Here is a 52,216-nt window from a genome sequence, read left to right on the forward strand (position 1 = left end):
TTTCACTCTGAAAGCGTCTTCCTCTTCTCCTTTCACTGTAACAGCCTCCTCTTCCTCCTCGAAACCCTCTTTTCTCCGTCTAGCAGACCTCTTATTTAGCAACTGGGGGGAGAGTAGCTTTGTGACTTTATGGTCGATGATGTTAGCAAGCTAGCTAGTTAGCGTTAGCCTAGTCCTACTGCTAAGTTAACCAGCGAGCTAGAGAATCTAACAACGTTAAATATTATATTAAATGTAATAACAGCTTGATGACAACAACAAAAAAAATGTGTGTTTTAAAAGAAAAGTGGCTTATATATACGCCATAAAGCTTGTAAAGAGCTCCAATATTTCGGCCCTGTTGTCCCGAAGTGGCTGAACGGTTCATGTTGATGACACGTTCCGTCCACTAGATTATACGTCACACGCTGGCAGCGTCACCTGAAAGACGCACATCGCCATCTGCTGACTGGAGTTGAGAAACGCAGTTGAGAGAAGTTTTATTATTTTTTATAATTTCTTTTCATTAAATAATATTATTGTATTTATGATACCAGTTTATCATAGACCCCCCCCCCCATTCTGATACTGACCAGAACTGGTCCTGTGTAGCTCATTTGGTAGAGCATGGCGCTTATAACGCCAGGGTAGTGGGTTCGATCCCCGGGACCACCCATACGTAGAATGTATGCACACATGACTGTAAGTCGCTTTGGATAAAAGCGTCTGCTAAATGGCATATATTATATTATTATTATATTATTATATTATTATTATATTATATTAACTCTGTATTTATAATACCAGTTTATTATAGACCCCCCCCATTCTGTTACTGACCAGAACTCTGTATTTATAATACCAGTTTATTATACACCCCCCCATTCTGATACTGACCAGAACTCTGTATTTATAATACCAGTTTATTATAGACCCCCCCCCCATTCTGATCCTGACCAGAACTCTGTATTTATAATACCAGTTTATTATAGACCCCCCCATTCTGATACTGACCAGAACTCTGTATTTATAATACCAGTTTATTATACACCCCCCATTCTGATACTGACCAGAACTCTGTATTTATAATACCAGTTTATTATAGACCCCCCATTCTGATACTGACCAGAACTCTGTATTTATAATACCAGGTTATTATACACCCCCCCATTCTGATACTGACCAGAACTCTGTATTTATAATACCAGTTTATTATACACCCCCCCATTCTGATACTGACCAGAACTCTGTATTTATAATACCAGTTTATTATACCCCCCCCGTTCTGATACTGACCAGAACTCTGTATTTATAATACCAGTTTATTATACACCCCCCCCCCATTCTGATACTGACCAGAACTCTGTATTTATAATACCAGTTTATTATACACCCCCCATTCTGATACTGACCAGAACTCTGTATTTACAATACCAGTTTATTATACACCCCCCCATTCTGATACTGACCAGAACTCTGTATTTATAATATCAGTTTATTATAGACCCCCCCATTCTGATACTGACCAGAACTCTGTATTTATAATACCAGTTTATTATAGTTTATTATAGACCCCCTCATTCTGATCCTGACCAGAACTCTGTATTTATAATACCAGTTTATTATACACCCCCCATTCTGATACTGACCAGAACTCTGTATTTATAATACCAGTTTATTATACACCCCCCCCCATTCTGATACTGACCAGAACTCTGTATTTATAATACCAGTTTATTATAGACCCCCCATTCTGATACTGACCAGAACTCTGTATTTATAATACCAGTTTATTATAGACCCCCCATTCTGATACTGACCAGAACTCTGTATTTATAATACCAGTTTATTATAGACCCCCCCCATTCTGATACTGACCAGAACTCTGTATTTATAATACCAGTTTATTATAGACCCCCCATTCTGATACTGACCAGAACTCTGTATTTATAATAAACTGGTATTATAAATACAGAGTTCTGGTCAGTATCAGAATGGGGGTCTATAATAAACTGGTATTATAAATACAGAGTTCTGGTCAGTATCAGAATGGGGGTGTATAATAAACTGGTATTATAAATACAGAGTTCTGGTCAGGATCAGAATGAGGGGGGGTCTATAATAAACTGGTATTATAAATACAGAGTTCTGGTCAAGGCAGAGTTCATCTCAGCCCATGCCTCCCTCCAGTCCCTCGACTTCTTGGCCCTGACGGAAACATGGATCACCACAGACAACACTGCTACTCCTACTGCTCTCTCTTCGTCCGCCCACGTGTTCTCGCACACCCCGAGAGCGTCTGGTCAGCGGGGTGGTGGCACCGGGATCCTCATCTCTCCCAAGTGGTCATTCTCTCTTTCTCCCCTTACCCATCTGTCTATCGCCTCCTTTGAATTCCATGCTGTCACAGTCACTAGCCCTTTCAAGCTTAACATCCTTATCATTTATCGCCCTCCAGGTTCCCTCGGAGAGTTCATCAATGAGCTTGATGCCTTGATAAGCTCCTTTCCTGAGGACGGCTCACCTCTCACAGTTCTGGGCGACTTTAACCTCCCCACGTCTACCTTTGACTCTTTCCTCTCTGCCTCCTTCTTTCCACTCCTCTCCTCTTTTGACCTCACCCTCTCACCTTCCCCCCCTACTCACAAGGCAGGCAATACGCTCGACCTCATCTTTACTAGATGCTGTTCTTCCACTAACCTCATTGCAACTCCCCTCCAAGTCTCCGACCACTGCCTTGTATCCTTTTCCCTCTCGCTCTCATCCAACACCTCCCACACTGCCCCTACTCGGATGGTATCGCGCCGTCCCAACCTTCGCTCTCTCTCCCCCGCTACTCTCTCCTCTTCCATCCTATCATCTCTTCCCTCCGCTCAAACCTTCTCCCACCTATCTCCTGATTCTGCCTCCTCAACCCTCCTCTCCTCCCTCTCTGCATCCCTTGACTCTCTATGTCCCCTATCCTCCAGGCCGGCTCGGTCCTCCCCTCCCGCTCCGTGGCTCGATGACTCATTGCGAGCTCACAGAACAGGGCTCCGGGCAGCCGAGCGGAAATGGAGGAAAACTCGCCTCCCTGCGGACCTGGCATCCTTTCACTCCCTCCTCTCTACATTTTCCTCCTCTGTCTCTGCTGCTAAAGCCACTTTCTACCACGCTAAATTCCAAGCTTCTGCCTCTAACCCTAGGAAGCTCTTTGCCACCTTCTCCTCCCTCCTGAATCCTCCGCCCCCTCCCCCCCCCTCCTCCCTCTCTGCAGATGACTTCGTCAACCATTTTGAAAAGAAGGTCGACGACATCCGATCCTCGTTTGCTAAGTCAAACGACACCGCTGGTTCTGCTCACACTGCCCTACCCTATGCTCTGACCTCTTTCTCCCCTCTCTCTCCAGATGAAATCTCGCGTCTTGTGACGGCCGGCCGCCCAACAACCTGCCCGCTTGACCCTATCCCCTCCTCTCTTCTCCAGACCATTTCCGGAGACCTTCTCCCTTACCTCACCTCGCTCATCAACTCATCCCTGACCGTTGGCTACGTCCCTTCCGTCTTCAAGAGAGCGAGAGTTGCACCCCTTCTGAAAAAACCTACACTCGATCCCTCCGATGTCAACAATTACAGACCAGTATCCCTTCTTTCTTTTCTCTCCAAAACTCTTGAACGTGCCGTCCTTGGCCAGCTCTCCCGCTATCTCTCTCTGAATGACCTTCTTGATCCAAATCAGTCAGGTTTCAAGACTAGTCATTCAACTGAGACTGCTCTCCTCTGTATCACGGAGGCGCTCCGCACTGCTAAAGCTAACTCTCTCTCCTCTGCTCTCATCCTTCTAGATCTATCGGCTGCCTTCGATACTGTGAACCATCAGATCCTCCTCTCCACCCTCTCCGAGTTGGGCATCTCCGGCGCGGCCCACGCTTGGATTGCGTCCTACCTGACAGGTCGCTCCTACCAGGTGGCGTGGCGAGAATCTGTCTCCTCACCACGCGCTCTCACCACTGGTGTCCCCCAGGGCTCTGTTCTTGGCCCTCTCCTATTCTCGCTATACACCAAGTCACTTGGCTCTGTCATAACCTCACATGGTCTCTCTTATCATTGCTATGCAGACGACACACAATTAATCTTCTCCTTTCCCCCTTCTGATGACCAGGTGGCGAATCGCATCTCTGCATGTCTGGCAGACATATCAGTGTGGATGACGGATCACCACCTCAAGCTGAACCTCGGCAAGACGGAGCTGCTCTTCCTCCCGGGGAAGGACTGCCCGTTCCATGATCTCGCCATCACGGTTGACAACTCCACTGTGTCCTCCTCCCAGAGCGCCAAGAACCTTGGTGTGATCCTGGACAACACCCTGTCGTTCTCAACTAACATCAAGGCGGTGGCCCGTTCCTGTAGGTTCATGCTCTACAACATCCGCAGAGTACGACCCTGCCTCACACAGGAAGCGGCGCAGGTCCTAATCCAGGCACTTGTCATCTCCCGTCTGGACTACTGCAACTCGCTGTTGGCTGGGCTCCCTGCCTGTGCCATTAAACCCCTTCAACTCATCCAGAACGCCGCAGCCCGTCTGGTGTTCAACCTTCCCAAGTTCTCTCACGTCACCCCGCTGCTCCGTTCTCTCCACTGGCTTCCAGTTGAAGCTCGCATCCGCTACAAGACCATGGTGCTTGCCTACGGAGCTGTGAGGGGAACGGCACCTCAGTACCTCCAGGCTCTGATCAGGCCCTACACCCAAACAAGGGCACTGCGTTCATCCACCTCTGGCCTGCTCGCCTCCCTACCACTGAGGAAGTACAGCTCCCGCTCAGCCCAGTCAAAACTGTTCGCTGCCCTGGCCCCCAATGGTGGAACAAACTCCCTCACGACGCCAGGACAGCGGAGTCAATCACCACCTTCCGGAGACACCTGAAACCCCACCTCTTTAAGGAATACCTAGGATAGGTTAAGTAATCCCTCTCACCCCACCCCCCTAAGTTTTAGATGCACTATTGTTAAGTGACTGTCCCACTGGATGTCATAAGGTGAATGCACCAATTTGTAAGTCGCTCTGGATAAGAGCGTCTGCTAAATGACTTAAATGTAAATGTAAATGTAAATGTAATACCAGTTTATTATAGACCCCCCCCATTCTGATACTGACCAGAACTCTGTATTTATAATACCAGTTTATTATACACCCCCCCCCCCCCCCATTCTGATACTGACCAGAACTCTGTATTTATAATACCAGTTTATTATACACCCCCCCCCCCCCATTCTGATACTGACCAGAACTCTGTATTTATAATACCAGTTTATTATACACCCCCCCCCCCCCCATTCTGATACTGACCAGAACTCTGTATTTATAATACCAGTTTATTATAGACCCCCCTCCCATTCTGATACTGACCAGAACTCTGTATTTATAATACCAGTTTATTATAGACCCCCATTCTGATACTGACCAGAACTCTGTATTTATAATACCAGTTTATTATAGACCCCCCCCATTCTGATACTGACCAGAACTCTGTATTTATAATACCAGTTTATTATAGACCCCCCCCCATTCTGATACTGACCAGAACTCTGTATTTATAATATCAGTTTATTATAGACCCCCCCCATTCTGATACTGACCAGAACTCTGTATTTATAATACCAGTTTATTATAGACCCCCCCCCATTCTGATACTGACCAGAACTCTGTATTTATAATACCAGTTTATTATACACCCCCCATTCTGATACTGACCAGAACTCTGTATTTATAATACCAGTTTATTATAGACCCCCCTCATTCTGATACTGACCAGAACTCTGTATTTATAATACCAGTTTATTATCCACACCCCCCATTCTGATACTGACCAGAACTCTGTATTTATAATACCAGTTTATTATCCACACCCCCCATTCTGATACTGACCAGAACTCTATATTTATAATACCAGTTTATTATACACCCCCCTCATTCTGATACTGACCAGAACTCTGTATTTATAATACCAGTTTATTATCCACACCCCCCATTCTGATACTGACCAGAACTCTGTATTTATAATACCAGTTTATTATACACCCCCCATTCTGATACTGACCAGAACTCTGTATTTATAATACCAGTTTATTATAGACCCCCCCCATTCTGATACTGACCAGAACTCTGTATTTATAATACCAGTTTATTATTTATTCTGATACTGACCAGAACTCTGTATTTATAATACCAGTTTATTATAGACCCCCCATTCTGATACTGACCAGAACTCTGTATTTATAATACCAGTTTATTATACACCCCCCCATTCTGATACTGACCAGAACTCTGTATTTATAATACCAGTTTATTATAGACCCCCCCATTCTGATACTGACCAGAACTCTGTATTTATAATACCAGTTTATTATAGACCCCCCATTCTGATACTGACCAGAACTCTGTATTTATAATACCAGTTTATTATACACCCCCCATTCTGATACTGACCAGAACTCTGTATTTATAATACCAGTTTATTATAGACCCCCACCCCCCCATTCTGATACTGACCAGAACTCTGTATTTATAATACCAGTTTATTATAGACCCCCTCATTCTGATACTGACCAGAACTCTGTATTTATAATACCAGTTTATTATACACCCCCCCATTCTGATACTGACCAGAACTCTGTATTTATAATACCAGTTTATTATAGACCCCCCCCATTCTGTTACTGACCAGAACTCTGTATTTATAATACCAGTTTATTATACACCCCCATTCTGATACTGACCAGAACTCTGTATTTATAATACCAGTTTATTATAGACCCCCCATTCTGATACTGACCAGAACTCTGTATTTATAATACCAGTTTATTATAGACCCCCCATTCTGATACTGACCAGAACTCTGTATTTATAATACCAGTTTATTATACACCCCCCCCCATTCTGATACTGACCAGAACTCTGTATTTATAATACCAGTTTATTATAGACCCCCCATTCTGATACTGACCAGAACTCTGTATTTATAATACCAGTTTATTATACCCCCCCCCCCATTCTGATACTGACCAGAACTCTGTATTTATAATACCAGTTTATTATACACCCCCCGTTCTGATACTGACCAGAACTCTATATTTATAATACCAGTTTATTATACACCCCCGCCCCATTCTGATACTGACCAGAACTCTGTATTTATAATACCAGTTTATTATAGACCCCCATTCTGATACTGACCAGAACTCTGTATTTATAATACCAGTTTATTATACCCCCCCATTCTGATACTGACCAGAACTCTATATTTAATACCTGTCTTCTGTCCAATGACATGTTGCTAGACGGGATAGTCTTCTGTCCAATGACATGTTGCTAGATGGGATAGTCTTCTGTCCAATGACATGTTGCTAGATGGGATAGTCTTCTGTCCAATGACATGTTGCTAGAAGGGATAGTCTTCTGTCCAATGACATGTTGCTAGACGGGATAGTCTTCTGTCCAATGACATGTTGCTAGACGGGATAGTCTTCTGTCCAATGACATGTTGCTAGACGGGATAGTCTTCTGTCCAATGACATGTTGCTAGACGGGATAGTCTTCTGTCCAATGACATGTTGCTAGACGGGATAGTCTTCTGTCCAATGACATGTTGCTAGATGGGATAGTCTTCTGTCCAATGACATGTTGCTAGATGGGATAGTCTTCTGTCCAATGACATGTTGCTAGATGGGATAGTCTTCTGTCCAATGACATGTTGCTAGACGGGATAGTCTTCTGTCCAATGACATGTTGCTAGATGGGATAGTCTTCTGTCCAATGACATGTTGCTAGATGGGATAGTCTTCTGTCCAATGACATGTTGCTAGATGGGATAGTCTTCTGTCCAATGACATGTTGCTAGATGGGATAGTCTTCTGTCCAATGACATGTTGCTAGACGGGATAGCCCCAACGTCAAAACAGTTTTAACGTGTCCAAATCAATAACCAATATGCAGAAACAGTTTGTGATATATTGAAAACCTAAATATAAAATGTACTATCTACACAAACACAATAGGATTCATATTGCTTGTATATATTTTTTTTTTAACTGTCCAAGCACCAAAAACGCTGTTGTTTTGACAAGAGGCCATAACTCACCGATACGGGTCGCTAAAATAAATGGAACGCAACACTTATTTGTCATCACTCGCATCGATATCGTGTTGAAATCAATCGTGCCGAGAGCAGGGAGATGAGGTTTTCCGTCCTGTTAAAACTAACAGCTCAAAAACCACACGGAATCTGGGAGTAATGTGCACATCCCTGGTTAGAGGACAACATCACTGGTTAGAGGACAACATCACTGGTTAGAGGACAACATCACTGGTTAGAGGACAACATCCCTGGTTAGAGGACAACATCCCTGGTTAGAGGACAACATCACTGGTTAGAGGACAACATCACTGGTTAGAGGACAACATCACTGGTTAGAGGACAACATCACTGGTTAGAGGACAACATCACTGGTTAGAGGACAACATCACTGGTTAGAGGACAACATTCCTGGTTAGAGGACAACATTCCTGGTTAGAGGACAACATCCCTGGTTAGAGGACAACATCCCTGGTTAGAGGACAACATCCCTGGTTAGAGGACAACATCCCTGGTCAGAGGACAACATCCCTGGTCAGAGGACAACATCCCTGGTCAGAGGACAACATCCCTGGTCAGAGGACAACATCCCTGGTCAGGACAACATCCCTGGTTAGAGGATAACATCACTGGTTAGAGGACAACATCACTGGTTAGAGGACAACATCACTGGTTAGAGGACAACATCCCTGGTTAGAGGACAACATCCCTGGTTAGAGGACAACATCACTGGTTAGAGGACAACATCACTGATTAGAGGACAACATCCCTGGCTAGAGGACAACATCCCTGGCTAGAGGACAACATCCCTGGCTAGAGGACAACATCACTGGTTAGAGGACAACATCACTGGTTAGAGGACAACATCACTGGTTAGAGGACAACATCCCTGGTCAGAGGACAACATCCCTGGTCAGAGGACAACATCCCTGGTCAGAGGACAACATCCCTGGTCAGAGAACAAGTCGTAGAAAACAGATCGCTACATTTTGAAGTGTTGCATTTTTGTTTCAAGTGGGTCACCAACGCGGTAAGTGGAACGCAACACTTTAAAAAAAAATCACATCAATAGTAACTCTTTAAAATCGACATTGTTGGGAGAGATAAGAGACCCTGTCACAACAAAGATCCTAAACAGTCAAATAAAGATCTAGCCATCTGACTTTGCACCAGAGATATTTATTGAAAGAGAGAATTGTTGGGAGAGATAAGAGACCCTGTCACAACAAAGATCCTAAACAGTCAAATAAAGATCTAGCCATCTGACTTTGAGATATTTATTGAAACTGCCCAAAGCATATATAATCATACAAGAAGGTGCCTAAATAAAAGATGAAAAGAAAAGAACAGTTTGGTCCTCAGGCCATCATCACTGTGTATAGGCCCCAGGCTTCTATTTCAATGATAATTACATGATCTCAGGCCATCATCACTGTGTATAGGCCCCAGGCTTCTATTTCAATGATAATTACATGATCTCAGGCCATCATCAGTGTGTATAGGCCCCAGGCTTCTATTTCAATGATAATTACATGATCTCAGGCCATCATCACTGTGTATAGGCCCCAGGCTTCTATTTCAATGATAATTACATGATCTCAGGCCATCATCACTGTGTATAGGCCCCAGGCTTCTATTTCAATGATAATTACATGATCTCAGGCCATCATCACTGTGTATAGGCCCCAGGCTTCTATTTCAATGATAATTACATGATCTCAGGCCATCATCACTGTGTATAGGCCCCAGGCTTCTATTTCAATGATAATTACATGATCTCAGGCCATCATCACTGTGTATAGGCCCCAGGCTTCTATTTCAATGATAATTACATGATCTCAGGCCATCATCACTGTGTATAGGCCCCAGGCTTCTATTTCAATGATAATTACATGATCTCAGGCCATCATCACTGTGTATAGGCCCCAGGCTTCTATTTCAATGATAATTACATGATCTCAGGCCATCATCACTGTGTATAGGCCCCAGGCTTCTATTTCAATGATAATTACATGATCTCAGGCCATCATCACTGTGTATAGGCCCCAGGCTTCTATTTCAATGATAATTACATGATCTCAGGCCATCGTCACTGTGTATAGGCCCCAGGCTTCTATTTCAATGATAATTACATGATCTCAGGCCATCATCACTGTGTATAGGCCCCAGGCTTCTATTTCAATGATAATTACATGATCTCAGGCCATCGTCACTGTGTATAGGCCCCAGGCTTCTATTTCAATGATAATTACATGATCTCAGGCCATCATCACTGTGAATAGGCCCCAGGCTTCTATTTCAATGATAATTACATGATCTCAGGCCATCATCACTGTGTATAGGCCCCAGGCTTCTATTTCAATGATAATTACATGATCTCAGGCCATCATCACTGTGTATAGGCCCCAGGCTTCTATTTCAATGATAATTACATGATCTCAGGCCATCGTCAGTGTGTATAGGCCCCAGGCTTCTATTTCAATGATAATTACATGATCTCAGGCCATCATCACTGTGTATAGGCCCCAGGCTTCTATTTCAATGATAATTACATGATCTCAGGCCATCATCACTGTGAATAGGCCCCAGGCTTCTATTTCAATGATAATTACATGATCTCAGGCCATCATCACTGTGTATAGGCCCCAGGCTTCTATTTCAATGATAATTACATGATCTCAGGCCATCGTCACTGTGTATAGGCCCCAGGCTTCTATTTCAATGATAATTACATGATCTCAGGCCATCATCACTGTGTACATTTACATTTACATTTAAGTCATTTAGCAGACGCTCTTATCCAGAGCGACGTGTATAGGCCCCAGGCTTCTATTTCAATGATAATTACATGATCTCAGGCCATCATCACTGTGTATAGGCCCCAGGCTTCTATTTCAATGATAATTACATGATCTCAGGCCATCGTCACTGTGTATAGGCCCCAGGCTTCTATTTCAATGATAATTACATGATCTCAGGCCATCGTCACTGTGTATAGGCCCCAGGCTTCTATTTCAATGATAATTACATGATCTCAGGCCATCATCACTGTGTATAGGCCCCAGGCTTCTATTTCAATGATAATTACATGATCTCAGGCCATCGTCACTGTGTATAGGCCCCAGGCTTCTATTTCAATGATAATTACACGATCTCAGGCCATCGTCACTGTGTATAGGCCCCAGGCTTCTATTTCAATGATAATTACATGATCTCAGGCCATCGTCACTGTGTATAGGCCCCAGGCTTCTATTTCAATGATAATTACATGATCTCAGGCCATCACTGTGTATAGGCCCCAGGCTTCTATTTCAATGATAATTACATGATCTCAGGCCATCGTCAGTGTGTATAGGCCCCAGGCTTCTATTTCAATGATAATTACATGATCTCAGGCCATCATCAGTGTGTATAGGCCCCAGGCTTCTATTTCAATGATAATTACATGATCTCAGGCCATAATCAGTGTGAATAGGCCCCAGGCTTCTATTTCAATGATAATTACATGATCTCAGGCCATCATCAGTGTGTATAGGCCCCAGGCTTCTATTTCAATGATAATTACATGATCTCAGGCCATCATCAGTGTGTATAGGCCCCAGGCTTCTATTTCAATGATAATTACATGATCTCAGGCCATCATCAGTGTGTATAGGCCCCAGGCTTCTATTTCAATGATAATTACATGATCTCAGGCCATCGTCAGTGTGTATAGGCCCCAGGCTTCTATTTCAATGATAATTACATGATCTCAGGCCATCGTCAGTGTGTATAGGCCCCAGGCTTCTATTTCAATGATAATTACATGATCTCAGGCCATCATCAGTGTGTATAGGCCCCAGGCTTCTATTTCAATGATAATTACATGATCTCAGGCCATCATCACTGTGTATAGGCCCCAGGCTTCTATTTCAATGATAATTACATGATCTCAGGCCATCATCACTGTGTATAGGCCCCAGGCTTCTATTTCAATGATAATTACATGATCTCAGGCCATCGTCAGTGTGTATAGGCCCCAGGCTTCTATTTCAATGATAATTACATGATCTCAGGCCATCATCACTGTGTATAGGCCCCAGGCTTCTATTTCAATGATAATTACATGATCTCAGGCCATCATCAGTGTGTATAGGCCCCAGGCTTCTATTTCAATGATAATTACATGATCTCAGGCCATCATCACTGTGTATAGGCCCCAGGCTTCTATTTCAATGATAATTACATTATCTCAGGCCATCATCAGTGTCAATAGGCCCCAGGCTTCTATTTTAATGATAATTACATGTCACGTGATCTCAGGCCATCATCAGTGTGTATAGAACCCAGGCTTCTATTTCAATGATAATTACATGATCTCAGGCCATCATCACTGTGTATAGAACCCAGGCTTCTATTTCAATGATAATTACACGTCACATGATGGTGCCAAGAAAACACATCAGAACATCTATAAATCAGTACCTAGTACAACAGAATGCATGCTCTACATTATATACCAAATAAAGAAAAGCGGACAGAGAAACATGTGTTGCTTATAAATGGGAACGTTTCCTCAGAACAAATAAAACCGGATGGTAGGAAGATAGAGGCCCCACTAGAGGGAGGTATGGAACACCAATAACAGGCAATATACAGACAACACTCAAATAACAATTCTTCATTCACGCCTGATGGGTGGAGAGTTTTTAAATAGAACATCCACCTGCATTCTGGGTGGAGAAGACTAAGTTCAAGATGACCAACCCTACGTGAAGGTTTATCTGCTGAACAGAAGGACATGGAGGAGACGGGCCTCTGAGAACCACTAGAGGGAGGACATGGCATCAAGACTAGAGGGACGACATCAAGACGAGAGGGAGGACATCAAGACGAGAGGGAGGACATCAAGACGAGAGGGAGGACATCAAGACGAGAGGGAGGACATGGCATCAAGACGAGAGGGAGGACATGGCATCAAGACTAGAGGGAGGACATGGCATCAAGACTAGAGGGAGGACATGGCATCAAGACTAGAGGGAGGACATCAAGACTAGAGGGAGGACATCAAGACTAGAGGGAGGACATCAAGACTAGAGGGAGGACATGGCATCAAGACTAAAGGGAGGATGTCAAGACTAGAGGGAGGACATGGCATCAAGACTAAAGGGAGGACATGGCATCAAGACTAAGGGAGGACATGGCATCAAGACTAAAGGGAGGACATGGCATCAAGACTAGAGGGAGGACATGGCATCAAGACTAAAGGGAGGACATGGCATCAAGACTAGAGGGAGGACGTCAAGACTAGAGAGAGGACATAGCATCAAGACTAGAGGGAGGACATGGCATCAACACTAGAGGGAGGACGTAAAGACTGGAGGGAGGACATGGCATCAAGACTGGAGGGAGGACATGGCATCAAGACTAGAGGGAGGACTCCTCAAGATGAGGATGAGCCTTTAGGGGAGGGGGGGTGAGCCTCAAACTCCCTCTACATTTCTACTGAGAGCATCATCAAGCCATTATTTCAGGGGGAGGGGGGGCGATGAGCCTCAAACTCCCTCTACATTTCCAGCCTTTGTTTTACTACGACACACAAGAGCTTCAGTCTCAGAAATTGTGTGAACGGAAATCCCTCAGAAATGTGGGATGTGCACTTGAAGCGGGTGGGATACTGTTCTTGTCTGTAGGTTGTGTGTACTAAGTAGTGGACAAAGACCCGGAGTGAAGGCGCACAAGGGAAGGAAGGATCTCTCACTCAATATATATTTTACATTGTGACATGTTTAACTAAAATACTCCTACTACAACATTCTACATTATGACATTGTTAAAATACCCCTTCTACAACATTCTACATTATGACATCGTTAAAATACTCCTACTACAACATTCTACATTATGACATCGTTAAAATACCCCTTCTACAACATTCTACATTATGACATCATTAAAATACCCCTTCTATAACATTCTACATTATGACATCATTAAAATACTCCTACTACAACATTCTACATTATGACATCGTTAAAATACCCCTTCTACAACATTCTACATTATGACATTAATTCATTGATATCATGAAACAACTCCATGTATTTTCTGATGTTTAATCAGATATTTTTTACCAGAGTATCTCTTGTCACATTGATCACAGCTACAATATTTATTTCCTGTGTGTGTTCTCTGGTGTGATATCAGCTAGTTTGGCTGAGTAAAATTCTTCCCAGATTGATTTCAACTATAAGGATTCTGTCCTGTGTGTGTTCTCTGGTGTATAGTCAAATGGCTCGATGTAGTAAAACACTTCCCACATTGAGCACATCTATAAGGTTTCTCTCCTGTGTGTGTTCTCTGGTGTATAGTCAGACTGCTAGATGTAACAAAACTCTTCCCACATTGATCACAGCTGTAAGGTTTCTCTCCTGTGTGTGTTCTCTGGTGTATTGTCAAACGGCTAGATGTAACAAAACTCTTCCCACATTGATCACAGCTATGAGATTTCTCTCCTGTGTGTGTTCTCTGATGTATAGTCAGCTGGCTAGATGTAACAAAACTCTTCCCACATTGATCACAGCTATAAGGTTTCTCTCCTGTGTGTTTTCTCTGGTGTATAGTCAGGCTGCTTGAGTGAGTAAAGCTCTTCCCACATTGATCACAGCTATAAGGCTTCTCTCCTGTGTGTGTTCTCTGGTGTGATTTTAAATGTCCTGACGAAACAAATCTCTTTCCACAGTCAGAGCAGTGGTAAGGTTTCACTCCGGTGTGTGTTCTCTGGTGTGTAGTTAGCCGTCTAGATTCAGTAAAACTCTTCCCACATTGAAAACAGCTATAAGGTTTCTCTCCAGTGTGAATTCTCTGGTGTGATTGTAATGTAGATGATTTTGAAAAGCTCTTCCCACAGTCAGAGCAGCTATAAGGTTTCTCTCCGGTGTGAATTCTCTGGTGTGATTGTAATGTAGATGATTTTGAAAAGCTCTTCCCACAGTCAGAGCAGCTATAAGGTTTCTCTCCTGTATGGATTCTCTGATGTATTTTAAGGTCTGCTGAAGAGTGGAATCCCTTCCCACAGTCAGAGCAACAGTGAGGTTTCTCTCCAGTGTGTATTCTCAGGTGTGCTGTCATGCTGCGTGAGTGAGCAAAACTCTTCCCACATTGATCACAGCTATAAGGCTTATCTCCTGTGTGTGTTCTCTGGTGCAAAGACAGCTGGCTAGATGTAGTAAAATTTATCCCACATTGATCACAGATATAAGGATTCTCTCCTGTGTGTATTCTCTGGTGTATAGTCAGACGGCTAGATGAAGAAAACTCTTCCCACATTGACAACAGTTATACGGCTTCTCTCCTGTGTGAATTCTCTGGTGTGTTTTCAGGCTGCTTGGAACATTAAAACTCTTCCCACACTGATCACAGCTATATGGTTTCTCTCCTGTATGGATTCTCTGGTGTCTTATAAGGTCTGCCGAAGAGGTAAGTCTCTTCCCACAGTCAGAGCAGCAGTGAGATTTATCATCTGTGTGAATTCTCTGGTGAAGTTTTAGTGAATCTGATCTTGAGTAACTCTTCCCACAGTCAGGGCAGCAGTGAGGTTTCTTCCCTGTGTGTTTCCGTTGGTGTTTCTTGAGGTGTTCTGATGTGGAGAGACTCTTCTCTGCCTCGTCAGCGTCATGCTGTTGTTGAAGCTCCCCAGAGGATCCACTATAGTCACGTCTCTCTCCTGTGTGAATAACAAAGTCAGACAGATGGTTAAAGGGCTTAACGGCCCACAACAGCGAATATCCACTGTTTATTTGAGGTAAAAGGTGATTGGTTTCTTATTATTTGACCATGCTGGTCATTTATGAACATTTGAACATCTTGGTCATGTTCTGTTATAATCTCCACCCGGCAAAGCCAGAAGAGGACTGGCCAGCCCACATAGCCTGGTTCCTCTCTAGGTTTCTTCCTAGGTTTTGGCCTTTCTAGGAGTTTTTCCTAGCCACCGTGCTTCTACACCTGCATTGCTTGCTGTTTGGGGTTTTAGGCTGGGTTTCTGTACAGCACTTTGAGACATCAGCTGATATAAGAATATATTTATAAATAAATTTGATTTGATTTGATTGCCCGTGATGTTTTATAACAATTTAAGTCTGTAATGAAATCTTTAAAAATGCTTTTACAAAACTTACTTGAAAACTATCTTAAGGACATTCGAGTGAGCAAAAACAGCCACAGTGTCTTGATTTCTTTCTCACGGTAGTATGTAGTGGATGATTCTAGTTAATACAGCTGTAAAAAACCTAGGTGCTAATTCACCACAGTGGGGGAAAACTCAGGGGAGTTATCATAGACTGACAGCAAAAATAGCCTCCATTTACAGGTTGCTTGTGAGTGAATTTCACACTACGTTTGGATTATAATGGTAAAGGCTCGTTTGTGCCATTGTTTCAAATCAACTGCTTTATACTTAAAAACTACTTTAATTTCAACCAGTAAAAAGCTCTTTGGCTAGCTTTGCAACCAGTCTATGTCAATAAGCGCTAGCATTCCAGCTAACAGCTTTGCTACCAGCCTAGCATTAGCATTCTAGCTAACAGCTTTGCTACCAGCCTAAGTCAATAAGCGTTAGCATTCTAGCTAACAGCTTTGCAACCAGCCTATGTCAATAAGCGTTAGCATTCTAGCTAACAGCTTTGCTAACAGCCTATGTCAATAGGCGTTAGCATTCTAGCTAACGGCTATGCTACCAGCCTAGCATTAGCATTCAAGCTAACCACTTTGCTACCAGCCTATGTCAATAAGCGTTAGCATTCTAGCTAACGGCTTTGCTCCCAGCCTAGCATTAGCATTCAAGCTAACAGCTTTGCTACCAGCCTATGTCAATAAGCTTTAGCATTCTAGCTAACAGCTATGCTTCCAGCCTAGCATTAACATTTAAGCTAACAACTGCTGCATCCAAAATACATATTTTGCAATTATCACAACCAAATACTCTTAGAGAATGTAAGAAATACTCAAAACAACAATTGTAAGTCTATGACAACCCACCAAAAAGGTTTATTGTCTAGCAGTAATAACCTGGTAAATCGAGACTGTTGAATGGTCTCAGATGACATCATGGATCTACTGTAGGACCCATAACTTACAACATAGACCTACTGTAGGACCCATAACTTCACCTAATAACAACATAGACCTACTGTAGGACCCATAACTTACAACACAGACCTACTGTAGGACCCATAACTTACAACACAGACCTACTGTAGGACCCATAACTTCACCTAACAACAACATAGACCTACTGTAGGACCCCTAACTTACAACATAGACCTACTGTAGGACCCATAACTTACAACATAGACCTACTGTAGGACCCATAACTTCACCTAATAACAACATAGACCTACTGTAGGACCCATAACTTACAACATAGACCTACTGTAGGACACATAACTTACAACATAGACCTAATGTAGGACCCATAACATACAACATAGACCTACTGTAGGACCCATAACATACAACATAGACCTACTGTAGGACCCATAACTTACAACATAGACCTACTGTAGGACCCATAACTTCACCTAATAACAACATAGACCTACTGTAGGACCCATAACTAACAACATAGACCTACTGTAGGACCCATAACTTACAACATTAACCTACTGTAGGACCCATAACTTACAACATAGACCTACTGTAGGACCCCTAACTTACAACATAGACCTATTGTAGGACCCCTAACTTACAACATAGACCTATTGTAGGACCCCTAACTTACAACACAGACCTACTGTAGGACCCATAACTTACAACATAGACCTACTGTAGGACCCATAACTTACAACATAGACCTACTGTAGGACCCCTAACTTACAACATAGACCTACTGTAGGACCCATAACTTACAACATAGACCTACTGTAGCACCCATAACTTCACCTAATAACACATACCTACTGTAGGACCCATAACTTACAACATAGACCTACTGTAGGACCCCTAACTTACAACACAGACCTACTGTAGGACCCATAACTTACAACATAGACCTACTGTAGGACCCATAACTGACAACACAGACCTACTGTAGGACCCATAACTTTGTAGGACCCATAACTGACAACACAGACCTACTGTAGGACCCATAACTTACAACATAGACCTACTGTAAGACCCCTAACTAACAACAGACCTACTGTAGGACCCATAACTTCACCTAACAACAACATAGACCTACTGTAGGATCCATAACTTACAACACAGACCTACTGTAGGACCCATAACTTCACCTAATAACAACATAGACCTACTGTAGGACCCATAACTTACAACATAGACCTACTGTAAGACCCCTAACTTACAACATAGACCTACTGTAGGACCCATAACTTACAACATAGATCTACTGTAGGACCCATAACTTACAACATAGACCTACTGTAGGACCCATAACTTACAACATAGACTTACTGTAAGACCCATAACTTACAACATCTCCTATTCTCGCTATACACCAAGTCACTTGGCTCTGTCATAACCTCACATGGTCTCTCCTATCATTGCTATGCAGACGACACACAACTAATCTTCTCCTTTCCCCCTTCTGATGACCAGGTGGCGAATCGCATCTCTGCATGTCTGGCAGACATATCAGTGTGGATGACGGATCACCACCTCAAGCTGAACCTCGGCAAGACGGAGCTGCTCTTCCTCCCGGGAAGGACTGCCCGTTCCATGATCTCGCCATCACGGTTGACAACTCCATTGTGTCCTCCTCCCAGAGCGCTAAGAACCTTGGTGTGATCCTGGACAACACCCTGTCGTTCTCAACCAACATCAAGGCGGTGGCCCGTTCCTGTAGGTTCATGCTCTACAACATCCGCAGAGTACGACCCTGCCTCACACAGGAAGCGGCGCAGGTCCTAATCCAGGCACTTGTCATCTCCCGTCTGGATTACTGCAACTCGCTGTTGGCTGGGCTCCCTGCCTGTGCCATTAAACCCCTTCAACTCATCCAGAACGCCGCAGCCCGTCTGGTGTTCAACCTTCCCAAGTTCTCTCACGTCACCCCACTCCTCCGTTCTCTCCACTGGCTTCCAGTTGAAGCTCGCATCCGCTACAAGACCATGGTGCTTGCCTACGGAGCTGCGAGGGGAACGGCACCTCAGTACCTCCAGGCTCTGATCAGGCCCTACACCCAAACAAGGGCACTGCGTTCATCCACCTCTGGCCTGCTCGCCTCCCTACCACTGAGGAAGTACAGCTCCCGCTCAGCCCAGTCAAAACTGTTCGCTGCCCTGGCCCCCCAATGGTGGAACAAACTCCCTCACGACGCCAGGACAGCGGAGTCAATCACCACCTTCCGGAGACACCTGAAACCCCACCTCTTTAAGGAATACCTAGGATAGGATAAGTAATCCCTCTCACCCCCCCTTTAAGATTTAGATGCACTATTGTAAAGTGACTGTTCCACTGGATGTCATAAGGTGAATGCACCAATTTGTAAGTCGCTCTGGATAAGAGCGTCTGCTAAATGACTTAAATGTAATGTAAATGTCTGTAGGACCCATAACTTACAACATAGACCTACTGTAGGACCCATAACTTACAACATAGACCTACTGTAGGACCCATAACATACAACATAGACCTACTGTAGGACCCATAACTTACAACAACCTACTGTAGGACCCATAACTTCACCTAATAACAACATAGACCTACTGTAGGACCCATAACTTACAACACAGACCTACTGTAGGACCCCTAACTTACAACACAGACCTACTGTAGGACCCCTAACAACAACACAGACCTAGAACTATAAATAATTTAATATTTCAGGTGAAACATGGAAACTAAAATGTCTTTGTCATGACATTTCATAACCTGATCACCAGATAATTTTGTGAATAATCCCATTAGGCTACTAATAATAATAATAAGGCTACTCTGTAATGTGCTGTCATTCTAAATGTCCTGAATAAAGGAAAATATCTCTGTGTGTGGTACAATAGCCTGTCCATCAAGGAACAGTTCTCCACAAATTATGAGCTAAGTATCTGTGTGTCCAAACTGACACAGTAACATTTGAAAACACATTACTTTGATGCTTTCTCAGTTAAATCTAACTAGACCTGCTGTAAATCAAATCAAATAGCATTTGTCACATGTTGAATACAACAGGTGTAGTAGACCTCACAGTGAAATGCTGAATACAACAGGTGTAGTAGACCTCACAGTGAAATGCTGAATACAACAGGTGTAGTAGACCTCACAGTGAAATGCTGAATACAACAGGTGTAGTAATATATAATAATATATGCCATTTAGCAGACGCTTTAGTAGACCTCACAGTGAAATGCTTACTGACCAGCCCTTAACCAACAGGTGTAGACCTCACAGTGAAATGCTGACTGACCAGCCCCTTAACCAACAGGTGTAGACCTCACAGTGAAATGCTGACTGACCAGCCCTTAACCAACAGGTGTAGTAGACCTCACAGTGAAATGCTTACTGACCAGCCCTTAACCAACAGGTGTAGTAGACCTCACAGTGAAATGCTTACTGACCAGCCCTTAACCAACAGGTGTAGTAGACCTCACAGTGAAATGCTGACTGACCAGCCCTTAACCAACAGTTCTGAATCATTTCAAAATGACTCTTTATTGAAGAGTCAGGTTAATGACAGTATTGATGTTAGTGTTCTAGTGGTGTGGGGCTGTGCTTTGGCAAAGTGGGTGGGGTTATATCCTTCCTGTTTGGCCCTGTCCGGGGTGTCCTCGGATGGGGCCACAGTGTCTCCTGACCCCTCCTGTCTCAGCCTCCAGTATTTATGCTGCAGTAGTTTATGTGTCGGGGGGCTAGGGTCAGTTTGTTTATCTGGAGTACTTCTCCTGTCCTATTCAGGTGTCCTGTGTGAATCTAAGTGTGCGTTCTCTAATTCTCTCCTTCTCTCTTTCTTTCTCTCTCTCGGAGGACCTGAGCCCTAGGACCATGCCCCAGGACTACCTGACATGATGACTCCTTGCTGTCCCCAGTCCACCTGGCCATGCTGCTGCTCCAGTTTCAACTGGCCTGGGCCCTAGGACCATGTCCCAGGACTACCTGACATGAGGACTCCTTGCTGTCCCCAGTCCACCTGGCCATGCTCCTGCTCCAGTTTCAACTGTTCTGCCTTACTATTATTCAACGATGCTGGTCATTTATGAACATTTGAACATCTTGGCCACGTTCTGTTATAATCTCCACCCGGCACAGCCAGAAGAGGACTGGCCACCCCACATATGCTCTCTCTAATTCTCTCTTTCTTTCTCTCTCTCGGAGGACCTGAGCCCTAGGACCGTGCCCCAGGACTACCTGACATGATGGCTCCTTGCTGTCCCCAGTCCACCTGACTGTGCTGCTGCTCCAGTTTCAACTGTTCTGCCTTATTATTATTCGACCATGCTGGTCATTTATGAACATTTGAACATCTTGGTCATGTTCTGTTATAATCTCTACCCGGCACAGCCAGAAGAGGACTGGCCACCCCACATAGCCCGGTTCCTCTCTAGGTTTCTTCCTAGGTTTTGGCCTTTCTAGGGAGTTTTTCCTAGCCACCGTGCTTTTACACCTGCATTGTTTGCTGTTTGGGGTTTTAGGCTGGGTTTCTGTACAGCACTTTGAGATATCAGCTGATGTACGAAGGGCTATATAAATAAATTTGATTTGATTTGATTCTGAATCAATTCAAGGTGACTCTTTATTGAAGAGTCAGGTTAATGACAGTATTGATGTTAGTGTTCTGAATCAATTCAAGGTGACTCTTTATTGAAGAGCCAGGTTTAATGAGAGAACTGACTTGGTGTTCTGAATAATTTCAAAATGACTCTTTATTGAAGAGCCAGGTTAATGAGAGAACTGAATTGGTGTTCTGAATCAATTCAAAATGACTCTCTGTTAAAAGCGATTCTATTGTGCTAACTCATAAATGTGAAGACTGTTTACACAGCGTAACTTAAGAAGCCCACGTATGGCCGCTTTAAGAAGCCCACGTATGGCCGCTTTAAGAAGCCCACGTATGGCCGCTTTAAGAAGCCCACGTACGTATGGCCGCTTTAAGAAGCCCACTGTGGCCGCGTTAAGAAGCCCACTGTGGCCGCTTTAAGAAGCCCACTGTGGCCGCTTTAAGAAGCCCACTGTGGCCACTTTAAGAAGCCCACTGTGGCCACTTTAAGAAGCCCACTGTGGCCACTTTAAGAAGCCCACTGTGGCCACTTTAAGAAGCCCATTGTCACTTTGGCCACTTTAAGAAGCCCATTGTGGCCACTTTAACTGTGGAAGCCCATTGTGGCCACTTTAAGAAGCCCATTGTGGCCACTTTAAGAAGCCCATTGTGGCCACTTTAAGAAGCCCATTGTGGCCACTTTAAGAAGCCCATTGTGGCCACTTTAAGAAGCCCATTGTGGCCACTTTAAGAAGCCCATTGTGGCCACTTCCCTCTTTGGAGTCAAATTAAGCACATCTGGTTGTCATCTACATAAAATGTTTTATTTATTTAACCTTTATTAACCTTAACCTTTATTTAACGAGGCAAGTCAAGAACAAATTCTTATTATACAATGACGGCCTGGGAACAAATCTGTCGTTCTGCCTTGTTCAGGGACAGATTTGTACCTTGTCAGCTATGGGATTCGAACTTGCAACCTTTGGGGTTACTAGCCCAACGCTCTAACCACTAGGCTACCCTGCGCCCGGCAATCAGCCAATCAGCTGTTCTATTATAAGGTTATTGATAGAGTTGTGATTCGTCCTCTTTAGAGGGAACTATTTCAAAGCTGCAAAAAAAAAAAAGAACAACTTTAGTGTTGAGGTTTTACCGTCAAGATAAAACAACCTTTTTTTCAAATGTTTTCAAGTGCCTTTTCTAGATGTGGGATCGTTCTTAATGGAACAATATACCAGGAGGTGTCAGAGGAAGGACCAACAGTTTTAAGAAACTCCAGTCACCCAAGTCATAGACTGATTTCTCTCTTGCTACCGCATGTGCAAGCTGTGCTGGAGCGCCAAGTCAAGGTCCATAAGACTCCTCAACAGCTTCTACCCCCAACCCAAAAGGCTCCTCAACAGCTTCTACCCCCAAACCCATAAGAATCCTGAACAATGAATCAAAATGGCCACCAGACTATTTACATTGACCCCCCACCCCCCTCTTCCTCCATTTGTTTTGTACACCACTGCTGCTACTCTGTTTATTATCTGTCTATGCATAGTCACTTCACCCCTACCTACATGTACAAATTACCTCAACTAACCTGAACCCCCTGTATATAGCCTCCACATTGACTCGGTACCCCCTGTATATAGCCTCCACCTTGACTCGATACCGGTACCCCCTGTATATAGCCTCCACACTGACTCAGTACCCCCTGTATATAGCCTCCACACTGACTCGATACCGGTACCCCCTGTATATAGCCTCCACACTGACTCAATAGCGGTACACCCTGTATATAGCCTCCACACTGACTCAGTACCCTCTGTATATAGCCTCCACATTGACTCAGTACCCTCTGTATATAGCCTCCACACTGACTCAGTACCCCCTGTATATAGCCTCCACACTGACTCGATAGCGGTACCCCCTGTATATAGCCTCCACATTGACTCTGTACAGGTACCCCCTGTATATAGCCTCCACATTGACTCTGTACAGGTATCCTCTGTATATAGCCTCCACACTGACTCGATACCGGTACACACTGTATATAGCCTCCACACTGACTCGATAGCGGTACACCCTGTATATAGCCTCCACACTGACTCAATAGCGGTACCCCCTGTATATAGCCTCCACATTGACTCTGTACAGGTACCCCCTGTATATAGCCTCCACACTGACTCGATAGCGGTACCCCTGTATATAGCCTCCACAGTGACTCGATAGCGGTACCCCCTGTATAAAGCCTATTTATTGTCATTTTATTGTGTTACTTTTACTTTAGCTTATTTGCTAAACATTTTCTTAACTCTTCTTGAACTCTAATGGGGTGGTAGACAGCCTAGTGGTTAGAGCAGGTAGCCTAGTGGTTAGAGCAGGTAGCCTAGTGGTTAGAGGCAGGTAGCCTAGTGGTTAGAGGCAGGTAGCCTAGTGGATAGAGCAGGTAGCCTAGTGGATAGAGCAGGTAGCCTAGTGGATAGAGCAGGTAGCCTAGTGGATAGAGCAGGTAGCCTAGCGGTTAGAGCAGGTAGCCTAGCGGTTAGAGCAGGTAGCCTAGTGGTTAGAGCAGGTAGCCTAGTGGTTAGAGGCAGGTAGCCTAGTGGTTAGAGCAGGTAGCCTAGTGGATAGAGCAGGTAGCCTAGCGGTTAGAGCAGGTAGCCTAGCGGTTAGAGCAGGTAGCCTAGCGGTTAGAGCAGGTAGCCTAGCGGTTAGAGCAGGTAGCCTAGCGGTTAGAGCAGGTAGCCTAGCGGTTAGAGCAGGTAGCCTAGTGGTTAGAGGCAGGTAGCCTAGTGGTTAGAGGCAGGTAGCCTAGTGGTTAGAGCAGGTTGCCTAGTGGTTAGAGCAGGTTGCCTAGTGGTTAGAGCAGCCCAGTGCCTAGTGGTTAGAGGCAGGTAGGTAGCCCAGTGGTTAGAGACATGTTAGCCTAGTGGTTAGAGCAGGTAGCCTAGTGGTTAGAGACATGTAGCCTAGTGGTTAGAGCCTAGTGGTTAGAGCAGGTAGCCTAGTGGTTAGAGGCAGGTAGCCTAGTGGTTAGAGCAGGCAGCCTCGTGGTTAGAGCAGGTAGCCCAGTGGTTAGAGACATGTAGCCTAGTGGTTAGAGCCTAGTGGTTAGAGCAGGTAGCCTAGTGGTTAGAGGCAGGTAGCCTAGTGGTTAGAGCAGGTAGCCTAGTGGTTAGAGCAGGTAGCCTGGTGGTTAGAGCAGGTAGCCTAGTGGTTAGAGCAGGTAGCCTAGTGGTTAGAGCAGGGAGCCTAGTGGTTAGAGCAGGAGCCTAGTGGTTAGAGCAGGGAGCCAGTGGTTAGAGCAGGAGCCTAGTGGTTAGAGCAGGGAGCCTAGTGGTTAGAGCAGGGAGCCTAGTGGTTAGAGCAGGGAGCCTAGTGGTTAGAGCAGGTAGCCTAGTGGTTAGAGCAGGGAGCCTAGTGGTTAGAGCAGGAGCAGGGAGCCTAGTGGTTAGAGCAGGTAGCCTAGTGGTTAGAGCAGGTAGCCTAGTGGTTAGAGCAGGTAGCCTAGTGTTTAGAGAGAGGTAGCCTAGTGGTTAGAGCAGGGAGCCTAGTGGTTAGAGCAGGAGCCTAGTGGTTAGAGCAGGTAGCCTAGTGGTTAGAGCAGGTAGCCTAGTGGTTAGAGCAGGGAGCCTAGCAGAGCAGGTAGCCTAGTGGTTAGAGCAGGTAGCCTAGTGGTTAGAGCAGGTAGCCTAGTGGTTAGAGTACAAAGCCTAGTGGTTAGAGCAGGTAGCCTAGTGGTTAGAGCAGGTAGCCTAGTGGTTAGCCAGGTAGCCTAGTGGTTAGAGCAGGTAGCCTAGTAAACGAACGGTTGGTGGATCGAATCCCTGAGCTGACAAGTTAAAAGTCTATCGTTCTGAACAGGGCAGTTAGTCCACCATCCAGTAGGCTGTCGTTCTGCCCCTGAACAAGGCAGTTAGTCCACCATCCAGTAGGCTGTCGTTCTGAACAAGGCAGTCAGTCCACCATCCAGTAGTCTGTCGTTCTGAACAAGGCAGTCAGTCCACCATCCAGTCGGCTGTCGTTCTGCCCCTGAACAAGGCAGTCAGTCCACCATTCCTAGGCCGTAATTGTAAATAAGAATGTGTTCTTAACTGACTTACCAAGTTAAATAAAGGTCAAATTCAATGTTGGTTAAGGGCTTGTGAGGAAGCATTTCATGGTATTGTTGTATTCGGCGCATGTGACAAATTGTTTTATTTGACAGCATATTTTGTGGATATGAAATGACTATTTCTTATCAATTAAAAAGCTGGGTACTTTTCATAGCTTTTGTCACATCAGTTCAACAACTGCGGAGTAAATGCCCCTGTTTTTAAGACAGTACTTACTGGTGTTAATCAGATCTCCTGTTTCCTCGTCTTTCAATGTGACAGTCATCTCCCCCTCCTCCTCTTGCTCCTCCTTCACTCCAAAAACTGCATCATCCTCTTCCTCCTCTTCTTCTTTCACAGTCACATCCTCCTTTTCCTCTTCCTCCTCCTCTTTCACTCTGAAAACATCTTTCTCTTCTTTCACTGTAACAGCCTCACCCTCTACTTCTTGTTTTACTGTAACAACCTCCTCTTCCTCTACTTTTGTTACTGTGACATCCTCTTCTTCCTCTTCCTCTTTCACGACAACATTCAGCCACAGACCCTCTTTCTCCGTCCAGCAGACCTCCTCCTCCTCTTCATCAGGAGGCGAGTAGCTTGGTGAACTCATGGTCGGGGATGAGGGCTAACAGTTAGCTAACAAGGCTAATGCTAACTTAACCAGCCACGTCAGCTAAATAAATAACAACAAAAACGTAAATAGGAAATTAAACGAGATAATGAGCTAAACGACAGAAATGTGATCAAAACACAGTGCCTAAAATACCCGAAAGACTCTTTAAGAGCTGGAATGTTTCCGATATGTTGACGAGCAAGCTACTGAGATGGCTGCTGTTGTTGTCGCTCTTCTTCTTTGAGTTTTTATCGGCGGATCGCAACGGACCGAGAGGCGGAAGCACCGCCCCCTACTGTACCGGAAGCACCGCCCCTACTGTACCGGAAGCGGCCCGTCAGGAAGTACAGGATCCAGTTGTCGGAGGGCGGGTGTTTCGTCTCGGGGTCCATATTAACTTCGTGATGAGCACTATGGTGTTGAACGCTGAGCTGTAGCATTCCGGTGAGAAAGGGCAGTGTGGAGTGCAATAGAGATTAGCCCGTCTGGTTAGCATCTAAAACAGCTAGCTAGCTAGTTTAGCATCTAAAACAGCTAGCTAGCTAGTTTAGCATCTAAAACAGCTAGCTAGCTAGTTTAGCATCTAAAACAGCTAGCTAGCTAGTTTAGCATCTAAAACAGCTAGCTAGCTAGTTTAGCATCTAAAACAGCTAGCTAGTTTAGTTTAGCATCTAAAACAGCTAGCTACCTAGTTTAGCATCTAAAACAGCTAGCTACCTAGTTTAGCCCGTCTGGTTAGCATCTAAAACAGCTAGCTACCTAGTTTAACCTGTCTGGTTAGCATCTAAAACAGCTACCTAGTTTAGCCCGTCTGGTTAGCATCTAAAACAGCTACCTAGTTTAGCCCGTCTGGTTAGCATCTAAAACAGCTAGCTACCTAGTTTAGCCCGTCTGGTTAGCATCTGAAACAGCTAGCTAGCTAGGTTAGCCCGTCTGGTTAGCATCTAAAACAGCTAGCTACCTAGTTTAGCCCGTCTGGTTAGCATCTAAAACAGCTAGCTACCTAGTTTAGCCCGTCTGGTTAGCATCTAAAACAGCTACCTAGTTTAGCCCGTCTGGTTAGCATCTGAAACAGCTAGCTACCTAGTTTAGCCCGTCTGGTTAGCATCTAAAAACAGCTAGTTTAGCTAGTTTAGCCCGTCTGGTTAGCATCTAAAACAGCTAGCTACCTAGTTTAGCCCGTCTGGTTAGCATCTAAAACAGCTAGCTACCTAGTTTAGCCCGTCTGGTTAGCATCTAAAACAGCTACCTAGTTTAGCCTATCTGGTTAGCATCTGAAACAGCTAGCTACCTAGTTTAGCCCGTCTGGAAACAGCTAGCTACCTAGTTTAGCCCGTCTGGTTAGCATCTAAAACAGCTAGCTACCTAGTTTAGCCCGTCTGGTTAGCATCTAAAACAGCTACCTAGTTTAGCCTATCTGGTTAGCATCTGAAACAGCTAGCTACCTAGTTTAGCCTGTCTGGTTAGCATCTAAAACAGCTAGCTACCTAGTTTAGCCCGTCTGGTTAGCATCTGAAACAGCTAGCTACCTAGTTTAGCCTATCTGGTTAGCATCTGCTACCTAGTTTAGCCATCTGGTTAAAACAGCTAGCTACCTAGTTTAGCCCGTCTGGTTAGCATCTAAAACAGCTAGCTACCTAGTTTAGCCCGTCTGGTTAGCATCTAAAACAGCTAGCTACCTAGTTTAGCCCGTCTGGTTAGCATCTAAAACAGCTAGCTACCTAGTTTAGCCCGTCTGGTTAGCATCTAAAACAGCTAGCTACCTAGTTTAGCCCGTCTGGTTAGCATCTAAAACAACTAGCTACCTAGTTTAGCCCGTCTGGTTAGCATCTAAAACAGCTAGCTACCTAGTTTAGCATGTCTGGTTAGCATCTAAAACAACTAGCTACCTAGTTTAGCCCGTCTGGTTAGCATCTAAAACAGCTAGCTAGCTAGTTTAGCATGTCTGGTTAGCATCTAAAACAGCTAGCTACCTAGTTTAGCCCGTCTGGTTAGCATCTAAAACAGCTAGCTAGCGTTAGTGAGAGAGAGGACGCTGGTCACAGGGATGGGCCGGGAAAGACACTGGGCCACACTCGCACTATATAGCTAGCTACCTAGTTTAGCTAGCTACCGTTACGCTGAACTAAACAATTAAGCAATTTTAGCAGCATGTTAGCAGCATGCCATCACAATATCCAACCTCTTACTTTCCATTCCAATCCATCCCCTGGACGACACTAGCTAGTCATTCTACAGGTAGCTACATCCTAGCTTCCACCCAACCTCCCATAACAGTCTGTGTTGTAGCTAGATCCTAGCTTTCACTCAACCTTCCATAGCAGTCTGTGTTGTAGCTACATCCTAGCTTTCACTCAACCTTCCAGAGCAGTCTGTGTTGTAGCTACATGCTATAGCTTTTAACGCAACCTTCCAGAGCAGTCTGTGTTGTAGCTGCATGCTATAGCTTTTAACTCAACCTTCCATAGCAGTCTATGTTGTAGCCACATGCTCTAGCTTTTAACACAACCTTCCATAGAGGTCTGTGTTGTAGCTACATTACATAGCTTTTAACTCAACCTTCAATAGCAGTCTGTGTTGTAGCTACATTCTATAGCTTTTAACGCAACCTTCCATAGCAGTCTATCCTGTAGCTACATTCTATAACTTTTTACTCAACCTACCTAGGTTAGCTAGAAAATTAAAAATGGCCTGTCTGGTTAGTATGTCAAACAGCGATCTAGCTAGCTAACGTTAGTGAGACAGAGTTAGCTAGCCACAATGGAGCCAACTTGAATGTAATCTAGCTAGCTAGCTGCTGTTAACATATAGCTAGCTACAGTTACGCTGAACCAACCAACTAAACAATTAAGCAATTTAACAGCATGCCATCACAATATCCAACCTCTTACTTTCCATTCCAATCCGTCCCCTGGACGACACTTTATAGTCATTCTACAGGTAGCTACATCCTAGCTTCCATCCAACCTTCGATAACAGTCGGTGTTGTAGCTACATCCTAGCTTTCACTCAACTTTCCATAGCAGTCTGTGTTGTAGCTACATCCTAGCTTTCAACCAACCTTCCATAACAGTCGGTGTTGTAGCTACATCCTAGCTTCCACTCAACCTCCCATAACAGTCTGTGTTGTGACATCCTAGCTTTCACCCAACCTTACATAGCAGTCGGTGTTGTAGCTACATCCTAGCTTTCACCCAACCTTCCATAACAGTCTGTGTTGTAGCTACATCCTAGCTTTCACCCAACCTTCCATATCAGTCTGTGTTGTAGCTAGATCCTAGCTTTCACTCAACCTTCCATAACAGTCTGTGTTGTAGCTAGATCCTAGCTTTCACTCAACCTTCCATAGCAGTCTGCCCTGTAGCTACATGCTATAGCTTTTAACTCAACCTTCCATAGCAGTCTGTGTTGTAGCTACATCCTAGCTTTCACTCAACCTTCCATAGCAGTCTGCCCTGCAGCTACATGCTATAGCTTTTAACTCAACCTTCCATAGCAGTCTGTGTTGTAGCTACATCCTAGCTTTCACTCAACCTTCCATAGCATTCTGTGTTGTAGCTACATCCTAGCTTTCACTCAACCTTCCATAGCAGTCTGTGTTGTAGCTACATGCTATAGCTTTTAACGCAACCTTCCATAGCAGTCTGTGTTGTAGCTACATGCTATAGCTTTTAACGCAACCTTCCATAGAGGTCTGTGTTGTAGCTACATGCTATAGCTTTTAACGCAACCTTCCATAGCAGTCTGTGTTGTAGCTACATGCTATAGCTTTTAACGCAACCTTCCATAGAGGTCTGTGTTGTAGCTACATGCTATAGCTTTTAACGCAACCTTCCATAGAGGTCTGTGTTGTAGCTACATGCTATAGCTTTTAACGCAACCTTCCATAGAGGTCTGTGTTGTAGCTACATGCTATAGCTTTTAACTCAACCTACCTAGGTTAGCTAGAAAATAAAAAATGGCCTGTCTGGTTAGCATGTAAAACAGCGATCTAGCTAGCTAACGTTAGTGAGACAGAGTTAGCTAGCCACAATGGAGCCAACTTGAATGTAATCTAGCTAGCTAGTTTATCTAGATGCTGTAACCATATAGCTAGCTACAGTTAGTTCATTAGATAGTTATGTAGCAATATTAACAAATTACAACGCTGAACCAACCAACTAAACAATTAAGCAATTTAGCAGTATTTTAGCAGCATGGCATCACAATATCCAACCTCTTACATTCCATTCCAATCCATCCCCTGGACGACACTAGCTAGTCATTCTACAGCTAGCTACATCCTAGCTTTCACTCAACCTTCCATAGCAGTCTGTGTTGTAGCTACATCCTAGCTTTCACCCGACCTTCCATAGCAGTCTGTGTTGTAGCTACATCCTAGCTTTCACTCAACCTTCCATAACAGTCTGTGTTGTAGATACATCCAAGCTTTCACCCGACCTTCCTTAGCAGTCTGTGTTGTAGCTACATCCTAGCTTTCACCCAACCTTCCATAGCAGTCTGTGTTGTAGCTACATCCTAGCTTTCACCCAACCTTCCATAACAGTCTGTGTTGTAGCTTCATCCTAGCTTTCACTCAACCTTCCATAGCAGTTTGTGTTGTAGCTACATGCTATAGCTTTTAACTCAACCTTCCATAGCAGTCTGTGTTGTAGCTACACGCTATAGCTTTTAACTCAATCTTCCATAGCAGTCTGTGTTGTAGCTACACGCTATAGCTTTTAACTCAACCTTCCATAGCAGTCTGTGTTGTAGTAACATTCTATAGATTTTAACTCAACCTTACATAGCAGTCTGTGTTGTAGCTACACATTGTGCCTATCTACTCTTCTCCCTCCACAACAGTCTTCCAAAGAAATGTTCCTTTATGAAGTTTGTACCAAAACCGTCCCCTTAAAATCCTCCACTCTGTTCCCTTAGCAGTCAGCACTTCCGGTTCCTGTTGCGTCTCGGTTCTTCCAATATTCACTCTATTGCGGAATTGACTTATCAGTTGTTGGTTGATTATTACATGTTACAATCTGTGTGTAAAAGCACGTATACTCTCACAGTTGAGATCGCTGAAAGGCCCAGTCTCTTTGGTAATGACAAGGAGTGGACTGTTACCTAGAGAGACTGTTACCCAGATTAGGGGCATCAGACCATGCAAAGGAGTGGACTGGTAAGACACGCACCTGTCTATATAAGGTCCCACAGTTGACGACTGCTGGTGTAGCCTATTATCAGAGACTATAGGAGCATAACGTCAGAATTTACAAAGGCCAGCAGCAGCGGGAGGTGTAGGCTAAGGAAGAGGTTTTTTCTGATGGTTAGACTATCTTGTTTCAGAGGAGTGTCATCAATAGCCCATAATGACAACAGATAATAAACAGAAATACCTTATTTACATAAGTATTCAGACCCTTTGCTATGAGACTCAAAATTGCTTTCAGGTGCATCTTGTTTCCATTAATCATCCTTGAGCTGTATCTACAACTTGTTCAGTGTCCACCTGTGGTAAATTCAATTGATTGGACATGATTTGGAAAGGCACACACCTGTCTATATAAAGGTCCCACAGTTGACAGTGCATGTCAGAGCAAAAACCAAGCCATGAGGTCCAAGGAATTGTCCTTAGAGCTCCGATACAGGATTTTGTTGAGGCACAGATCAGGGGAAGGGTACCAAAACATTTCTGCAGCATTGCAGGTCGGCCCCTGTCATTCTTAAAGGGAAGACGTTTGGAACAAACCAAGACTCTTCCTAGAGATGGCCGCTCGGCCAAACTGAGAAATCGGGGGAGAAGGGCCTTGGTCAGGGAGGTGACCAAGACCCCGAAGGTCACTCTGACAGAGCTCCAGAGTTCCTCTGTGGAGACAGGAGAACCTTCCAGAAGTACAACCATCTCTGCAGCACTCCACCAATCAGGGCGTTTTTTTTGGTAGAGTGGCCAGACAGAAGCCACTCCTCAGTAAAAGGCACATGACAGCCCGCTTGAAGTTTGCCAAAAGGCACTAAAGGATTCAGCCCCAAAACATCATTGCTCTAGAGGAGATCTGCATGGAGGAATGGGCCAAAATACCAGCAACAGTGTGTGAAAACCTTGTGAAGACTTACAGAAAACGTTTGACCTCTGTCATTGCCAACAAAGGGTATATAACAAAGTATTGAGATAAACTTTTGTTATTGACCAAATACTTATTTTCCACCATAATTTGCAAATAAATGTGATTTTCTGGATTTTTTTCTCTCATTTTGTCTGTCATAGTTGAAGTGTACCTATGATGAAAATTACAGGCCTCTCTCATCTTTTTAAGTGGGAGAACTTGCACAATTTGTGGGACTAAATACTTTTTGACTAAATACATTTTTAGCACCCACTGTATATCTATATATCCCATATAGACCTTTAGCACTTGGTGGCCTATAGCCGTATATATATATATATATATATATCCATATATATCCCATATAGACCTTTAGCACTTGGTGGCCTATAGCCGTATATATATATATATCCATATATATCCCATATAGACCTTTAGCACTTGGTGGCCTATAGCCATATATATATATATCAGTGGTTCTTAACCTTGTTGGAGGTACTGAACCCCACCAGTTTCATATGCGCATTCACCGAACCCTTAATTGGAAAAATAAATTATGATTTTTTTTCAAATTCAAAACATAGGTATATATTTTACTGGTGCACAAAATGAACCGTGCGTCAACATCACTGTGTTCAAAGAACAAAATCATCAAAACATGATTTTCACACAAAAACAAAAACATATTAATGAATATTTACTGCAAATCAGTGTGATTTCTGCTGTTGCCTTTCAGAGACCAGTTCAGAAATGCACGGCTTCACCTTGGCAAGTGCCACTCTCATGTCCTTTTCGCAACAAAGTCTGTTGCTTTTCTTTGTTTATGTCCAGCATCCTCAAAGGATTGCTCGCAAAGATATGTTGTATGAAAATCTCAGGAGCTTTCTTAGCAATAACAGGGTACGTTACCATTTGATGACACCAAAATGTTGAAAGCGTTGTTGTTCTAAAGAGTTGCTGTTGAACCTGGCTCTGCTGAATTTCAATGATTTCATCGAGGTATTCATCATTGACATCTGTTGTCTCAACACTAAACGTGAACGGCTGTCTCACCCATGCTGGATATGACTCTCTTGTAGGGAAGTATCCGTCGAGAGACTTTGGAAGCTCATCTAAGTGCGTGGCAATTGCTTGCTTCAGTTCCGCAGGTACAGAAATGTCTCCGATTCCAGATACATCTTCGATCTTACTTACACAGTCGTCCAGCAGGGGAAAGTTTGCGAAGTTATCGTTCTCTGTTCGTCGTTTCCATAACGGTAGCTTTTTTTGAAAAGCCTTCAGGTTTTCCTCCACTTCGATGATGTTGACTCCACCGCCCTGCATCTTTTGATTGAGGTGATTGAGAGCTGCGAAGATATCAGCCATGTACGCTAAAATGAGAATGAACTCATTTTTGTAGCAATCTGCATGACAATGTTGGTGCTTTTGCAAAAACAGGGCTAATTCCACACGCACGGCAAAAACACGATTCAGCACCTGTCCCCGGGACACCACCGAACATTACAATGGTACAGAAGTACCTCGAATTCAGAGCCCATTTCTTTACACAGCTCACTGAAGATGCGGTGCCTCAGAGCACTAGTTGGCACATAGTTCACACATTCCACTACAATATTTAATACTTCTGCCAGTTTTGGAGGCAAGGTTTTTGTTGCCAACGCATGCCTGTGCTGAATCCAATGCGTAACAATGATGTGTGGTGCATCGGCTTTCACTAGCGCACCAAAACCAAAACCTTTCTTCCCAGCATTATTGGAGCTCCGTCCAAACAAACTGCAGAAACCCACGAAAGATTGTTGTCTTTGAAGAAGTCATCCACAAGTTTCTTCACATCGGCTGCCTTAGTTGTTGTTGTAAGAGGCAAAATAAACAAAATCTTCCTTTATCACGTCGTCTTTCACATAGTGCACGAATAGAGCAAGCTGGCTTAGATTGGAAACGTCTGTGGTCTCGTCGAGTTGAAGGCAGAATTTTGCCGGGCTTGAAATCAGATCTGCAACTACTTAAGCCAAGATGTCTTTGCTCATGTCCTCTATTCTGTCGCTGATGGTGTCATTTGAAAGAGGAATTTGGGATAACTTAACTTCAGCCTCTTTTCTCAGCATGATATATTCACCATTTTCAACACAGCTGGTTTTATGAGTGTTTCACCAATGGTGTGTGGTTTGCCCTGCTTTGCGATCAGGTAAGCAACTTCATACGATGCTGTCAGTTTGTTGATGGGTACAAAGCCGAGAACAGGCAGAGTAGCTTTTACATCGAATCTGGCTCTCTTCACCTTGAATTCAGCGAACGTTGTGTTCTTGTATTTTCCATCTCCATGCAGCTTAAGGAAGTGTTCTTAGTTTTGCCGGTCCTAGACTAGAATTACTCAACTTGGCATTGCAAATCATGCAGTTAGGACGCTGACTCCCATCATGTTCCATTATACACGTGAATCCATATTGTACATATTCGTCCGACCACTTTCTTTTTTTGCTCGACATAGTATGTATGAAGGGATTCAAATATTAAGAAATAAATCACAAGACATACCATCACGACAGTCACAAGTAGACTACTGGGCACACCAAATTCCCTGCAGCACAGATAGGCCAAGCGTTGTAGCGTGATCACCTGCAGCCAATGATGGCCAAGCAGGGCATGTCATCACAAATCATATCGGTCGGATGTCGGATGTGTGTCTTGACCTCCGCCGAACCCCTGAGACTGACTCACCGAACCCCTGGGGTTCGATCGAACCCAGGTTAAGAACCACTGATCTATATATATCCCATATAGACCTTTAGCACTTGGTGGCCTATAGCCGTATATATATATATCTATATATATCCCATATAGACCTTTAGCACTTGGTGGCCTATAGCCGTATATATATATATATATATCTATATATCTATATATCTATATATATCCCATATAGACCTTTAGCCGTATATATATATATATCTATATCCCATATAGACCTTTAGCACTTGGTGGCCTATAGCCGTATATATATATATATATATATCTATATCTATATATCTATATATATCCCATATAGACCTTTAGCACTTGGTGGCCTATAGCCGTATATATATATATATCTATATATATATATATATATATATATATATATCCCATATAGACCTTTAGCACTTGGTGGCCTATAGCCGTATATATATATATATATATATATATATATATCCCATATAGACCTTTAGCACTTGGTGGCCTATAGCCGTATATATATATATATCTATATCCCATATAGACCTTTAGCACTTGGTGGCCTATAGCCGTATATATATATATCTATATATATCCCATATAGACCTTTAGCACTTGGTGGCCTATAGCCGTATATATATATATATATATCTATATATCTATATATCTATATATATCCCATATAGACCTTTAGCACTTGGTGGCCTATAGCCGTATATATATATATATCTATATCCCATATATATATATATATATATATATATATATATCTATATATCTATATATATCCCATATAGACCTTTAGCACTTGGTGCCTATAGCCGTATATATATATATATCTATATATATATATATATATATATATCCCATATAGACCTTTAGCACTTGGTGGCCTATAGCCGTATATATATATATATATATATATATATATATCTATATATATCCCATATAGACCTTTAGCACTTGGTGGCCTATAGCCGTATATATATATATATATCTATATATATATCCCATATAGACCTTTAGCACTTGGTGGCCTATAGCCGTATATATATATATATATATATATCTATATATCCCATATAGACCTTTAGCACTTGGTGGCCTATAGTCGGTATATATATATATATATATATATTTATCCATATATATCTATTTATCCATATATGAAAGATTAGTGGAATCTGTGTGGGTTGCTGGACAGGTAGGATGACTGACAGTGAAGGTGAACAGGTGGTCACGTGTCAGGTGACAGAGGAATGTATGAGACTGAGGCAGGAATTCCTTTAACCATAAAGTGGTATATTTACTGGTAGTCTGTGCTGCATCACAAAGGAAACAAATAACATGTATACAATCAAATTCATAATCAAAGATCAAATCATAGTCATTATTAACAATTCACATTACACAATATGTTTGAAGCGTGCGCTCCAAGCCGCGCTCCGCGGTGATAACTATAAACAATAACTGAATGGCCCACTCTCCCGATCACCACAGATCATTCTGATGAAAGGTAAGAGTCGGTGGACTTACGTGGATTCATGGACGCACAGAACTTCTGGATCAGATGGATTTAGGGAAGAGAAAGCAGCGAGATCAGGCAATGGCAATTTCCTCCTTTTATAGAGTTGAGATCTGTAGGACATTTCACCTGACCTAATTAAAGCGCCCCTGGCCCAGCTGAGTAAATGGCAATTAATTAAAGGAGTATTCCACCAACTCCATGGGCCTTTTCTACAATATATATCTATTTATCCACATATATCCCATATAGACCTTTAGCAAAAGAGGCTTTATATGAGGCAGGGAAACTTGCAACCACAGCAATTCAACAGTATTTAATGTGAGATCTTCTCTCAACAGATTCAACTCTAGTCATATTACTTCAACAGTATTTAATGTGAGATCTTCTCTAAGCAGGAATATGGCTCTGAATATACAGCAACACCTCCCTCATTGTATACAGCAACACCTCCCCCATTGTAAACGGCAACACCTCCCCCATTGTAAACAGCACCACCTCCCCCATTGTAAAACAGCACCACCTCCCCCATTGTATACAGCACCACCTCCCCCATTGTAAAACAGCACCACCTCCCCCATTGTAAAACAGCACCACCTCCCCATTGTAAAACAGCACCACCTCCCCCATTGTAAACGGCAACACCTCCCCCATTGTGTCTCCCCCATTGTAAACAGAAACACCTCCCCCATTGTAAACAGCAACACCTCCCCCATTGTATTGCAACACCTCCCCCATTGTAAACGGCAACACCTCCCCCTATTGTAAACAGCAACACCTCCCCCATTGTAAACAGCAACACCTCCCCCATTGTAAACAGCAACACCTCCCCATTGTATACAGCAACAACTCCCCCATTGTAAACAGCAACACCTCCCCCATTGTATACAGCAACAACTCCCCCATTGGCATTCCTGTCTTTTCTGTAGATGTTATATCCCTGTATTGCTCCTGTGTATCAAAGAAAATGTCTAAGTGAGTTTCAGAGGTGGCCAGTATATGAACGTTTCAGAGGTGGCCAGTATATGAACGTTTCAGAGGTGGCCAGTATATGAACGTTTCAGAGGTGGCCAGTAGTATATGAACGTTTCAGAGGTGGCCAGTATATGAACGTTTCAGAGGTGGCCAGTATATGAACGTTTCAGAGGTGGCCAGTATATGAACGTTTCAGAGGTGGCCAGTATATGAACGTTTCAGAGGTGGCCAGTATATGAACGTTTCAGAGGTGGCCAGTATATGAACGTTTCAGAGGTGGCCAGTATATGAACGTTTCAGAGGTGGCCAGTATATGAACGTTTCAGAGGTGGCCAGTATATGAACGTTTCAGAGGTGGCCAGTATATGAACGTTTCAGAGGTGGCCAGTATATGAACGTTTCAGAGGTGGCCAGTATATGAACGTTTCAGAGGTGGCCAGTATATGAACGGTATCCAACGTTAACAACTTCATGAACCTTATTTCTAAGGCTACATACATTAATACATTAATATATATATATATTCTTAGCACTTTCCTGCTTATCAGAGATAGTATATCAGGCGTCTGTCACCTTATTTCTAAGGCTACATACATTAATACATTAATATATATATATATTCTTAGCACTTTCCTGCTTATCAGAGATAGTATATCAGGCGTCTGTCACCTTATTTCTAAGGCTACATACATTAATACATTAATATATATCTATATTCTTAGCACTTTCCTGCTTATCAGAGATTGTCTGTCTGTCTGTCTGTCTGTCTGTCTGTCTGTCTGTCTGTCTGTCTGTCTGTCTGTCTGTCTGTCTGTCTGTCTGTCTGTCTGTCTGTCTGTCTGTCTGTCTGTCTGTCTGTCTGTCTGTCTGTCTGTCTGTCTGTCTGTCTGTCTGTCTGTCTGTCTGTCTGTCTGTCTGTCTGTCTGTCTGTCTGTCTGTCTGTCTGTCTGTCTGTCTGTCTGTCTGTCTGTCTGTCTGTCTGTCTGTCTGTCTGTCTGTCTGTCTGTCTGTCTGTCTGTCTGTCTGTCTGTCTGTCTGTCTGTCTGTCTGTCTGTCTGTCTGTCTGTCTGTCTGTCTGTCTGTGTGTGTGTGTGTGTGTGTGTGTGTGTGTGTGTGTGTGTGTGTGTGTGTGTGTGTGTGTGTGTGTGTGTGTGTGTGTGTGTGTGTGTGTGTGTGTGTGTGTGTGTGTGTGTGTGTGTGTGTGTGTGTGTGTGTGTGTGTGTGTGTGTGTGTGTGTGTGTGTGTAAGGTTTGACTGATGCTACTGACCCGGAAGTTGACAACAACAAAACACTTTATTTTTCATTCATTTAATTCATTAGCTAACAATATTATATTGAGACATATAAAGAGAAGCAAGTGATTCATTGATTAGTGCAGATTTCTAATGATTTAAAACAAACATCTCCTACACATCTGCATTTAAGGCAACGTCTTATTAATTTGATATATAATCAATAATAATAATAAATATAATTAATTCAGTCAAACAAACAGATCGGATTAACAAATACATAATGACCAGACTAGGTCTATACTGCTCCTACATGGTGTAACAATACATCATGTAGATGTATATAATGAACAGACTAGGTCTATACTGCTCCTACATGGTGTAACAATACATCATGTAGATGTATATAATGAACAGACTAGGTCTATACTGCTCCTACATGGTGTAACAATACATCATGTAGATGTATATAATGAACAGACTAGGTCTATACTGCTCCTACATGGTGTAACAATACATCATGTAGATGTATATAATGAACAGACTAGGTCTATACTGCTCCTACATGGTGTAACAATACATCATGTAGATGTATATAATGAACAGACTAGGTCTATACTGCTCCTACACGGTGTAACAATACATCATGTAGATGTATATAATGACCAGACTAGGTCTATACTGCTCCTACATGGTGTAACAATACATCATGTAGATGTATATAATGAACAGACTAGGTCTATACTGCTCCTACATGGTGTAACAATACATCATGTAGATGTATATAATGAACAGACTAGGTCTATACTGCTCCTACATGGTGTAACAATACATCATGGAGAGGAACACAGAGTGGACAAAACATTAAGAACGCCTTCCTAGTAGAATGGTGTGGGTGTATACCGGTCACAAAAAATAACACGAGTAGACCGTGGATTGGCCAGCTCATTCTCCTCAAGACTGTTGATTGGCCAGTTAATTCTCCTCAGGGAGAAATAGTAATTTTTAAAAAGAGGTTTTATTTTTTATTATTTTTTTCATCTGTAATTTATGCTTTGGCCTCAAATACTAGAATCGGACGAGTCAACAACATTATTTGGATATTAAAAAGTTAGATTTTCACAGGACAGTTACTTTAAAAGAATGTTATTAACCGGTTACCATACTTTTAAAATAATGCTTCTGTTCCAGAACGCAGGAGATCACTTTCTTTCCCGGTTCTGTTTCTGTTCCTCAATAGAACATAGTTTTTTGCGGTTTTCTGTTCTGTTTTCTGAACTGGTTCCAACTCCTGGGGTCATTGTTAAGACTGTGTGGGTTCTCTCATGCCTTTTCAGGTTCCCTATCTGGGTAAAACCCTTTCCACACTGGGAACATTGGAACGGCTTCTCGCCTGTGTGTATTAATTTATGGTCCTTCAGATTCCCTAATCGTGTAAAACCCTTCCCACACTGGGAGCATTGGAAAGGTTTCTCCCCTGTGTGTAATTGTATATGTTTTTTTAGGTTCCCTATCTTGGTAAAATCCTTTCCACACATAGAACAATGGTAAGATGTCTCCCCTGTGTGTGTTCTTTCATGCTCCTTCAGGCTCCCTGAACTTTTAAAACTATTTCCACACTGGGAACATTGGAACGGCTTCTCTCCTGTGTGTATTTTCTCATGCTTTTTCAAGTTCCCTAACAGGGTAAAAACCTTTCCACACTGGGAGCATTGGAAAGGCTTCTCTCCTGTGTGAACTATTTTATGTTCTTTCAGGCTCCCTAACTGTGCAAAACTCTTTCCACACTGGGAACATTGGAAAGTTCTCTGTCCTGTGTGGGTTCTCTCATGCCTTTTCAAGTTCCCTAACTGGGTAAAACCACTTCCACACTGGGAACATTGGAAAGGCTTCTCTCCTGTGTGCATTATTTGATGGTCCTTCAGGTTTCCTAATCGTGTAAAACTCTTTCCACATTGAGTGCATTGGAAAGGTTTCTCTCCTGTGTGTATTCTTTTATGATCCTTCAGGTTTCCTAACCGTGTAAAAAAACTCATTGGAAAGGTTTTTCCACATTGGGTAGCTCAGTTTGGCGCTTGTAACGCCAAGTGGGGTCCCGGGACCACCCATACTCCTTGTGTGTAATTTTATATGCATATTTTTATGTTTTTTAGGTTCTTTAACTTGGTAAATTTCTTTCCACACAGAGAGCAATGGTAAGATGTATCCCCTGTGTGTATCCTTTCATGAGCTTTCAGGCTCCCTAGCCGTGTAAAACTCTTTCCACACTGGGAACATTGGAAAGGTTTCTCTCCGTGTAAAACTCTTTCCACCGTGTAAAACTGGGAACATTGGAAAGGCTTCTCTCCTGTGTGTGTCCTTCTGTAGCTCAGTTGGTAGAGCATTTTTCAAGTTCCCTAACAGAATAAAACCCTTTCCACACTGGGAGCATTATTAAAGGTTCTTCTTGGTAAATTTCTTTCCTGCAATGGTAAGAACTATTTTATGAGCTTTCAGGCTCCCCCGTGTAAAACTCTTTCCACACTGGGAAAACCCTTTCCACACTGGGAACATTGGAAAGTTCTCTGTCCTGTGTGCATTCTCTCATGCCTTTTCAGGTTCCCTAACTGAGTAAAACCATTTCCACACTGGGAGCATTGGAAAGGCTTCTCTCCTGTGTGTACTCTTTTATGGTCCTTCAGGTTCCCTAACCGTGTAAAACTCTTTCCACACTGGGAGCATTGGAAAGGCTTCTCTCCTGTGTGTAATTTTGCATGTTTTTTTAGGTTCCCTAAGTTGGTAAAACCTTTTCCACACTGAGAGCAGTGGTAAGGCTTTTCTCCTGTGTGTGTTCTGTCATGCTCTTTCAGCTTCCATAACCACTTAAAACTCTTATTACACTGGGAGCAGGGGTGTCGTCTCGCTGGTTTGGGCGTCTCTGGGTCTGGTTCCTCTGAAGGACTCTTCCCGCTGTCAGAGTGACAGACTGGTCTCTCTCCTGCCAAAGACAGAGTATTTGGTTAAACAGAGAGACCTAAATTAAAGCTCCAAATTATAAAACTGTTTACTCTGGACTAGATCATCTCAACATAAAACTGTTTACTCTGGACTAGATCCCTCATCATAAAACTGTTTACTCCGGACTAGATCCTCTCAACATAAAACTGTTTACTCTGGACTAGATCCTCTCAACATAAAACTGTTTACTCTGGACTAGATCCCTCAACATAAAACTGTTTACTCTGGACTAGATCCCTCAACATAAAACTGTTTACTCTGGACTAGATCCCTCAACATAAAACTGTTTACTCTGGACTAGATCCTCCTCATCATAAAACTGTTTACTCTGGACTAGATCCTCTCAACTGGACTAGATCCCTCAATAAAACTGTTTACTCTGGACTAGATCCCTCAACATAAAACTGTTTACTCTGGACTAGATCCCTCCATAAAACATAAAACTGTTTACTCTGGACTAGATCCCTCAACATAAAACTGTTTACTCTGGACTAGATCCCTCAACATAAAACTGTTTACTCTGATCCTCTCAACATAAAACTGTTTACTCTGGACTAGATCCCTCAACATAAAACTGTTTACTCTGGACTAGATCCCTCAACATAAAACTGTTTACTCTGGACTAGATCCCTCAACATAAAACTGTTTACTCTGGACTAGATCCTCTCAACATAAAACTGTTTACTCTGGACTAGATCCTCAACATAAAACTGTTTACTCTGGACTAGATCCCTCAACATAAAACTGTTTACTCTGGACTAGATTCTGTTGTTTACTCTGGACTAGATCCTCTCAACATGATTGTACATTTGATTCTGTTGATTGCCAGTAGTTGATTGATTGATTTTGTTGATTGCTGGTAGTTGATTGATTGATTTTGTTGATTGCCAGTAGTTACATTTACATTTACATTTAAGTCATTTAGCAGACGCTCTTATCCAGAGCGACTTACAAATTGGTGCATTCACCTTATGACATCCAGTGGAACAACCACTTTACAATAGTGCATCTAAATATTTTAAGGGGGGAGGGGGGTGAGAAGGATTACTTTATCCTATCCTAGGTATTCCTTAAAGAGGTGGGGTTTCAGGTGTCTCCGGAAGGTGGTGATTGACTCCGCTGTCCTGGCGTCGTGAGGGAGTTTGTTCCACCATTGGGGGGCCAGAGCAGCGAACAGTTTTGACTGAGCTGAGCGGGAACTGTACTTCCTCAGTGGTAGGGAGGCGAGCAGGCCAGAGGTGGATGAACGCAGTGCCCTTATTTGGGTGTAGGGCCTGATCAGAGCCTGGAGGTACTGAGGTGCCGTTCCCCTCACAGCTCCGTAGGCAAGCACCATGGTCTTGTAGCGGATGCGAGCTTCAACTGGAAGCCAGTGGAGAGAGCGGAGGAGCGGGGTGACGTGAGAGAACTTGGGAAGGTTGAACACTAGACGGGCTGCGGCGTTCTGGATGAGTTGTAGGGGTTTAATGGCACAGGCAGGGAGCCCAGCCAACAGCGAGTTGCAGTAATCCAGACAGGAGATGACAAGTGCCTGGATTAGGACCTGCGCCGCTTCCTGTGTGAGGCAGGGTCGTACTCTTGCGGATGTTGTAGAGCATGAACCTACAGGAACGGGCCACCGCCTTGATGTTAGTTGAGAACGACAGGGTGTTGTCCAGGATCACGCTTGATTGATTGATTCTGTTGATTGCCGGTAGTTGATTGGTGTTCCCTGTGTGGAATTCCGGATCTCTGGTTTAGTGTTCCCCGTGGAATTCCGGATTTCTGGTTTAGAGTTCCTGCGTGGAATTCCGGTTCTGGTTTAGAGTTCCCTGCGTGGAATTCGGTTTCTGGTTTAGAGTTCCTGCGTGGGATTTCTGGTTTAGAGTTCCCTGCGTGGAATTCGGATTTCTGGCATTGTTTGGAACTGCGGATCTGCTGTTCAAGAACACTGAGTTAATCTCAGCCTATATGCTGCCCTACAGTCCCTTGACATTTTGGCCCTGATGGAGACATGGATGACCCCAGAGAACACTGAGTTAATCTAACCTATATGCTGCCCTACAGTCCCTTGACATTTTGGCCCTGATGGAGACATGGATGACCCCAGAGAACACTGGTTAATCTCAGCCTATATGCTGCCCTACAGTCCCTTGACATTTTGGCCCTGATGGAGACATGGATGACCCCAGAGAACACTGAGTTAATCTCAGCCTATATCTCCCTCAGTCCCTGACATTTTGGCCCTGATGGAGACATGGATGACCCCAGAGAACACTTTGAACTCCATGCTGCCCCTACAGTCCCTTGACATTTTGGCCCTGATGGAGACATGGATGACCCCAGAGAACACTGAGTTAATCTCAGCCTATATGCTGCCCTACAGTCCCTTGACATTTTGGCCCTGATGGAGACATGGATGACCCCAATGATCTTGAGACCTTGATGCTGCCCTACAGTCCCTTGACATTTTGGCCCTGATGGAGACATGGATGAACACTGAGTTAATCTCAGCCGCTCTGCCCTACAGTCCCTTGACATTTTGGCCCTGATGGAGACATGGATGACCCCAGAGAACACTGAGTTAATCTCAGCCTATATGCTGCCCTACAGTCCCTTGACATTTTGGCCCTATGGAGACATGGATGACCCCAGAGAACACTGCTACTGGTCATCGCGGTGGTTACAGGGCCCATTTCTCCTACGTGGAGATTTTCTCTTTTTCCCTCACCTGTCCATCTCCACATTTGAACTCCATGCTGTCCTTTTCTCCACATTGTCGTCTACCAGGTGCCCAGTTCCTCAATGATCTTGAGACCTTGATCTAGTTTCCTGATGATGGCTCACCGCTCCCTTGGCGACTTCAACATCTGCCTTCAATTAATTTATTTCCCCTCTCATTCCCCTCCTTGTCTCTTTTGACCTCACCCTTTCCCAATCACCTCCCACTTTCACAGTCACCTCCCACTTTCACAGTCACCTCCCACTTTCACAGTCCCCTCCCACTTTCACAGTCACCTCCCACTTTCACAGTCACCTCCCACCCACAGTCACCTCCCACTTTCACAGTCACCTCCCACTTTCACAGTCACCTCCCACTTTCACAGTCACCTCCCACTTTCACAGTCACCTCCCACTTTCACAGTCACCTCCCACTTTAACAATCCCCTCCCACTCACAAGACAGGCAATATGCTGGACCTCATCTTTACTAGAGGCTGTTCTCCTACTAATCTCACTGCATCCTCCCTCCAGGTCTCTGTTCTCCTACTAATCTCACTGCATCCTCCCTTCAGGTCTCTGTTCTCCTACTAATCTCACTGCCTCCTCCCTTCAGGTCTCTGTTCTCCTACTAATCTCACTGCGTCCTCCCTTCAGGTCTCTGTTCTCCTACTAATCTCACTGCGTCCTCCCTTCAGGTCTCTGTTCTCCTACTAATCTCACTGCATCCTCCCTTCAGGTCTCTAATCACTACTTAGTTTCCTTTTCGATCTCTCTTTCCTCCAACCCCTAACCACTCAGCCCGTACCCAGGTGGTCTAATAATAATAATAATATAATAATAATAATAATAAGGAGGAGAGGTCCCTAACCCCCTAACCACTCAGCCCGTACCCAGATAGTCTCTCTCTCCTCCAACCCCTAACCACTCAGCCCGTACCCAGGTGGTCTCTCTCTCCTCCAACCCCTAACCACTCAGCCCGTACCCAGGTGGTCTAATAATAATAATAATAATAATAAGGAGGAGAGACCCCTAACCCCCTAACCACTCAGCCCGTACCCAGATAGTCTCTCTCTCCTCCAACCCCTAACCACTCAGCCCGTACCCAGGTGGTCTCTCTCTCCTCCAACCCCTAACCACTCAGCCCGTACCCAGGTGGTCTCTCTCTCCTCCAACCCCTAACCACTCAGCCCGTACCCAGGTGGTCTCTCTCTCCTCCAACCCCTAACCACTCAGCCCGTACCCAGATGGTCATGCACCACCGCAAACTCTCTCTCAACCACTTTGACGACATCCACTACTCATCCGCTCAGCCTATTGAGTCCACTGGTCTCATCCACAAAGCATATTGAGTGTACTGGACTCATCCACTCAGCCTGTTCAGTCCACTGGTCTCATCCACAAAACATATTGAGTTTACTGGTCTCATCCACTCAGCCTATTGAGTCCACTGGTCTCATCCACTCAGCTTGTTGAGTCCACTGGTCTCATCCACTCAGCTTGTTGAGTCCACTGGTCTCATCCACTCAGCTTGTTGAGTCCACTGGTCTCATCCACTCAGCCTGTTCAGTCCACTGGTCTCATCCACTCAGCCTATTGAGTTTACTGGTCTCATCCACTCAGCCTGTTCAGTCCACTGGTCTCATCCACTCAGCCTATTGAGTCCACTGGTCTCACTCACACAGAACTACCCTACTCCTTGACCTCTTTTTCCCCTCTCTCTCCAAATAAAATCCTGCAACTAGTGAGGTCTGGCTGCCCAAAAACCTGCCCGCTTGACCCCATTCCCTCCTCCCTTCTACAGACCATCTCTGGAGACCTTCTCCCATTCCTCACTTCCCTCCTCAACTCATCCCTGAACACTGTCTGCATCCCCTCCTCCCTCCTCAACTCATCCCTGAACACTGGCCGCGTCCCCTCCGACTTCAAAATGTCCCGAGTCGCTCCCCCTCCTCAAGAAACCAAAAACTCGACTCATCTGACGTTAAAAAACTACAGACAGCTATCCCTTCTTTCTTTTCTGTCCAAAGCACTTGAGCGTTCTGTTACTGATCAACTTTTTCGTTATCCTCTCTCCAAGAACTATCTTCTTGACTCTAACCAGTCAGACGGACGTCAAGGCGGGTCAAACAACCGAGGCTGCTCTTCTCTGTGTCCTGGAGACTACTAAAGCAGTTGACTCTCTCTCTCTCTCTGTTCTCATCCTCCTAGATCTATCTGCTGCTTTCAGCACTATAAATCATCAGATCCTCCTCTCCATCATCTCAGGACTGGGTGTCTCAGGCTCTAACAGATCCTCCTCTCCATCCTCTCAGGACTGGCTGGGTGTCTCAGGCTCTATCAGATCCTCCTCTCCATTCTCTCAGGACTAGGCGTCTCGGGCTCTGAAACACTCTTGAATCCTACCTGACAGGCCACTCATACCAGGTGACATTCAGAGGATCTGTGTCCGCACTACGTACTCTCACTACTGGTGTCCCCCAGGGTTTGGTTCTAGGCCCTTTCTTCTTCAGTCTATACACCAAGTCACTCAGCTCTGTCATATCCTCACATGGTCTCTCCTATCACTGCTATGAGGATGAAACTCAACTACTTTTCTCCTTTCCCCCCTTCTGACGCCCAGATAAAGACATGTAGTATCTCTGCGTGGAAACTTGGATGTCAGTCACCTCAAACTCAACCTCGAGAAGTCAGAGCTGCTCTTCCTCCAGGGAAAGGCCTGCCCGCTCATAGACCTCTGCATCACGGTTGACACGTTGTCTTCCTCACAGAGTGCAAAGAACGTTGGCGTGACCCTTTGACAACACCCTGACGTTCTCTGCAAACGTCAAATCAGTGATTCGCTCCTGCAGGGCCGTCGTCTACAACATCCGTAGATTACGACCTTACCTCACACAGGAAGTAGCGCAGGTAATAATACTTGCCTACAGAGCAGCAAGGGGAACTGACCCTCCCTACATTCAGGCTATGCTCAAACCCTACACCCCAACCGGAGCACTCTCCTCTGCAACCTCAGGTCTCTTGGCCCTCCCACCCTGACGGAGTGTGGATCCCGCTCAGCCCAGTCCAAGCTCTTCCCTGTCATGGCACCCCAATGATGAGACATGCTTCCCCCTGAAGCTAGGACAACAGAGGCCTCTTCCGAAAATATCTTAAACAGCATCTTAAATAATCCTCCTCCTCACCTCGACCCCCCCGTAAAAAAATATTGAAACTGAACTCCTTAACCAGTACTTGCACATGATGATTCCTGGGTAATAGCTGTTAGTTCTTCATGATGATTCCTGGGTAATAGCTGTTAGTTCTTCATGATGATCCCTGGGCAATGGCTGTTAGTTCTTCATGATGATCCCTGGGTAATGGCTGTTAGTTCTTCATGATGATCCCTGGGTAATAGCTGTTAGTTCTTCATGATGATCCCATCAATTTATAAACTAATATCCACTGTCCCACAGCCCAGCCAGGCAATTTATAAACTAATCTCCACTGTCCCACAGCCCAGCCAGGCAATTTATAAACTAATCTCCACTGTCCCACAGCCCTGCCAGGCAATTCATCAACTGATCTCCACTTCTACCATCAATATCAATTACAACCTGATTTATATCAATTACAACCTGTTTTATATCAATTACAACCTGTTTTATATCAATTACAACCTGTTTTACCATCAATATCAATTACAACCTGTTCTCCTGCCTTGTTTTATTTTAGAACATTCCAGATCAAAATGATCCTTCCTTGTCTTGATTCTGTCCTCTTCATCATTTGAAATCAGAGTTGACTGTAATACATGATATCATAGATATTACTGTCACGCCCCCCTGACCTTAGTTATCTTTGTTTTCTTTATTATTTGGTTAGGTCAGGGTGTGACAAGGGTGGTTTGCTTAGTTTCTGTATTGTCTAGGTTTTTTTTGTATTGTCTAGGGGTTTTTGTATTGTCTAGGTGTTTTGCTAGTCTAGGTGATTATATGTCTATGGTTGCCTTGATTTCTTTATTATTTGGTTAGGTCAGGGTGTGACAAGGGTGGTTTGTTTAGTTTTTGTATTGTCTAGGGGTTTTTGTATCGTCTAGGGGTTTTTGTATCGTCTAGGGGTTTTTGTATCGTCTAGGGGTTTTTGTATTGTCTAGGGGTTTTTGTATCGTCTAGGGGTTTTTGTATCGTCTAGGGTTTTTTGTATCGTCTAGGGGTTTTTGTATCGTCTAGGGTTTTTTTGTATCGTCTAGGGGTTTTTGTATCGTCTAGGGGTTTTTGTATTGTCTAGGGGTTTTTGTATCGTCTAGGGGTTTTTGTATCGTCTAGGGGTTTTTTGTATCGTCTAGGGGTTTTTGTATCGTCTAGGGGTTTTTGTATCGTCTAGGGTTTTTTGTATTGTCTAGGGTTTTTTGTATGTCTAGGGGTTTTGATAGTCTAGGTGATTATATGTCTATGGTTGCCTAGATTGGTTCTCAATCAGAGGAAGCTGTTTATCGTTGTCTCTGATTGGGAAGGATATTTAGGTAGCCATATTCCTTGGTTATTTTTTGGGTTGTTATTGTCTATGTGTAGTTGCCAGTCAGTCACTCGTGTTATATAGCTTCACGTTCGTTTTGTTTCTTTGTTAGTTAGTTTAGGTGTTTTTCCTTCATTAAAAGAAGAATAAATGCTTATCACGCTGCGCCTTGGTCTCATCCATATGACAAACGTGACAATTTCAGTCAGATCAGTCTGTCTAACTTACAACAACAACAAACGAAGGGGCTAATAATAACACCATTGATATTTAATCATATTTTAAAAAATATATATAATGACTTTGCTGTCATGTGATGTCGAGTATAGAGACTGAGCGAAGCACTACAGAGAGGTATTCAGCAAAGTTTTAAAATGTTGTTTAAAAAATCAAATGAAGCATTTGAACCATTAACGTTAGCTTTTTCCAATTCCTACATATCCAAATGTATAATTAAAATCACACACTAGTTCAACAACTGCAGAGTTTGTGCCCCTGTTTTATAAGATAGTACTCACTGTATTTACTGGTGTTAATCAGATCAATGTCTCTGTTTTATAAGATAGTACTCACTGTATTCACTGGTGTTAATCAGATCAATGTCTCTGTTTTATAAGATAGTACTCACTGTATTCACTGGTGTTAATCAGATCAATGTCCCTGTTTTATAAGATAGTACTCACTGTATTTACTGGTGTTAATCAGATCAATGTCCCTGTTTTATAAGATAGTACTCACTGTACTTACTGGTGTTAATCAGATCAATGTCCCTGTTTTATAAGATAGTACTCACTGTACTTACTGGTGTTAATCAGTTCTCCAGTCTTCTCTTCTTCATCCTCCAATGTGACAGTAATCTCCTCCTCCTCTTCCTCCTTCACTCCAAAAACATCTTCCTCTTCTTTCACTGTAACAGTCATCTCCCCCTCCTCTTCCTCCTTCATTCCAAAAACGGCATCCTCCTCTTTCTCTTCCTCCTCTTCTTCTTTCAAGGTAGCCAACATCCTCCTCCTCTTTCACTCTGAAAGCGTCTTCCTCTTCTTTCACTGTAACCTCTTCCTCTTTTATTGTAACATCCTCACCCTCAACTTGCTTTTAATTACTGTGACAGCCTTCTCTTCTTCCTCGAGTGTCTTTCTCCGTCCAGCAGACCCTCTCTTCTTTAACAGGAGGAGAGTTAACTTAGTGACCTGCTGTCATGGGGTGTTAGCTTGCTTACCTAACTAGCATCAGTGACCAGCTTAGTCTTATGGCTAACTTAACCAGCTAGCTAGATGTCTAACAACGTCAATATGAAATTAAACGGGGTAACAGCTAGACGACATACATGTGTTTAAAACACATATATACGCCAGAAAGCCGTTCGCACTACCCTCTGAAAGCTTCTAAAGAGCTCCAATATTTCGGCTCTGTTGGCTACTAAGCTAACCGAGGTGGCTGAACGGTTCATGTTGATGACGTGTACCGTCCACTAGATTATACGTCACACTCTGGCAGCGTCGCCTGAACCTGAAAGACGCACATCGCCATCTGCTGACTGGAGTAGTCAACGCAGTTGAGAGAAGTTTTATTTTAAATTTCCATTCAAAACGTCGTTCATTTAATTTAATTCATTAATATATTATTGTATTGAGGCGTACAAAGGAAAGCATGTGTTGATTGATTGGTGATCATTTAAAATTAGTGGAGGAAACAAACCTAACTGCATCCCCAGGCCCTGGTATATCACCAGACTGCATACAAACCTAACTGCATTCCCAGGCATATCACCAGACTGCATACAAACCTAACTACAAAGTGTCACTGAACACAGATTTACCAATCTCACTGGAAATGGTGAGGGGAACCCCAAAATAAAATGTTCTGTCATAAATAAATTAGGTCAACTCCAGATAACTCTCCCTTTATCCCCGTGCTTAACTTGGACAGGAGCTCACCAGAGCTGAGTACCCGGCACCTCAAATGTTCTACTATTTGCATAATCGTTGTTATTAATATATATGTTATTAACATGTTATTAATATATATATACATACATTTATATATATTAATAACAACGATTATGCAAATATAGGAAGGATGACTTTATAAATAAATAAATATAAATATATATATATTAATAGCATGTTAATTACATATAACATAAATATATTAATAACAACGATTATGCAAATATAGGAAGGATGACTTTATCTCCACGGAACATGTTGGTATCCGGTTACTAAGCAACCGGTCTGTCTAATAGTTTCTGGCTCAACGTATAAATTCTTTAAAAAATAAACACTGCATTTCCAACCACAAAACTTTATCGTCTTGATTATTTTATTCCTCACAATACAATTTTACATTGTTAATTAACAATTTAATAATAGTCGTTGACTTTGTTATAAATTCGAATGACATTTACACACGTTGTCCTGGAAAAATACTAATGTTATTTACAACAACCAAAGAGCAACTTCGTCTTAAATTCAGCACATCTTGAACGTTGAGACTTTGGCAATATGTTATCTAAAGAGACTAGTACTCAGACTAGGAAAGTAGCTAAGGATTCGCTGTCATTTTCCATGAAATGTCATGTGTTATGTGTTGTTTTTGACCCGGAAGTGGATACTATCCACGTTGCACTGGGCGACAAAACTGGACAGGAAGAACAACTAGGCTATATTCAGGTTGATCACCGTAGATTTGAGTCCGATTAATTCCGTATAAATGGGGAACGAATTCTGGTTACAAACACGTATAAAACGTAGCTAATTAATTGGTATGTCCAAGAACAAGCGACAAAAAAACCCAGGATGGTCTGTTCCAAAGCCGGGGAGATGGCAGCACTTCTAGAAACCCCCCTATCTTATCTGGTTTCTCAAATCGGGTTACGTCGCCGGCTGTCCTTACCCAGCACCGAAGCACAACCTCCCCCTGTGTGTGCCTTTTACTGAGGTGTGGCTTTTGACTGACCGACTCTGCCATAAAAGCCTGATTTATAGGGAGTGCTTCAGAGATGGTTGTCCTTCTGGA

The 52,216-nt window shown here is 43.5% G+C and overlaps 1 pseudogene; it reads right to left on the reverse strand.

The window, feature by feature from the left end:
- Window positions 1-14,170: 14,170 nt before the first annotated feature.
- Window positions 14,171-26,702, reverse strand: LOC124020887 (annotated as a pseudogene).
- Window positions 26,703-52,216: the final 25,514 nt, after the last annotated feature.

This window comes from Oncorhynchus gorbuscha, unplaced genomic scaffold (assembly GCF_021184085.1).
Source record: "Oncorhynchus gorbuscha isolate QuinsamMale2020 ecotype Even-year unplaced genomic scaffold, OgorEven_v1.0 Un_scaffold_968, whole genome shotgun sequence".
Classification (NCBI taxonomy): domain Eukaryota; kingdom Metazoa; phylum Chordata; class Actinopteri; order Salmoniformes; family Salmonidae; genus Oncorhynchus; species Oncorhynchus gorbuscha.